Source organism: Vigna umbellata, chromosome 3, assembly GCF_029865625.1.
Source record: "Vigna umbellata cultivar VRB3 chromosome 3, Vumbellata_1.0, whole genome shotgun sequence".
In the NCBI taxonomy this organism is placed as follows: domain Eukaryota; kingdom Viridiplantae; phylum Streptophyta; class Magnoliopsida; order Fabales; family Fabaceae; genus Vigna; species Vigna umbellata.
In genome coordinates this window covers 6,457,567-6,529,655 of record NC_142167.1, presented here as the reverse complement: position 1 = coordinate 6,529,655, position 72,089 = coordinate 6,457,567, and the positions used below count along the sequence as shown (strand labels likewise).

The window sequence follows — 72,089 nt, the reverse complement described above, 5'->3', positions numbered from 1 at the left end:
CACTTATATATTATAATTTGATCATATCTACCTGATGTGAGATCTCCAATAATTCTATTTAAATGAAGTCCTTGATAATAATTTAAGTTTTTTGGTATTACTCTAACCATCACTACTTCTTTCCTTTTGTTTTTATCATTGTTATAACTTGTAACAAAATAGTTCTTGAATACGTGACAATAATTTGCCTCACTTCTGATATAGTAAATGACAACAAAAGTGCAAGAAAACTACATGGCCAGATGTGTTAATAGAAAGATGTTTAATGACAATGTGCTCTCACAAAACAAATAAGAAAAATACATCGTCAAGAACTAAAGCAAAAGCAACAATATCATCAAATTAGATAAAGAAAATACTACAACAAAGAATTTAAAACTAATGTTGATGAAACAAAAATGCCAGAGGCTAAGCTCACCAGGAACAGGGTATAATCCAAGCCAAGAATTAGGTGGCAACAAAGATTGCACATTTTCAAAAGGATGGGCAGCTGCTCTACCCTCCAATACTTCCCGGAAAGCTTCAAAATTGGACAAAAGGTTAAGTTCTGGGTTTCAAAGCAAACTTCTCAGAGATTTAAGTCCTAAACAATAAGTTATCACACTTCACTACCTTTTTTGAACTTAGGGCTAATCTTTTGTAAGAGAGCAACAAGATTTGTTGCTTCAAAAGTAGCTTTACTTTGCCTTGGGTCAAGAGTGTTTGCTGAGCTCGAGTTGACATAAAACATTTTTGTACTTCCCGTAATACAAAATTTATTACCCTCAAGAGTGATCACATCCAAATAAATCAAATCTCCAAGAAGCCTACAAGCAACCACAGAACAGTCTCATGCATATAAACAAAGCAAGCCAATGAAATTACATTAACTGAAGAGGATGCGTCTTGGGATACCTTCTATAGCTCGGAGGAGGATTGAAGGATGAAAACACTATGCTCTCTACACATTTAATATCCTTCAATGGGGAAGATAACAAATTACCCAATGAACCAGAGATGTCCTCCATATAACCAAGTCCATCGAGCTCAGGAACTTCAGGTTTCAAGGTATCTGATATTCCAGGAAATTAGGAAGCAGTCTAGTAACTATCCCATACCTACTGGATTTATCAAATAAACTGATTATAGCAACAGAAATATCCTATACCTGCAGAATTTGCACCTTTATTTTGTGCTATCTCATTCTGTAGGGCAAGCGATGTTGATAGTGAAGCATGGAGATTAGAAAGGGAAAGCAACTCCCTTGTACGGTGAACATGGGCCCTTATAGATCGATCATCATAAAATGCTGCAAAGAGGATTTATCATATTGTCATCCACCATTGTTTAATCATCAAAAGTACCCAAAGTTCGAACACATACCTGGGACCATTTCCAAGGAGCAACCACCAGTAGTAATATCAGCTACTTCAGAAATTTCATTATAATCTTCCAGGTGATGAGTTGATGCATCCTTCGTATGCAACAGTAAATCATAGCATGTGATAAAACACGTCTCAGGAGCATCAAGGAGGAATTGTCGTACATCCATGACAGAATCTCCAGGATTCAACTGTGAATCACTTATACAAGTTAGAAGAAGCTCAATTCCTCAGTTTTTCTTCAGGTGAAATAGTAGCACATGTAAACATGATATTATAAATAGTTAAATGTTCAAACAATTTTACATCAACAAGAATAAAAGGAAATAGTCAGATCTCCATCATGATCATCTTGGAACCGCTTGATCACTTGGTTTCTCTTAATGTGTTGTGATATAGTAACAAGCAAAAGCTTGACAAATTAAGTTAACTGACCTGAAGCTCAAGTTTCTCCCCAGTTTGTGTTTTAACAGAAACAGGGTAAAGTTGAAGATCACCTGCACAATAATTTTACCAAATATTGGTCATAAAATGAAATTGAAGTCTTAGTATATCCATTAACAAAAGGAATGAAATAAATTTGACTAAATTACCAATATTTTTAATAGAAGACTAAACAACTGGAATTGCACAACAAAAATTATCAAACATAATGCATAGCTCGAAACATGATAAAACTTGCACAATCACCTAATCCCTAGTAAAATAAGGGTTTCACATATGTTGCAAGGCATATATTCTGTGTAAAAACATATGAAGTTGGCAAAATTCACATTATTTACAGATAATCTTAGTTATTTTAAATTATAAACAATAGGAAAAAAAAATTTAGTATTGTGAGAGTGATGGAAAAGAACGAGATAGGATAGAAAAACAAGAAAACATAATTTCAACATTAACTAAATTATGAGTATAGCAATTAAAAAAACAAAAAACGTTCAGAATTAGTTACTAGAAACACAGACAACACGATGAAACATAAACAAAAATTGACTAGTGAACAGTCAAACCCTGTAAGCAATGCTTTTTCAGAGCAATTCAGATCACTAAGCAAGAATGGGGTCACCAATAGACCTAAAGGGGGACCTATTGTGTAAATCCAGTCAGATAAAGCTGGATTCAGTAAGATAAAAATAGGAAATTTTCCTCCCTAGAGCACAGTAGTTGTTATGGCTGCGATTCCATCCTGCTAGGACCTGCAAATGCAGTACCTCACTACAGAACAAAAGGGCCCTGTTGTGTACATCCAGTCAGATTAAGCTGGATTTAGTACGATAAGAATAGGAACAACATGATTCGGAAATACTAAAAAACAAAGAAATAAATTCTGAATTAAAGAAGCAAGAGATCAAAAACATTGAATTGAATGAACAAGAAAAGAAAAAGAATATTAGGAAGATATAAATAAATGAAGAATAAGCATAGAAAAAGAAAGAATGGAAGGAAGGGAAAAGACAAAAGGAAATAACGGTAAAGATATATTTTAAAGTATACAACGTAACGCGCGGAAAATGAAGGGGAGTTACATAATGGGTGGCTCAGCACGTGGCATGATGGGTGCCTTCAGGGATAGCACCATACAGCATCAAATAACCGATGGCAGGTGTCCAAAATTGCCACATTGTAGCAGCCATAACAGTTTTATAACGGATTTTAAATTGCACATAACCATAATATTACACAAATAGCTGAGGTCACAATGTAGTTAGGCAATTGGGAGAGCAACCCAACAAGAAAAAGCAATATGCAATTTGATGTATTCTACACATAAAGATGTGTTTTAATGATTGGAGTTTCATTATTTATTTGGTTTCATACTGTTTTTACACTAACTAAAGATATTCTATTCAATTATGATTTATGTTCTTAACTACTTTTTGTTTAATGTAATTTGAGTGTAACTTCTTTATCTCTTAATACTTTTATATATCAAAGAAGTTTTACGTCCAATTATCATGTAATGTCATTATATCAATAAGCAATAAAGTTAATTCCTAACTCATTTCACCTTGCTTTTGTTGGCTCCCTTCAGTTGTTGTTTCATGTTCTTTCGACTCATGATTGGCACCAACAGAATCACCAATTGCTGCAGTTTCAGCTACGTCAGCTTTTGCAGATTCTAAAGTGGCTTCCAAGTTATTCTTCACAGGAAGATCAGAATGGACTGCTGGTTCTGAAGTACTAGAAACATGCTGGGACCCTTTTTTGTTCCTCCCTTTGCTTGATTTTCCAGCCATTTCCTCTTTCTGAAATCCAAACATCCATGTCAACATACCACCCAAAAAAAGAAAAACAGTAAGTAAATTAAGGGTCTGCTACAAAAGTCAAAACAGGCAAACCACAACAATCATCCCACAAAATCACTTTACCTAATTGAAAAGCATGCAAACCACCATTGATATAAGGTCCACAATGCCATAGACAATAAAACATGCTAACACAAACAACTAATGCCACAATGTCTCAAAACTTTCAAAAACAGAATTTCTAAGCAAAGTTAAAGCCCCAACAAAACATAAAATCCATAATCAGATAAAAATATTGAAAGGTCTCAACTTTTAAACACAAACAGAACCTCATATCAGGTGAGTTCCATTTCTGGTAGATGATTCCCATAAGAATCACGTAAAAAACATGAAATATGAATTCAAAATAATATAACAAAGACCACAACAACCTTCATTATCTCTTCTATTCCCAAAGAACCCACACAACAAAAATCATCAAACCTAAAATCCAAGTTCAAGGTTTCTTCTAATTTTATTTTATTTTTTGTCAGGGGAGTGAAGAAAAATATCATGAGAGAAGACTAATTACCAGTAAGCCGAAACAATTAGACGTGAAGTGCGAATTAGTTAAGAAGTTGCATAGAGATAAGAAAGAAATAAAAAAGGGTTTTAGAAGGTTTTGAAAAGAAAAGGTTTTTGAGGTTTGGAAGAGCGAGAGAAACCAAGAAGCAGTGGCTGAGGCGGCTTCTTCCTTGTGAGAGAGAAACAAAGGAAAATGAACGTGAAATAATTTGGAACTATCGGGCTTGGGCCTTCGTTCTTAAAAATATTTTATGTAACCTATGTTTTCATTTACACCTGATATATTTTAAATAACAAACTTATCTTTTCACTTGTTTTAAATTAGGTATTTTTAAGTCTACTACTTGCAAATTATTAGACATTCATTCCTACTTAATAACCTACCTCTTACTGGATTTCTTTCGTTTTTCTAAACCTTAAAAAATCTTTTTGTTTCTTATTTGTAACACATTTTTGTCATGATATTTTTCTTCATGACAAAATAATATAAAATTAAAAAAAAACATTGATGTCTAATTTTTTGAACTTACAATTTATACCTAACACAGCATAAACACTAGAAAAAAAAAAGAGAAGAAAAGTAAACGAGATGAAAGAAAGAAGGATGCAGAAAGAAAAAGTTAGTATATATTATGAAATTTGCTTAACCTAGCTACCCAATTGTTAAATTTTGACAAGTATAGAGAGAAACACTCTTAATTAAATTTAAATTGTTTTAACTATTATTAAAAATAAATTCAATATATTAGGTAATATATTTAAATTAAATAGTAATAAAATCAATTAAAATAATGACTAATATTAATATATTTCATATTTATTTTCAGATGTTGATAATATAATATTCATAATGAATTGATAACGACTTAAATTATAAATTAAATATTGGAACAATAATCTTGAAAAACTGAGTGAACAATAAATTAAATCTATTACACAAATTTATAATTTTCCTCATAAACCTAACCATGAATTAATTAAATAAGAAAACAACACATCAAATATAGATCATCAGAATTAACTTTTAGATGAAGTTGTGAATTAAATAAAGTTTAGATTATTTGTGTTTATTCTTCCTTCTTCACTTTAATAGAAGCAAACTCCAAATTTGAAGAACATTAAAAAAATAAAGTAGGTTTATTCACAAACAAAAAACTTTAATGTTGAAATCTCTTCTTTGGCTCTCCATTTGGAATAAAAGATGGTCTTCTTCATTTAAAGCCTTTATCATAATAAAGTTGTGTTCATCCTTGACCGATAAATGAGTTTCAGTATTTGACATTAGTAACATTACACGAATACCAAGAATTACATAGCTCACAAGATATAATTGCATTTTTCATTAACCAAAATTAATTATTTACAAATGGTAATAAACCAACAAAGTAGACAAATCTCACCATATGGCTTGTCTTGCTTGGTAAGGTGTCAATTTGACATGAAAAGCTATCAATATGATAATAAAAGTAACTCAAATGTGCACCTTCTTATGAAAATTTTAATATGAAAAAAATAGTCTATAGAAAGTTATTAGTTGGTTACATTGAAGATTACAAAAAGATTTTAGTTCAGGTCAAACCATTCGTCATCTTTAGTTGGGTAGTGTTCATGTTATAAGTAACCATATTAGCCTTACCTTTCATGTCCACTCTATAACGTATTAAAAGAAGTTCAAAAGTGAAGGCAGTTGTAAAATGACGTTCAACATAATAAAAAAATATAAACATTTGTTGAAATAAATTATTCAAAAAACTTGTTATTGAATTCTAGAAAAGAAGAACTTTTGTGACTTTTTTTCTCTCTTATAAATCACTTTCGAACTTTATTGACATATGTAGACTATTAGGGAATTTTTTTTCCAAACTAAAATCTTTTACGGTTCAAGTACAATTTTTAATAAAGTAATTTATTATAAATAAATTACAAATTTATAAAATTAGAAAAAAAAATGTTACTAAGAATTCGTTCCTAAAAGAAAATCATTTTAATAACAAACATGTAAAACTAGAAAAACTTGTTGAGAAAGAATTTAGTCTTTTGGCAAAAAGAAATTGTACTTGAAGGTCTAGTTTGGAAAAAATAAATTTTCTGATGGTTTACTCATGTTAATAAAATTCAAAAGTGGTATATAATAGGAAAAAAAGTCTACTTCAAAAACTTGCATGGACAAGTACATTTGACATTTTCAACAAATTATGAAGGTGGAGAAGGAAATCATATGATGTAGGGAGAAAGAACCCAATCAAAACCAATGTTAAGTTGAATGTATTATGGGCCAACGTTGTCAATCAAGTACAACTACATGAAAATTATTTGGGCTATTTTTATTTATTTAAGGTTAGTCCCAAAAAGGAAACATTTATAGTGAAATGGAACATAACAAAAATTGATGGATGCAAAACTAAATAGAACATAATCATGAATAAGTAATTGAGCATTGATCATTGATCATAGAGGCAATGGATAGAATGTATTCTTAGACCGAAAATATAATAAAATTAGTTTCTAGGTGCACTATTTATTATTGTTATATGAATTTTACATGATGTTGATATAAAATTGTTCCTTAATTCACTCAAATTTCATATAATATTAAACATGTTAAAAGAAAAATATTATAAAGTTTTGTAAAGATTTCTTTATAACAATTCATAGCAAATGTTATTTCTTAAGATAAAAAATACACCAACTTTAAATATCTAAGTTAGGATGTTATTTGGAAAATCTGATTAAGAAATTCAGTTATAGTAAATTACGAGTTCAATCACATTAATATTTAAGATCTAATTCAAAAATAAATAAAAAAATAAAAATTAAATTATCAGATAAGAACTGTTTTAATTACAAACTCCTTTAGTTCTCAAAGCAAACACACGAAAGGATCAAAACAATGAGACACTTCCAATTTGGAACACAAAAAGTAACATAAAACAATAAATTAAAATAAAATGACAAGTCCTGTTAAACTATCTCGTGCTATTTTTTGTCATTTTGTTCCTTTGATTTGTTTAAAGTTTGGTCAGAGTGGGAGACAAACTCGAATATTGTAAATCTCGCAACTTCAAAAGTATGTGATCCATGGGGTATTAAAGAATTGCGAAGAACAACATTAACTCTTTCATAAATCCAAACACCTAACATTGCATATCCTTTAAGTCCAATGTCAGACCACCAATGGCCAGAATCAACAATGTCTACTAAACTTGACTCCATATTATTCTCATTAACATGGAACTCTTTTCTAATACAATTTCGAAGTACTTGTACTCAATTTTCTCTAATTGGTGGCTATACAAGGAACAATTCAAAATGTGTAAGACAAGAATAAACTGTATTTTTTCTCTTACCATTGTTGGGATATTTCAATAGTTTTAACGGATTTATATCATTTTTTCGTTTAGTATTGATGTCATTTACGCAAATTGAAACTCCATCATCCCAAGTGAACCAATTACTTCGTTCACGAGTGCAAGAAAGAAAAGAGGTCAATTTTGGGTTATTTACCATAAATGTATGTGTTTCCGCAAGTGGAGGTTATGATATTTTTTTTTGTGTTTATGGTTTCATTTCGTGTTTTCATGCTCCATTGTAGGTCCATCACAACAAACAACAACATCGGGAAGTTCTTCACTCTTCATTACTGCCAATGACTCCCTTCTATCAAGGTTAGTTTTTTGGTTGTGATACACATGATTTGATATATTATTTTATATGTGATTTTTAGTTTCCCTTATTGTACTTTGTATGTTGTTTGTTTCTGTAAATTAGATAATTTTTTAAATGTGAATTTTGGCATTTTATTTTTTATATAAATTTTCAAAATAGTATTGATCGAACCTGGATAAATGAACGTCGTATAGTCAAGAGTATGAAAAGGGTGTTCTCGAGTTTATACAATATGTTCAAGAATACGCAAACCTTGTGAATGAGACATATTTTTGTCTCTATGTCCGTTGTCTTAATCAAATATGTCAAAACTTGGACAACATGCGAGATCATCTATTCGTCTATGATATAATAAGGAGTTATACGGTTTGGACTTGACATGGAGAAGTACTATACAAGCCTATAACATCAAGAGGAATAAATTATGTCTACAAATAGATAAGTGATCATTTAAAGGATATGGTAGTACATGATGTTAGTAAAGAAAATTTTGGAAAAGCTCATTTATATGATTCTCTTAAGAATGATTAAGAGGAATAGTTGTATCCAGGATACACAAACTTTTAATGCATATTAGCAAGTTTGAAATTGTTTAGTTTAAAAGCAACGAATGGATGGACCGATAAAAGTTTCACTTAATTATTAGAGTTGCTGAAGGAGATGCTTCTAGAAAATAACATGTTACCATACGTAACTACGAGGCAAAAAAAATATATGTCCAATGAGTTTGGAATACCAAAAGATACATGCATGTCCCCAATGATTTGTATTGTATGGAGATGAGTATGCTTCACTAAAGGTGTTCCCAACATGTGGTTTATCACGGTTTAAGAAGAAAGTTGATGGAAATAATGATGATGAAGACATTGATGGTCCATTTGCTAAGGTGATGTGGTACTTACCTATAATACTGTTAAAAAAGGAGTGCTTCGTTTCTCACACCAAAAGGGGGAGGTGAATTGGTGTTGCGTAAAAAATGATTATTTTTAAAAACTTTTTCGCAAAATAGGATGTCTTTAGACTTTTCTTGAATCGCAAGTAAAATGGTATGTAATGCAACAATTCACTTAATCAAATACAAAACAAATTAATCGAGTGTAATAAAAAGTGTAGGATTAGAGAAATCAAACGCTAGTTTTTATAAAGATATAGGTTTTTAAACCAAGGTTTTTACAGCGACCTCACGTCAAAATGTAAAACACCTCTCTAACCCACTAATCTAATATAGGCAATACAACAAATAAGACACGCAACAAGAACACCATCTTCTACTGTCAAACCCTTTGAGACACTCTCAAAGTCAAGAACACAGTTCTTCCTGTAATCACCATAGGGAATACCAGTCAATCTTCACGATTCCATAGTTCCTGATCAAGCAAAATACACTTTGTTGTGCAGAGATATCAGACATTCAAACACAGTAAACTTTGTTGTACAAGAAACCTTCAAGACTCTAAATCACCACAGTTGATCTTTGGTTCTTGGAGCTTTTCTTTCCTCTGTAAGATATCACAATGTTTTCTGAAATATATGAAAGAGTAAAGATTAAAACTTCTTACAGAAATCAAGTCAGGTGTCATATATAGTTTTTCACAAAATAGACACATTTTAATCGATTTGAGTATTAATGTAGTCGAATACATTTGACAATTGTAACAGAATAATAGTAGTCAAATGCTTTAATTGAATGCGCATTTAATGTAATCGATTCATAATAAATGTTTGGTCAAAATATTTAAAAATATGACCGTTGTGACAGTTATGTCAAGCATTAAACAGTTTTCAAATCAATAACAAAATTAGTCGAATACAAGTTGCATGCAATCGATTAAGTAGAAACACTTAACACATTTTTGAAAACTTTTCTTCACAAAATTCATCACAACACATTTGAAAAGTATTTGTGCAAACATACAAGTTTTAATCGATTTCACCAATAATGTAATCGACTTAAATTGTTGTTTTGCCACACTTTAAAGTTCAACCATAGTGCTTGTGGTTTTTCATTTCCGAAAACATATGTTATGTATCCACAGATAAAATCACATATTAAACACAGTGGTATGCTATAATCAACACAATAATGTTCACATATATGCTTTTACAGATATAACAAAGTCAGCATATCCATATGACATGTATAACACAATACACACATGTGTTATTATTAATTATGTGTTGTCATCATGAAAAAAAAAACAGTTATCACTGAGATTGTGGGTTCAGCTAAACCAGTGCTCCCCTATCAACAATCTCAACAATCTCCCCCTTTTTTGATGATGCACAACCATGATTAACAAAACCATGTTGTACAAGCACAATCACAAATTATCCACAATTACAATTCTCCAATTACATCAAATTACAGATAAAATCATGTATTAAACACAGTGGTATGCTATAATCAACACAATAATGTTCCCATATATGCTTTTACAGATATAACAAAGTCAGCATAAGCATATGACATGTATAACACAATACACACATGTGTTATTATTAATTATGTGTTATCATCATCAAAAACACAATTATCACTCAGATTGTGAGTTCATCTAAACCAGTGCTCCCCTATCAACAATGTCAATAATCTTCCCTTTTTTTGATGATGCACAACGATGATTAATAAAACCATGTTGTACAAGCACCATCACAGATTAGACACAATTACAATTCTCTAATTACATCAAAATCTCCCCCTTTGGGCATGATCAAAAAAGGTATACAAAGTATATTGTAATTGAAACACGGATAATCAACCAAATAGAGATGCATGAGTTAAGATAACAAAATTAATTTGATGCTTCCCTTATCAATGATATTCACATGAACTTAATATTTTCTCCCCCTTAATGGAAACATGTGAACAATTCAGCAATATGCAATGCTCCCCCTATCATTATGCATGTTTCAACTTTAAATTACAAAAGCACAATGCAGTAATATAAGAATGTATCAGAGCATATAAAAGCATATTCAAGCAATGTATCAGAGCAAGATTACAACAGTAATGTCAGAGCATAATTGATACATTTTTAATCACAAAAACATTTTAAAACACTTAATATCTCAAAACATATTCACAGCGGATAAACATAGAGATATAAGATGCATAAACATTTAACAAATAGTAAATTTAGGTTAGAAGATATCAGATATCAAAAGTTTGGAATCTTCAAACCGAACGTCGAAAACCAATTTATTAGAATATGATCTTAATCGATTTCTTACTGCACATTATTGTAGATTTTCCATCCTAGCTTAGTCAGCAAGCATTGTTCCTACATAACCTTTTTAGGCTAAACTAGATCGAGCAATTTAGTAACAATGCAGTACAATAATCAATCACAGTTAATGTATGAACACGCAATGTTATGGATATTTCAGTGAAAAGATCAAATTGCATACATACACATGTTAATCAATTTCGTTAATCAGTTTCACACAATCAACCACAGATATGATCATCCAAACACAGATTGATTTAAACTGAAATCTGATTTCATTCATGATCAAGCAACTATTACAATCAGATATGAACCCAAAAGAGCTATGGCATTTAATTCCAATCATTACAAAAAAAACATAAAACAACAGAAGACACAAAACAAAGTTATGGCCTTAAACAACCCTATTTTGATTCGGACATTTCCATAGAATCCTCTTCACTGGACTCATCATCCTCATTTGTTGATTCTTCTGTTGATGTAGAGCTTTCCACATAATTCTTGATAATTTCTTCCATTTTCTTTTCCATACGAATAATAGATTTCTTCATTTTGCTAGCCCTCTTAAAAGTTTTCTCAAATCTGTTTACCACAAATCTCTCAAACTCAGATTTTGGAGAGAAGGAAACTGGTTCATTATCAAAATCAGACACTTCATCTTTGTCCTTGATTTGAGTTTGTTCGCCACTGAATACCCATCCTAAGGGCATTTTCTTCAAACCAATACATGTTAGTATTGCCTAACCAATTTTATTTGTTCTGTTACATATGACCTTAGTCTCACCAGTAAGAACTACTTGGCTGAGTACCAAAATTTTACTAATGAACACACCATAGGGTAGGTTGATCCAATTATTTACACCTGTATCAATAATATGTTTCTTAAATACTGCTACCCAATTTGTTAGTATTCTGAACTGTATTGCATTTAACAAATACAGATCTTCGGATGATAACTTGTCATAGTGAAATCTTCCCGGTAACAGTATCTAATCCTCTATGCATAAATCTTTTTTCTTTCTTGTATCTTCTAGGATACCTCATGCAATCCTTATACATTTGTCTTTTTGTAGTCCAGCTGTCATGCAAAGAATCTGGTAAGTGTGACATGCCCCCTTTATCTTTAAGTCCAGCAATCTATAGCCATGTATCATTATTGATTACGATGTCCACACCTTTTACACATGAATGGATATCACTGTTGACAACTTTGGATTGTTATAGAACACACCAATTAATTCCAGATAGTAGTCACCCTTCATCTGAACAAAAGTAGATAGACCTTGATGAGCGAGTTTTTCTGGAAATATAAATCCTTCACCTCTGAAACGAGATAACTCGAGTGATTTGTGCGGAACAACTTCTATGACTCTTTCTCATCCCATAAATCTTTCTCTAGCAGCATTGTCACTGATCCATCCTGAAGGACTTGCATTTCTTTCAGATGGAGAAACCCTTCTGGCGTGTTTTGATGAAGAGAATGATGTCATGTTCATAGGATTCAATACAAAAAGTCTTACAAAGCTTTATAGGGTTTTGCTTATAGAAAACAATGAGACACAACAACACACAAGCTATTTTCCAATCAAATATTTATAAAGGCGCGAAACAAAATTTTAGTATTAGCCCATTTAAAATTTCAAAACAAGAAAGCCCATTACAGAAAAATAATCGATTTCATTAAAACAATAGTTGAATTGTGTTTGATAGAATATTACAAAGAAACAGATAAACACATACACAGAACATAATCGACTTTATACATAACACAATCGATTTAAAGTTGTGCAAACATATTTTCATACAAGCAAATCAGTCACATAGACACTCATCAATTATGCACTTAACAATCATTCATATCAACACTTATGATGCATGAGTGTATGAAAATAATTGCTACAGTTACCACATTTAGAAACTCAAGAGCTTGTGATTTGTTCCATTTGTAGTTCATCCTTGAGCATTTTTTTGCTTCAGCACCAACTTATTTACTTGCAAAGCAATTGAATGATTTTGTAGCAGGTATCCATACAAACTTGGGTCCTTTTTTGTTAGTTGTAGGGGGTTGTTCCTTAGGAATCCACTTATATTTTCCTTTAGGAACCCAATCTTTCTGTAGTAGCAATTTCTGACATTATGGCCAATAGTATTGCAGTAAATTGCTTGAGTATTAATTGCTCCAATCTTTCCTTTGGTTCTTGGAGCTTTTCTTTCCTCTGTAAGATATCACAGCGTTTTCTGAAAGATATGAAAGTGTAAAGATTAAAACTTCTTACAGAAATCAAGTAATGCGTCAATATATAGATTTTCACAAAATAGACGCGTTTTAATCGATTTGACTATTAGTGTAGTCTAATACATTTGACAGTTGTAACAGAATAATAGCAGTCAAATGCTTTAATTGAATGCGCATTTAATGTAATCGATTCATATTAATGCTTAGTCAACATATTTAAAAATATGACTGTTGTGACAATTATGTCAAGCATTTAAACAATTTTCAAATCAATAACAAACTTAGTCGAATACAAGTTGCATGCAATCGATTAAGTAGAAACACTTAGCTTAGGTTTGAAAACTTTTCTTCACAAAATTCATCACAACACATTTGAAAAGTATTTGTGCAAACATACGAGTTTTAATCGATTTCACTAATAATGTAATCGACTTAAAATTATTGTTTTGCCACACTTTAAAGTTCAACCATAGTGCTTGTGGTTTTTCATTTCCGAAAACATATGTTATGCATCCACAGATAAAATCACATATTAAACACAGTGGTATGCTATAATCAACACAATAATGTTCAGATATATGCTTTTACAGATATAACAAAGTCAGCATAAGCATATGACATGTATAACACAATAGACACATGTGTTATTATTAATTATGTGTTGTCATCATCAAACACACAACTATCATTGAGATTGTGGGTTCAGCTAAACTAGTGCTCCCCTTATCAACAATCTCAACAGATACCTGGAGAAAATGACAAGATTTAATTTTTGTCGCTCATTCCCTCTTCTTAGCTTAACCAGATTTCTTCATTTTTTTCATGCTTTTGTTGTCTTTTTAATGCAATATTTGGCTTGACTTCTTGTGGTTTTGATTATTTGCTATACTTGGATTTATCTTTATGGTGACATAAAACTTTAACCAATTTATTTCCATATCTCCATGAGCTCAACTTAGTTGTAACTGCACTAACACACTTCAAAATATCCAAAGAACATTCTTACAACTAAAAAGTATTTTTATCATGTTTTTGTATCCCGTGCTTAAGAAATCCAATTACAACAAAACCTAATTAAAATATTGTTTTAAATTAGAAAAACCAATTAATAATCTAATATTAAAGGCTAAATGAGGGCATAAATATGCACTCATCAACCTACCAAAATAAGGTCAAAGTGATGCATTTATGAGTTTCTTGGAGACCAAGCCAAGGTTGTCTCCTTTTCAGGAAACCTCTTTTAATCGTAGTTTCTATAAGCTTAAGTTTTGTATTATTACACATGTGTCTTGAAATTTATTGTTTCGCAAAGAGATCCTTTTTCATACCTATAAGAATGACTTTTAAACCTTTGAAAGGGTTGAATATTTTCACGTTATATACTCTATATTTAACCTTGTGTATGAAAGTGCTCTCCTTTGTGAGTGTCTTTTTCACTAGCCTTATCTTGAGCTAGCACTTAAGTGGTAGCATCCCCACTCATCCTAGATTGGTAAGTCTTTGTGCCCCCTAAGTGGCGTGTCATTCTTGAGCTTTCCCTACCCCTTTCATGCCTTTCATCTTTTATTTCATTTTTACTTCCTTTTGATTTATTTCATGCTCTTTATTATTCCATCCTTAGCTTATTTATGTTCTTGTTTTAAGTTTTTGTTTAAGTGAACTTCTCTTCTTCTCTAAAACTTCTTAAATGCACCTTCACATCTAGATAACTTTGTTATCTAAATGTTCAATGGAAATTTTCATGGAGTTTTCTAATCACCAAAATACCATATAATCTTAAACTCCAAAATTGGTCCTTATCGTTACAACTATTTAATAGACAAAAACTTCAGTGAACATTGTTAAAAAACTAACATGATGGACACATCTTACTAAAAATTGTCTCTTCATTTGAAACTAAACAATTTATAAAGAAACATGGTACTTCTTCTCTCATATTTTCCCTAGGTATTTACATGTCTCATTCTCGCTAACTTGACTCACAACTAACCATCCATATTCTTCATCTTTTGTTGCCATGTGGTTCTTCTAATGCTATCTGTAAGACCCGAAATATCTAAAAAGTGTGGTAGTCATGAGAATCGTTATTTAAAACAAGAAAATATAATTATTATAGCAGTGAAGGGTAACATAGTTGGGTAGAGCTCCTTATTATGGATTAGTGATCATGTGTTTGATTCTTGTTATATGCATAATATTTATTTATTTCTTAGTTTTATGTGCAAGGATGGAATTTATAATAATTGTTAGGCTTAAATGCTTACTTCGTCCCCATGTTAAGAGGTGAATTTTTGTTTAGTATCCAGTTTTAAAAGTGTAGACATTAGGTCCCAAATTTGTTAAAATTGTATGAATTGAGTCCCTTCCATTAAATGGGCAGTAACTGAGTTAACTTCCAGTTCACGTGGCAAAGGAATCTGCATTTTTTCTTCTCTCTCCTCTACCTTTTCCTGAAATGCCCCAGCTTTTTTTTTATATCTTTATTAAATACTTTTCCTGCAAAACCTACCTCCATTATCAACTTAGAAAACACCTCGATGCTATTGCCCGCAAATAAGCTAATCACCCAACACACACTTCATGCAAATAAGCTAATCACTCAACACACACTTCATTGCAATAACAACAACAAAACTAATAAAAATGTATTGAAATACTTCACGACTACCCTTTAAGGCTACTTTTCTACAAAATACTTCAGCATATCACATAGAATAAGGTTGAAACCATCAAATGAATGTTGGCTCCATGTTGGTAAAATATACATTGGCATATTCACAAACACATAGAGTGCAGGTTATTTGCCCCTACTTTGACCCATTTGACTAGGTATCCAACACAACTAAACCATACAAGGAAAAACAATTACAAAATTACAGAGTATTTATTTGACCAGAAATTGCGTATTTTGGTGGATTGAGGTCCTCAGAAGTTTCAACAACTAATAGAGGCTTTGAGATCAAATTTGGTGATGTGCCTACAATACTGTAAGGCCTACAGGATCCATTCATTGCAGTTGGCAAGCTTGATTCAGGTTCCGGCCGAATCTGAGGCTTCAATTAAAATTAAACATCATTTTTTTTTGTTAACAACAAAACCCCCCAAAGAGAAGAATTCAAATAAAACCCTAAAAGTGAAATCTTCAAATAAAACAAAGAATACCAGCTTGTTCCTCTCAGCCTCCGCAGAAAGCTCGGTGATATCCTCCTTCGACGACATCGTTCCCTCCTCCACCGGCATGGCACGTGCTGTTGTAACAGGCTTCGACAGTTTCGCTGGTTGTCGTCTCGGAGGCATAGCAGCAGTAGCAACGCCGCGACGAGAACGGACCCAATAACGATTGCGACAATGGCATCCGTGGAGAGCTTCTTGGACTTCTTACGCGTCGTGGTTGGGGTCGAATTGGAGGAGGGAGACGGCGCCGAAGCCGAGAAAAAAAGGTTGCAACCCTTCAATGGCGGGCCACAAAGATCTACGTTTCTTGCGGGCCATTGTGTTCCAAGAAGAGGCCGATGAGGTGGGTTAAGTTGTTGACGGAGAAAGGGATTTGACCGGTGAAGTTGTTGGAGAAGAGATCCAAGCGAGTGAGACGAGGAAGGCGAGTGAGACTCAGAGGGAACTCACTAGAGCAATGATTATTTGGGAGGTAGATGTTGCAGAGCAAAGAGAGAGAGAGAGAGAGAGAGAGAGAGAGAGAGAGAGAGAGAGAGAGAAAATATTGAATAAAAATATAGAAAAGAGAGAAAAAGTTGGGGGCATTTCAGGAAAAGGCAGAGGAGAGAGAAGAAAAAATGCATATTCCTTTGCCACGTGAGCTGGAAGTTAACTCCATTACTGCCCATTTAACGAAAAGGACTCAATTCATACAATTTTAACAACTTTGGGACCTAATGTCTACACTTTTAAAACCAGATACTAAACAGAAATTCACCTCTTAATGTGGGAACGAAGTAAGCATTTAAGTCTAATTATAATGTATTGCCTAAAGTATGAATATGTTATTGTGTTGTTTAACTACAATTTTAAGTATTTTCTTTAGGTCTTATCTTAGGAATTAAGCATAAGAAGAATATACCTATATTTTTGTAAGTATATTTTAAGGATGATAATTGTTGTTGGGATGTGAGATTCTAAGAATTTTAATAATTAGAAAAAATATACATATGTGGTTAACTATTTTAATGGGTGTTATTTATATGTAAAGGGTAATTTATCTCTTTTAGTAATAGTTATATATATAATTGTACAAATAATATTTTTACGTGACACCTTTGTTTTGTGATTTCATGATATATTAAAATAATTATTTTATTTAAGAACATGAGAGTATGATTTTAATGTGGTTTGGGTTGGTTATAGTAATATTATATATATAATATAAATATAAATTTACATTTATATGGAGTGATAGTATATAAATAAATAATTGTATCTCGTGTTGTTGTAGTGTTTAAATAGTATTGTTAAATAATAAAAATAAAATATATTTTTAAAATAAATATATAGTTGTGAGTTTCTTTTATATAATATATATATATATATATATATATATATATATATATATTTGTAGTTTTTATATTATTCTATTATATAATTACTATAATTGTTATAAAAAGTTAGTATATATACTATGATAATTTAAAAAGGATATTATTAGATATTGTTAGAAATTTAATATATTATTAGATGTAATTAAATATTATTGTTAGAAATAAATAAAACAAATGAAATAAGATAAACAAAAATAAATGAAATAGAATAAAATAAAATAAGGAAAACAAACAAATAAAAATAACGAGCGTTGGGGGATCATGAGCGGACGTTGGGGATGACGTGAAAGAACGAGCGTTCGCTGCGGGGATTAACGAACGTTTGTTGAAAATGAGGAGGAAAAACGAGCGTTGCGGGATCATAAACGGACGTTGAGAATACGGAGAAATAACGAGCGTTCGTTGGGAAAGGGCCGAATGACGAGCGCTCGTTGGGGACGAGCGTTCGGTTTGGAGTTGAATGACGAGCGCTCGCTGGGACGAGCGTTCGTTGGGGACGAGCGTTCGCTGGGAAAGGGCTGAATGACAAGCGCTCGTTGGGGACGAGCGTTCGGTTTGGATTTGAATGACGAGCGCTCGCTTGGACGAGCGTTCGTTGGGGACGAGCGTTCGTTGGGAAAGGGCTGAATGACAAGCGCTCGTTGGGGACGAGCGTTCGGTTTGGATTTGAATGACGAGCGCTCGCTGGGACGAGCGTTCGTTGTTGGCGTTGAATGACGAGCGCTCGCTGGGACGAGCGTTCGTTGGGGACGAACGTTCGTTGGGAAAGGGCTGAATGACGAGCGCTCGTAGGGGACGAGCGTTCGTTGGGAAAGGGCTGAATGACGAGCGCTAGTAGGGGCGAGCGTTCGGTTGAGAAGATTGAGACTGGATGACGAACGCTCGTTATGGACGAACGTTCGTTATGAAGATGAGGCCGGATGACGAACGCTCGTCATGGACGAGCGTTCGTCGGGAAGATGGGCGTTCGTTGGGCAATTAGATGTCGAACGTTCGAAAAAGGCCAAAACGTGCGTTCGTTCTGGGCTTGGCCCACCCGGGTGGCTTCTAACCTAGAATCTCCTAGGGGTTTGGCACCTTCCCTTCCATTCCTCACCCACTCAGATTCAAACACTCTCCCGTAAGCTCATTCCCTCAACTCACACACTCTCCAGGGACCCAAGGTCTCTTACACTCTTCACGGGCTCGCCGCCGCCTACGCCAGCGCCGGCCACCTTCGCCTCAACAGCACACGCCTTGACCTCGCCGGCGACAACTCACGCCACCAGCCCTACTGCCGACCGCGGCGCCACGGCCTCTTCTCCCTCGCTTCTCTCGCACCAGCCTAGGGTTGAAGCTTTTCCACCTTGGGCACCGCCTGCCGCCGCTCCCACTCTTCCTCTCTCGTCCTGGTTTTCTTATTGACCGTTATTCACTGGTTCAACCTTGATTTTGCACGGATTTGGTTGAGGAACAGAAACGTTGAAGACTGCGGAAAATCAGAGCTCGTGCTGCTCCAGGTCTTTGAAAAGGAGAGACCGAAAATGGATTTCTATAGCTTCATTGTGCAGGATATGCATTGGCATGTGTTGGTGTGTGTATGAGTATGAATCGTGAATGAAGAAATTGTTCTGCCCTGTATGTTGATTGGGTTATGCTTGTTGGAGGTGGCGTCGGAGACGTTGGGGAGATGGGAGTGATGGTACTGGAAGTGGTGCTGGAGATGATGTTGGCCGAACGGTAAGAGTGAAAACGGTGGGCTGGAGTTATGAGTTTCTGTATGATAGATGCTGAAGGCGTTGGGGTGAGGTGGTTACGGATGGGGTATGTGCGAGAAGGCGAATGGCTGCCCAGGCCGAGAGAGGCAAGACGAAGGCTATGGCGATGGCGCCTTGAGCAAAAAGGAAATCATGCTTCTCTGGATTTGACCATCATGATGTTTTATGGATAAGTGTTGAGAAGATGAAGAGGGATGTTGAGTGTTATGAGAGACCAGAACCCAGGAGAAAAGGAAAGTGAAGCCTCGTGGTGTAAGGCGCGTTCATGTGCTCATGGGAAGAGAATGGAGACGCGTTGGTAGCAGAAACATTAGGCAGTGAACGTAGCACGAAGAAGGAAGAAAGGAAAAGAACAACAATGCAATATTGAGTACGTGCACATTAACCTACAATATTGATTACCTTAAGGATCAAACTAGGATGGAGAACGGGGATGGACGACTTACCTAAATGCTGGAGTTTCCTTCTTCTTTTTTCTTTGTGATAATCTCCTTCTCTTCTCTCGGTGCAGGTCTGAACCTCCCAGGAAGATGGCTTCTCTGGTCGTCGATTCTTGATACAATGAGGGGAGTTTTTTCTTTTTGAGAGAGTCCCTCTTGATTCTGCCCCCTGTCCCTTTTCTGTGTGTCTATTTCACTTTCTCTTCTCCATTGCTTTTTGCAAATTCAATCCCTCTGCTGTGCCTCCTGCCAAAACCAAATCGCGCCTCTGCTCTCCCCAAAACTTGCCTTGTCCTTGCCTGCACAAAACCAATTTTTGCCTCCCGCAGCAGAGCCGTTTTCCTCCACTGTCCCCTCCTTTTTGCCAATTTGTCCTTTTCTAACTCTTTTGATTCATTTTTATTTTTTCTTTAATTTTAAAACCTTTTAACTAATAATAATTTTTTAATTAATTATTTTTTTTTTAATTTTTTTTTTAATTATAAACAAAATGAAAAGATAAAAATTTAATTAAAATTAAAATGAATCAAAAATAAATAAATAAATAAGAAACAAAAAAAAAAGAATTAATATTGAAACAAAGAATTAAAAAATAATAATAATAATAATAATAAATAAGTAACAAAATAAGCAATAAAGGAAATGAATAATAAAAGATTAAATATGTGACAACCAAAATGCAATAAAACTATAAAAATAATCCGGACGAAATTGGGTATTGACAATATACTATGATAATTTAAAAAGGATATTATTAGATATTGTTAGAAATTTAATATATTATTAGATGTAATTAAATATTATTGTTAGATAATAATAATAACAATAATATATTATTGATAGACTTATCATAATCAATTAGAATAAAAATATTAAGATAAAATATAATATCTAGGGACTTATGAGAATTAATTAAGTTCAAGATAAAGTTAATATAGTAGATATCTCCTATTTATATGAAAACTCTGGTAATTAAGAAATTAAGTGGTTTTGATTGTTGTTTGTTAATTGGTGTTTGATGGTTAGGTATTCCTTAGGATTATAATTGGTATATTAATTATTTGATGTTGTTATTAATAAAGTGCAACACATGATTGATATCTTGTTAATTTGGTAATTTGTGTGTGTGATATTACCAATGTGATGTGTTCGCTCGTTGATTGAAGGGTGGTTTAGGATTGAATGGTTGTAGGTTCAATTCTGAGGAAAAAGAGAGTTAAGGGAAACCTTTGTTTTATTTGTATGTTTTCTTAGGAGCAAAATAGTCTTTTACTGTAATTAATTCGTGTAGAAATTAATTAGGGGGGAGAAGTAAAAGCATACAAATTAAATTAAATAAAATTAAAGTTAAAAGGGATTATGTGAATCTTGAAAAGATTTAGTAGTTGTTGATATTTAAAAAGTAGTTGAGAGAAAATAAGAGAGAAAATCTTGGTGGCTTTTAGAGATTAAGTGAGATATCTTATTTTAACCAAAAACATAGAGATAGAGTAAAAAAAGATAAAAAGGAGAAGATGAAAAGGGTTTGTACATTACTTCTCTAAATCTAAAAACAAAAAAAAAAGAGATAGGGAGAGAGAAGAAAGACGTTTTTGGGAGACAAGAGAAAGGGTGTCAAAAACCTTAGTGCAAGGGAAGATTTGTGGTGATTTTGAAATATAGATAAAGCCTTAGTATTGGTCAACGTATGAGTAAGCTTACCTTTGTTTGTTTTCTTGTTTGTTGGGGTTTACTCTTGATTATCTTGGATTTTGATGCATATGTATGTATGAGAATATGTTCTGCATGATGATAGGGTTATATCATGTTTGTGTTGGGTTTTCCTTATGGAACTATGTATGTTTTGTTGGGTTATTCCATGATAATGTGTATTGATGCTAAGGGAGGACAAATGTATGTTGTTTGGAGGTTTTACCATGCAAATATATGTTATAAAGATGATATGATTACCATATGCAGAATTTTGGGTTTCTTGGGTTGTAATTTGCATATTGATGGGTTTTGGATAATTCAAGTGATGTAATGTATGTATTAAGGTCTATTCATCAGGGTATGTGAGCCTTGAATGCATGCATGATGCATTGGGTGTGTTTCCTCGTGATATAGGGTTGTTGTATGTGTGTTTTGAACACTTGAATTTTGTTCAGGATGTGTTTCGATTCGGCAATAATCGATTGTCAATAGTTACAATCAATTATCTGTGCTTTGATTTTAAGTGTTGAATCGGGAATAATCGATTATCTGGATGATAATCGATTATCTGGATGATAATCGACTATCCTTTCATAAGTGATCAATTTTGGAATTTTGTTGTGTAAAACCACTGAAATAATCAAATATATTAGTGTAGTTTTGAGTAATTATGAATGTCTCGGGAATAATTGATTATCACTAATAATAATCGACTATCCTAGTTTATTTCTATTGGGAAAGAGCGTTTTTATGAGACGTGGACCAAGCTTGAGGAGCTATAACACGTGATGATAATCAGAGAATGTGATTAGTGGTTATGTCTAGGATCAGGTTTGACTTGTGGTTGTGGATGGAGCATGAGTGAGTGTTGGGATGTACTTGAGTATGTGATTGATGAGCATGAGAGTGTAGGATAAGTCTACTAGTTGAACCTTGTAAATCCTTGTTCTATTTGTGGATAGGTGCTTCTTTTTACCTTGTGTGATTAGGAAGGGTTGTTCGGGTATTGAACCTTCCTTATGTGGGGGTGATGGTGTTCTCATTGTCCTTGTGTGACAGGATTACATGTTCCTTAGCTGGATTGCGAGACTACTTGAGCATATCTGCAGAGGAAGCAATAAATTTGTCTGTAAGAGCGACTATAGGCGAGTAAGGTAAGGGACAAGAGTAAGCCTGACTCTTTTCACTATGGTGTTCATGGTACGATGATGCTTATGATGTTATTCATGACCAAGATAATCATGACATTGGTGTATCTATGACGATGATCATGATATGGGAGATGCTTCAGGTGATGTTGTGTTGATAAGTGTTATAATGGTTATAGAAAGTAGTTCATAGGTGTTAATGAGTGGATAAACCAAGGATCTATGTGAGATGTTAGTGATGACATCAAGGTTCAAGGGTCAAGGATCGAAGATTGAAGATCAAGGATTGAGAATTGAGTAATTCATTATGATTAAGTTGTTGTGTTAAAGGATTAGGAAACTTGTTGTTCTTACGGTTGGGTATGGGGTGGTTTAAGGTTGATATATTCAATGCCTTTATGTCTTATTATTATTATGATTGTTTTGTCGGTAGCTTACCCCATACGTGTTTGTGGATGACATTATCGGTGATGACCGTATAATGTGTTATACGTGAGTATATGATATTGCAAATGTTCTAGAGACATGATAAATTCGTGAGATGACGAGAAAGATTTAGGTTTCTTCAAAAAGTTCTTTTGGTATAAACTTTTAAAACAATGTAATTGTAGTTGTTTTATTTCCTTAATCATTTTAATTATTTTTAGAATAATGTAATTGGACAAGGATTTTGGAACTACTATGCTTTGAATAAATTTTGCATGTTTAAAAGTTAAGGTTTTTGAAAAATACATTTTCACGCTATAAGAAAATTTATAAATATTCGATTTTTTATGATCGGTAGTTTTATACGATCTTATAGTCATCACAACAAATTATAGATTATGTGCAATCTCTCTCTCATTCAATTAAGTCATTACGAGAGAGAAATATTTCATTTGTTGTGAAATGATTTGTCAAATCTCTCTCGACCACTTCATTTATAAAAGACAAAAAATGTGATACCATGCTAGAATTTATCTGAGAATCTATCTGATAAAAATATTCTTCCAGTTTAGATTATAATCACCTATAAAATAAAATTCACCCTTTAATTATAAAAGAACATCTAACAAACTTTTAACAAACTTTAAATATTAAAATTTTTAAATAAAAATATTAAAAACTATGTAACAAATTATTTAAACTATTCATGCATTTTAAATAACAAAATTTTTCACCAAATTAAAAACACTCATATAAAAAATTATTGATCAAATCATAAAACATTTATAATAAATTTAAAATATTGTAAATTATAAAATAATTTTCGAAAAAACACTGAATGAATTTTAAAATTCATTTTGACTTTTAAATGAATTTCGAAATCCATTTGAATTTTGAACGAATTTCAAAATGCGTTCAATGATCAAACATATTTTGAAATTTTTCTTAAGATTTAAATAGATTTTAAAATTCGTTGAAAAAATCTAAATTTAATTAACGAATTTGAAATTCGTTGAAGTTACATTAATTTGAAAATGGTGTCATACACCTATTTTCCACGTGGAGAAAATGAACCACCTATAGTAATGGAACACCAACACCAACTCTCTCTAGACCACAAAGCTCGTTAAAAACATAAAGAGATTCGGAGTGCAGAATATAGAAAGAGTGGAAACCGTCAACACTTGGAGATGCATGGATAAACGACCTAACATATTCTTTAAGTCCAATATTTACTGAACTTAACTCCCAATTCTCCCTCTAACATGGAACTTCCTTCTCACCCAATTCCGTACTCCTTTTTCTCTAATTGTTGTTGCACAAAGAATACTTCAAAATGTGGTATATCCATCTCAAATAATTTTAACAAATGTTTAAAATTTTCATTCATATACTAATAATTATAAAATGTAAATTTCCTTTTATTTTATAGATATCGCACCTCTCCATCCCATATTTTTTTTCTTCTATCTATTGGAAATTTTTATCAGATCAAATTTTCAAATATTTTTACTATGTATAAACTTTTTCTTATTTTTCCTAGTAAGATGAGCTAAGAAAAGTGATCATTTCAACTTGTTTTAGTACATATTAATATTTTTGTTATGTTTAAATATTTTGTTTTAAGTCTCTCTTAAATTTTTAATAAGTTCGTATTAGAATTGACAAGGAGTTACAGGTAATGAAAACTATTATATTTTGATAGGAGTATATGATAGATGATCAATATAAGATGGTGAGTTGGTATCTGGATTTTGGTTCTTATGTAAAAATTATGATTGATGTAAAATTTGTTTGAATGTTTGAATTTGAAGTTTGTTTAAATGATTGTTTTTTTCTTTAAATGATTGTTTGATTTGTTAATTGACTACTCTCGATGATAGATATGGTGACCATGCAAATTAATTATGGAATTCTATGATCTAATTTTGATGATTTTCTTATGATTATTTATGAAATTGATAAGAGTTTAAATAAGTATTCTTTGAGTCAAGATATTAAAATTGATTTGACTTAGAATTAAGAGAGAAACTAAAAATATTTTATTATTATTGTCTTCTTCACCCTAATACAAATACTACCCTATTTAAGGGATAGTAGATCAACATAAAAAAGAAAAAACATAAGGCTCCTAAAAAGTCCACTCAAAAAAGCCCACAAGAAAATACATTATATTTCAACACTCCCCCTCAAGCTGGAACATATAGATCATATGCACCAAGCTTGGAACATATAAATTGAATTCTAGGCCCCCCTTAGAGATTTGATCAGAATGTCTCCAAGTTGTTCATTAGAGTTGACAAACTTAGTAACAAGTTCATTGGACAACAACTTCTCTCTAATAAAATGACAATCGATTTCTATGTGTTTTGTTCTCTCATGAAACACTGGATTGAAGGCAATATGAAGGGTTGCTTGGTTGTCACAGTATAGGTTCAACGACTCATTTTCACAAAATTTCAATTCTTGAAGAAGTTGTCTGATCCATACAAGTTCGTATGTAGTTAAAGCCACAGATCGATATTCAGCTTCAGCACTAGATCGAGCAACAACACTTTGTTTCTTACTTTTCCAAGATACAAGGTTCCCTCCAAGTAAAACACAATATTTTGTAGTAGATCTTCGATCAATTAGAGAACCAGCCCAATCTGCATCACAATATCCTTCGATTCGAGTGCTTCCCTTTATTCTCATACAACAATCCATGTCCCAAGTTTCCTTTTACGTATATGAGAATGTGAATCACTACATTCCAACTCCCTGTCATACAACATGTGGATTTTGCATAAATTGACTCAACTCCCACTAGATAAGAAAGATCAAGTCTAGTTATTGTAAGATAGATGAGTTTTCCAACCAGCTTTCTATATCTCTCTGGGTCTGAGAAAGGTTCACCTTGATCTCTCATTAAATTTTGATTTGAGTCCATAGGACTTTCAATGGGCTTGCAATTTGTCAGGCCTGATTCCTCTAAAATATCAAGAGCATATTTCCTTTGTGAAATGATGACACCTTCTTTTGACTGTGCCACTTCAATACCAAGAAAATATTTTAGACAACCCAAATCTTTAGTCTGAAAGTGGTTGAACAAATGATTCTTTAATTGAGTAATTTTAGTGGCGTCATTCCCTGTAATAACAATATCATCAACATACACCATGAGATAAACACATTTGTCAGGAGAAGAATGACCATAAAACACTGAATGATCCGTCGCACATCGTTTCAATCCAAAATTTTGCACAACCCGACTAAATTTACCAAACCAAGCTCGAGGTGATTGCTTCAAGCCATAGAGGGAACAATGTAATTTACAAACTAACCTAGACTCCCCCTGAGCAACAAACCCAAGAGGTTACTCCATGTATATCTCCTCTTCTAGATCACCATGAAGAAAGACATTTTTAATGTCCAAATGGTAAAGTGGCCACTAACGAATGACATTCGTAGCAAGCAAAATACGAACTGTACTGGTTTTAGCCACAGGAGAAAAAGTATCAAAATAGTCAACGCCATAAACTTGAGTATATCCTTTAGCTACTAGACAAGCTTTTAGACGATCAATTTCACCAGTAGGACCAACTTTAGTAGCATAAACCCATCGACAACCAACATGCTTCTTACTAGGAGGAAGAGGGATAAGGTCTTAAGTACCATTGTGGTCAAGAGCTTGCATTTCATCAACCATGGCTTGTCGCCATCCAGGATGATCAAGTGCCTCATGAATATTATTAGGAATCTTAAGGGAGGATAAGGAGGAAACAAAAGAGAATTAGGGAGGAGACAAACGATGATAACTCAAAAAAATTATAAACAGAATATGGATTACGAGTATAGCGAATACCTTTTCGAAGGGCAATGAGCAAATTATCATCTGAGTCAAGAGAAGGAGAGGAGGATGAAGGATCCATAGTCTGGGAGTTGATGGAGGAGGATCTGAGTCTTGAGGATCTTCAGTGTTCTGAGTTTGAGATTGTCTCTGACGCTGATATGTGAGAAGAGGTGGAGGAACAATGTCATTCGCTTTTGAGTTTGAGGTATAGAAGCATGAATAACCAGGGGATCACATGATGGTAGAGGAAACATTTGTTGAATAGATGAACGATCCTCCATGGAGGATAAGAAAAAAGGGGTATCCTCAAAGAATGTGACATCAGCAGACATATAATATCTCTTGGTGGAGGGAGAATAACATTTATACCCTTTCTAAAGATGAGAATATCCCAAGAATACACACTTAATAGCTTTTGCGGAGAGCTTATCAAGACCTGGAGAAACATTATAACGTATACCCAAATATACATGGGGAGACATGGTATAAAGTGTCGTTTGGAAAAATGATAGAGTGAGGAATTTTATTCTCAAGAGAGGAAGAAGGCATCCTATTGATTAGAAAACAGGCAGTGAGGACTGCATCGCCCCAATAATGCACAGGAATATTAGTATTCAACATCAGGGAGCGTGTAGTTTCAATGAGATGTCTATTCTTTCTCTCTGCAATACCATTTTGTTGTGGAGTGTGAGGACATGCTGACTGATGTAAAATTCCTTGGGAAGATAAGAATCAAGAAAATGTTGTAGAAAAATATTCCTTAGCATTATCACTACGGAGGATCTTAATTGTCTTCCCAAATTGGTTCTTAATTTCATTAAAAAAGGACATACATATGGACAAAAGTTCAGATCTCTCTTTCACTAAATAAACCCAAGTACATTGAGAGAATTCATCAATGAAGGTTACAAAATAATTAAAACTAAATGAAGTAACACGACTTGGTCCCCAAATATCAGAGTGAATAGCTGAGAAAGGAAAATTACATCGTGTCTCAAACCTTTTAGGATAAGAAGATCTAACATGTTTTCCTAACTGACAAGACTTACAATCTAAGACTTGAATGTTCTTGAGACTCGGAACCATCATCTTCAACTTGGACAAACTTGGATGGCCCAAACGATCATGCAAAAGTTTTGGGGATGAAATTGTAAGACAAGAAACTGAAGAGCTATGTTTTAAGAAATAAAGTCCTCGAGACTCATGTCCTTCTCCAATCAGACGACCGTACCATGTTCCTATATAACAAACAAATTAGCAGTAAAGGTTATAGAACAATTTAAGGAATGAGTCAATTGACTTAAGGAGATTAAATTGTAAGGACAATGAGGAATATACAAAACAAAATTTAAATTTAGTGAAGGAGATAAGGAAACTTTGCCAATTCCCTAAGATGCAACTTTGGATCCATTGACAACAGTAATGAAATGAGAGATTTTCGGAGAAGACATGGAAGAAAATGAAGAAATGTTACCAGAGATATGGTCTGAGGCACCTGAGTCAAGGATCCATGGGCTGCAACCTTCAACAGATTGAGATATGCAGGCAGTTGACACATTGGACATGGAGGAGGATTGTTCAGGATTAGAAGATTTTCCAAACTTGTACCTAAAAAATTCTTGGTACTCTTCATTTGAAATTCTGGATTCTCTTCATTTGAAATTCTAGATTCTAGATCATCAGATTTAGAAACATGAGCAGCTCTGTCTGGATATCCATGTAAGGCATAACATTTCTCTCGAGTATGGCCTATTTTCTTACAATATGTACATTGAGGACGCATACTACGACCACCACGTCCTCCTCGGTTGCTTCTACCTCCTTCTCTTCCTTGTGGTGCTACCATAACAGATGTTTCAATACCATCAATTGAATTTTCGTCTTTAACTAGTGAAGGTACCCGAAGGAGTCGAGTAACTAGGTTGTCCATTGATGGGACTTGATCACTAGCTAACATTTGATCACGAACATGATCAAAATCTGAGTGTAGACTTCTTAGAATTAAGACCATGTAAAACTTATCAAGCTTCTTGTTTATGCCTTCTAAAGAATCAGCCACAAAGAAATTTTTCAATTCCTCTATGGCAACACGAGCCTTTCTTATGTGAGCAATCATATCATGATTGGCTTGTTTGAGGGAAGTCACTCTTTGAGTTACAGCAAAGAGAGGTTGCACATCATTAACAAAGACATCCTGTGCTTTTTTCCAAAAGGAGGGGCACGTTTTGTAAGGTCTCAAAATTTTCTAAGACCTCTTGTTCGACAGATTTCCATAGGACAACACATAATTGAAAGTCAAGTTTCTACCACTGGATTTCTCTTCATTGAGTATGGTGGAAATATCTTGTTCAAGATGATCATGGTATCCTTGACCAAGAAACCATAACTCCAAGGAAGAAGACCAAGATAAATAGTTTTTCCAGTTTAGTTTTGCAGAATTAATGGTAGGAGTAGGAGATAGAAAAGGTGTTCCAAAACCAGAAGCCATTCTAAAGCCAATAAGAAGAGGGAAAAACTGATTTGAGAGAAGAAACCCTAGATCAGAGCTACTGTCAACGGAACCACAAAACAGTGACCACAACACACTCAAGAGACTGAGGCAAAACGACCGCAGTGGTGCGGTGATGTTCCGACACGGGAAAGGCGGCGCGTGAAGCCTACGCACCCGAGACTGCCCGAAAAGAAGCGGTGTGTGACGGCGCGTCGAGAGAAGAATAAAGCGACGACCAATAGGGATGGGTTGCGCTCGTCGAGGCGCACCTAACCATTGACTTCGCCGGAGGAAAAGCTGTGGCGGTGATGGCGGCGGACAGCGGTTTTGGCGACGGCAGACAACGGCACTGAACAACGGACAGTAGTGGCGGCACTGGAAAATAGCAGATAAAGGTAGTAGACAGCGACAATAGAAAACGACAGCGAACAACGAAAACAAATAACGACAACGGACAACTAAACCTAACTGGTTCTCGATACCAACTTAGAATTGAGAGAGAATATGAAAATATGTTATTATTATTGTCTTCTTCACCGTAATACACATACTATCCTATTTAAGGGATAGCAAATCAACATAAAAAAGAAAAAACATAAGGCTCCTAAAAAGCACACTCTAAAAAGTCCACTAAAAAATACATCATATTTTAACAATTTGAAATAAGTAAATAATGATGTTTGAGTAAATCATGGCTTGTGTTAGTTAATTGAATTGTTTAGAAGTTGTTTAATTTAAAATTAGAGCTGTCAAAACGGGCCACCCGGCTGGACTCGACCCGGTCCACCACGGGTTGGTCACTTAGTGAGCCAACCCAACCCGACTCATTTATTAACGAGCCAGAAAAATTCAAACTCGGCCGATCCACCACGGGTTGGTGGGTAAACAGGTTGGTTCACTGGCTCACCTGATTACAATTTTTTTAAAATAAAAAAAAATGACAAACTTTATATAATTCAAATCTAAACAAATTTCACTCCCAAATTTCACTTCCAACATAGGTGTTTCATTAATTTTGAAAATAAGAAACTTAAATGATTTTTTCAAGCAAAAACAAAATAATAAACATTTTTTTATAAAATTCAAATTAAATTTTAATAAAATAAAATTAGGTAGGTAGGTAGGTTGGTGGGCCAACCCGGTCCACCACGGGTTCAACATGCATGAGCTGGGTTTAAATGAACCAGTTTGAAATCTGACCCGTATAAAAAAAATATAATTTTTTCAATCCCAACCCGGCTCAAACCCGTAGTGGGCCGGGTTGGCCCGCAGGTTGTAACCCAGCTCTATTTAAAATGCTTTGAAATTACCTCTGAAATGAATTAATTTTGTCTTCAAGTTAGTTTTTCTTATATTTTCTCTCAAATAAGAAAAGAGACCCAAAAGTTACTTTCTGTCTCATCTTCTCTCAAAGTGATTTTTTTTTTCATTCAAACTAATATAAAGTTCAATTGAATCTTTCTTTTGATCTTATTTTCGCTCAAACTAAATAATTTTTGCTCAATAAATTTCTTTTGCTCAAGTAGAAGTTTCACCGCAATACAACTCAATTTTTGTCAACTTTTGCTTAAACGAGCATATTTCTTTTCAAACAAAAATGTTTTCTTTCAAAAATAAAAAATTGTGTGATCTCTTTAACACACTATATATAAATGTTTTTATAAAAATAAATTAAATATGAATTTTTATATTAATTGATTTACTACTTTATTTAAATAAGTTATATTATATTGTTGTGATGTCACCAACAATTGTACTGTGTATAAGAACAAATATAAATATAAATGCATAATAACTTTGAACAAAACTAAAAATCTTATTTTAAATTATCTTCAATAAATATTTATGTTTATAGTCTAAGTTTAAGTTTTATATAGGTTGTATTTATAATATAATTGTGCTACAGAATCCTGCAAATTACGAATCACTTTCTAATAATAAACAGCCGCCAGAGTTACAAGGCCAACATGATGATAGACCCTATCTATGTTGTACAAGGATTCCTGCAAAGTTTTTCAGTCTCACAGATTGAACAAATGAAAACTTAAGAAATTCCCGACAACAATCAACCTTCTGATGTTCAATATCTGAAAGCCTGCATAAGCTGATTGAATGTTTATTTTTATTTTCATTTAAAGTGACTCAATGAATTCAAGAATAAAAAACTTGTGTAATTTAATTTATAATCTCAGAGTTGCCCATTCTTAGAATTTAAGAAATTGACGACAATAATCAACCTTATTAAGTTCAATATCTGAAAACCTACACCAGTTGGTTCAATGTTTATTCATATCTCATTTAAAGTGACTCGATGCACTCCAGAATTATAAATTGTGTATGTTAGTTTATAGTTAAAGATTAGATATGCTCATTCTTATCCAAGGCTTGTACACAAAATGATGATCAACTGTGCATAATTTCCCACTTGATAGGAACTTACACTATACGTGCATTGAACTTAGACAGTCTAGTGTAAAAGTAAAGGTAATATTTTTTTTCTTATTATAGCATTTATTATTAATATTTAATAAAATCTTTTCTTCTTAATGGGCTAAAGAACTGCAAGAAATGCTCAGCAGACAAACCTGGCTGTTCTCGCAGATTCTCAAGTTATTGTAGAGGAATGCTAAACCTTTTACAAGACATTGATGCTTGTTCTGAAGTCTGCAACCCAATGCTAAGTTGATGAAAGCTGTTCCTGAGAAACATTGATAAAATGAACTAATCAATTACTGCTAGTTCTTGGTTAGGATACATGCACAGCATGACATGAAAAGCATACCAACGCAGAGATTAACCAAGGGATTCTCTGGCAATAGTTTATAAGTTTAAAGGTATTTCCTTGCTGCATCTTCATGATGGCTAGATAAGGTAAACTGATGACCAGAAATTAGAATAGGAGGCACAGTCCACAGACTTTCCTTTCATAACACCTACAAATTTATAATGTTTTGTATCTTTAGGTCATAAACCTATCACAGGAAATTAGAAAGCCTAACCGATTTTACCAAGAACCCATGGTTCCTTGCATTCACAAAATTACCCTTCAGATATTTAACTTTTATATAGAGAGAGATAAAGAAAGGGATATTATTTTCTTCTAATTTATACGTCATCAAACAGAAACATTATAAGTTATTCTTTTTCTAATCCCTTTTTTCTTCTTTTTTAAAGCACACTATTTATTGTGATATCAATTTTACATGATAATAGTAGATATAAAATTGCCCCTTAATTCCCTCAAATTTCATATAAGATTAAACATGTTAAAGGCAAAATATTATAAGGGTTTGTAAGGATTTCTCTAGGTGCCTATTTACCACTTTTATTCCACCAATCCACAGCATTCCATAGCAACTGCTATTTCAAGATAAAAAATATACTAACTTCAAATATCTAATTTAGGACGTTGCCGGGAAATCCGGTTAAGAAATTCAAGTACAGTAACCTACGAGTTCAATGAGATCGATATTTAGAATCCAATTCAAAAAATAAAAATAAAATTTGAATTCTCAGACAAGACCTGCTTGAATTCTCAATTAGTGTAACTAACTTGGAAGGATCAAAACATTGAGACAATTCCAATCTGGAACGCAAAAAGAAATATAAAATATTAAATTAAAATAAAATGATAAGTCATGGTAAACTATCTTGTGCCACATTTTATTCTTTTTCCACATCATTAAGCATCAACTCTTGGCTTCTGCCCTCCATTTGCTTGAACTTTAGATAATGATGAGCTTGGCATTACATGTTTTGACTCTTGATTCATCTGGTGTACTGTATATAAAATTATATGGCATGATATTCAATTATCCTTTGGCTCTCCCAAAGTGACACCATTATTTCATGTCTCCATCAGAAATCAAAATGATGACTCCATCAGAGGTCAAAGTGACACCACTATTACATGACTCCATGAGAGGTCAAAATGACAACCACTATTGCATGACTCCATCAAAAGTCAAAAGAGGTGATTCAACGAACTGGTTTGACACTTTTGAATTGTTTATTCCCTTTGGCTTTTTGTCATTTCGTTCTTTTGACTTATTTAAAGTTTGGTCGGACTGGGAGACAATCTTGGATACTGTAAATCCTGCAACTTCAAAGGTATGTGATCTATAGGGTATTAAAGAATTACGAAGAACAACATCAACTCCTTCATAAGTCCAAACACCTAACACTGCATCTCCTTTAAGTCCAATGGCAAACCACCCGAGGCCAGAAGCAGCAATGTCTACTGAACTTGACTCCCAACTGTTCCCACTAACATGGAACTCTGTTCTCACCCAACTCCCCAGTTCTTGTACTCGCTTTTCTCCAATTGGTGGCTACACAAGAAAAAATTCAAAATGAGTTATACAAGAATGAAGTGTATTTTTCTTTCAACCTATTACATAGAGGTCTAGATACATTTTGCTTGAATATAAAACCTCACCTTAAGCATATTATAGCCACTCCATTTAAATCTTACTTAATTCTCTGAAAATTATTCCACTAAATTTATTAAGATCATTGCCAAAATCCTATGTGGATTGAAAACAAAAAGAAAAAAAAAAATGCCATTAAATATTTTGACCAGAACTAACATATTTCAAGGTCATTTTAACAGCCGTTGACACACCTGTTTTGGTTAGGAGAACAACTCCCCTGCTCAAACTAAAAACTATATAATAACCGTACAACTTTGTAACAGACAAAAACTTCGGTGAATCCTGTCCCAAAATTGACATGGTGGATACATCTTACCAAAAATTGTCACTTCATTGTAAAAATGAACAATTTAAAAAGAAACATTATACTTCTTCTCTCACATTTTCCCTGATTTAAACATGTCTCATTCTCTCTCACTTGACTCAGCTAACCATCCATATTTTTGTTGGTAGTTTATTGGCCAATATATACTCTATATGTATATGCTTCCGAGATTATCAAAGCTTTTCTAGAAAGCTTAGAGCGAGATATTGCATTAAGGAACTAAGTGCTTAAGGGTTTCATGGTCAAGGAAACGAAACAGTCAAACTTTTCAACGAGAATAAACAAGAGAAAAACATTGTTGTTGGAAAGAAATTTTTTTTCAAACAAATTGCAAAGGAGAAATAGGGATGATGAGTCCCAATTTTGTTGTATTTTTCATAGTTAGTAGCATTCCTTTTGGGCCTTGTTTAGTTCTAATTTCCTCTTTTTAGTTCAGATTTGGTTTTCATTGTAAGAATCTTAGTTTCTGTGAAAATGTGTTAATTTTGTGTTTTTAAGTAGATTTTTAGTTTAGTTTTTCAATTGTTGAATTTCTAGTCCTAGTAAGTGACATAGTTTAGTTTGTACATATTTTTAAGCTTTGAATTTTCTAGTGCAGTGTTGATATTTAATCTTGACTAACATTTCAGCTTTTGCTTTAGGTGCTGGGAAGTGAAGTAAAGCCAGCTCATGTGTCCAGTTTTGGTACTTAGAAGAAGTAATCCAGCTGTGTGAATAGAACTGGCTGTATCTGCTATTGGAGGTCACTTATGAAGGGTAGAAGCTGAATGAAGTAAAGCGTAAATTGCACCTGTCAGTAGTTGAACTACAATTTGTACATGCATCTGAACATGAAGCAAACTGTGTACGTGACCTACAAACTGTTGAATCAGAGGTTGTCACCTGCTGCTGCCAGTAGGAAAATGACTGGACAGTTTCTGCACATGGAGTTTACTTACACTAGCCTGGATGATTATATCACAGCTGGAAGAGTTATTGGCTACCTAGGTGACTTGTAAATATACTTAGGTTAGTTTAGTCAATTTAAATGTAGAGTTGACTGGTTGCTACCTATTCGTGCAAGCTGGTTATGGGAAGTTTTTCTAGTTTCGAAGTTTCAGACTTAGCCTAGCATATATAAGAGCTTGAATAATTATTTAAAAGTTCTTTGGAATAGAGCTCATAGTAGTAGTAGGTATTAGTTTTCCATTCTCACTGCACGTTCCAGATTCTCACCCCATTTTTCTCTGGAGATCCTTGGTGCCTTAGACTCCAAAGTGAGCAAGATCACAAGTTCTTCCGTACATTGTATTTCCGTGCAACACTCCACTCCATTTCAAGATTAGTTGTAAGCAATTTCACTTTTCCTGTTTAACTTTACCGATTCAATTCTCTCTTTCTTCTATATCAGATTTCATTCTTTCATTGATGTACATGAGGTTTTCACTTTTGTAACTTACTAGCCTTAGTTATGGATTCACGCTATGTTCTAGTGAATACAAAGTGATCACTATACACTAAGGAATCAGAAATGAACCTTAGCTATCATAAGTAATGCCTAGTGGACATTAATTGAACTTCGAATTCTGTTTTAGACAGATTTTATACAGTTTACGTTACTGAATTTACAAGTTTTTTTTTTTTTAATTTCCAGTTCTGAACTCAAATCCAATTCCAGAGTTTTCTTTCTAAGTTTTTTTACTTTCAATAGTGCAATTTAATCATTTGAACTTGTTGCAAACATTTTGTTAGGAGATGGAGAGTTTACGAGAGAAGGAATAAAACATTAAATGTCTAACTGCCTTAGCAGTTAGGAAGAGCGGGGTTATTGATTGTATAAATAGCAAATAAACAATTGTAGTTGGTTGTCGATTGTTTTGATTGTAGTTCTAATAGGATTTGTCATCATGAGGGGGAAGGTTAGGCTCTCTAGAGGGAGGTTATGCTCCCAGACCATTCTTTGTAAAGAGGATTCTTTTACTGGAATAATAGAAAAATCCATTCTTCCATTACTGTTTCTATCTTTTGATTGTGTTCTTGTTAGGTTCCAAAACCAGGAACCTAATACATTTAATTTCAATTTTGTTACATTTCCAAATTTTGCTGTTTGGTAGTTATTCTTGTTAGTTTAGCGCCACTAGTTTGAATGTTCAATTTTTTTATTTTTGCTGCTCAATTCTAGTTTTGATCATTGTTTTGTGATTGTTTCTACATTAGATACATCTCGCTGAACTCAATTACAGGTTTAGTTCTTATTTTCTAGTTCTAATAGTTTAGTTAGGTTTTCTACTTTAGGTAGTTAGCTAATTTAAGGAATTTTGGTCTGTACTTGTTCTTTTTGTAAATTCTCAGTTTTAATCCTCAATTGGCTTTGTTTTACACTTGATTCCATATTCATATCATGATTCCATCCATAATATATCATAGAATCACATTTTTCATAACAGAGCATGCATTCACGCTGATACACTATGGTCTTGCTGCCAAATCTGGTTTAGATAGGATTTTAGTTATTTTGCACAGTCTCACTTCTGCCTTCATAGCATAACATGTTTCAGTGATACAAACTTGTTCCAATCATTCATTTTTTATAACTCACATTGTTAGCTCTCTTAGGCATTTTAGCAAACACCTTGCATATGCATACTGCTTTCTCTAAGGACTTTTTATCAAAGAGTTTTGGTTTTCATAGTTTTGCATGGATTTAGTAATTTTTAGTGATTCTTATAGACATATTCCCCCATCATTAGGACAAATTTACACACTAGAATTACTCAATTCTTTGTCATTTTTTTGGATTGACACCTAGGTTATTCCCTATACTTCATCAGGGGGAAAACTAGGATTATTGCTAAATCTCTATGCGACAAGTGGTTTATCAAGAGAAAACTGAAAGTTCAAAAGACAAAGAAAAACCTTAGACACCCCAGGAATGGTGATGTCTACAACATCAAAAATTCACCTTTCTTGAAAATTTAATACAAATTCAGGTGCATGCTGCAAGGAAACTACACCTTTTGCGGAGACCCAATTTGAGTTTGATCAATTTGCAAACAAGCTATGCAGAGAACATTCAACTTCATTTATTTTATTTAAATTTTTTATTTAATGTCGAGCGTCAAAATGCTACTGCTTTTATTTTAATATATTAATATATTAATACATTAAAGATTACTTTTTAATTTTACTGACAAATTTTGGCTGGTAGCGTCCACCACTTCAGTTTTGAAGCTGGGTCAACGTCCCCCAAAGTCTCTCTTTGTAACAATTCATAGATAACCAGGTGTGGGTCACAACCCAGATAATACTTTGGGAAAATACCTTACAATCAGCATTGTGGACAAGAAGTTGCAGAGTAAGCATTCAATTGAAATGAGTAAAAATAATACCTGTAACTGGTGGCCAAAATGATCTTGGAACAATTTCCGTGCATTTTCTATTTTACCCATATGCAGTGGAAGATAAGGAGAAGCCCACACTGTGACATAAACAGAATCCACGGACGTGTCTTCTATATCCAATCTCATCAGACCCGCTATGTGAACAGAATGGCCAGCCTACCACAATGATAAATTGGCAAGAAAATGAAATATATCAGGATTTAACAGTACACAAAAGATAATAAACAGATCACTTAACACGCTATAATGCAAGTTAGCATACTTATACTAACAAAAACAAATACATCCCCATAAACTACAATGCACTGACCTTAATTCTGTATGTCCTTGGTTTCAATTCCTTTCCTATATGAACAAGCTTTTGCTCATCCCTCGTCAACCTCGTTGTAATCTGGTATGGATGAAGAAGGCCAGGTGTATCAAACAGTTTTGCTTTACTTGGAAGAACACCCTCCACTCTAACAATGCCTAGTGTAGTCCCTGGCACAGGTGCTTCGGTCAGATGTGTAATCTTCCCTCCAACATACTTCCCTATAGCGTTTATCAAAGTACTCTTCCCTGCATTTTGTGACCCAACAGCCCACACATTACCCCTAGGTCCAGCCAGATCAACAACATTATCCACAAGATTCTTCAGTCCCCAATCCTTCAGTGCACTAACCATGTGCAAACTAGTGATCTTATTAATCCCACCATCTCTTGCTCTCTGCCTAATCCAATGCTCCAACCTTGTTGGTGACAATGAGCTAGGCAACAAGTCTATCTTTGTCACCACAAGCACAACTCTAGGCACATTTCCTGACTTACCCTGCTTCCATTCAGCAGAATAGTCCTCAATTGTCTTAGAAACCAACTTTGCAACCTTCCTTGGAAACGACCCCTCAAAATCCACTACATCCACAACCATCAGCACCACAGACCGGGTCCCACTTGTTGATGCCAACTTTCTACCCATAGTGTGATCAAAGTCAAAATCAGGTAGCAAGTTTTCCACAGTAGGATCCTTCACTTTCCCATAGTGTCTTAACGAATGACAGCGTGCACATACCACAGGCTTCTCTGGTTTCTTAATCAAGCCTAGATCATCAACATTAAGCTTTTCTGGTTCAATAACAAACCCCCTTTTAACAGAGTTGGAGAACTCAGGCTCTTGTGCAATGGGTTCCAGATTGTTATAAAGTCTATAACTTGCTTTCTCGGATGGTTTGATAAAATAACCGGGATGTTTTGGGTTTGAATCTTGCATATGAATCCCACAGCCAAGGCAAACACGAAGAGATTGGGAATTGACTTCATCATAATTACCATCACGACAGAGGGAAAAATTCTGTTTTGTAGCTAAATTTGAATGTTGTGAAGAGCAAAACCTAAACAGATTAGCCCACGGCTGAGGTGAAAATTTTGTGGAGTTTTGAATATGGGGTTTTGAGTATGCTATTAAGGTTGGAAAGACATTTGAGTGGAAATGGTTTCTGCATTCACAAAGGAATGACATATAAAAGAGTGGTTTAAGTTTTGAAGGGGAGAGTTTTTGCGCTATTACAATCATTTCTAAATGTTATTTCTCCAAATAATCTCGCATGCGAATTCAAATGTCTCATCCACCCTTTATAATACTTCAGTATTCAGCTGCAATCTTAGAACCAGTCAAACATATTAGCCCTGTAATACCAACAACCAAGCTAATGCTAAAAAATTTCAATAGATTGAGGTGTATTGGAATCAGACACCCCTATAGTTAAACGTTAAACCACTAGTTTCCAGTTAGCAATGAGTTCAGTAAAGAAAATAATAGAGTGGGAATGAGAAGAAATGCATTTAATTTAATAAAACAGATAGCATGCAAGGACGTTTAGATGCAAGAAGCTTCTCCCTAAATGATTTCATTTCCTTCAAGATATCACTTGCCTGTACATAAATAATATCCAATAAATATAAGAATTCTGGATCAATTTAAACAAAAATTCAAAATCCCCCTAATGAAGTATATATGACTGATTATCAATCCAAGGAGATGGCTAACATTTGAATAATTTGTATTTATAGATCCAGCCTAAAAATTAAAGATGCAATGATAGAAAAAAAATTAAATCATGCATGAAACCAAGTCTCGCAGAATTGATAGGTCGTGAAAACAGATTTAAGACCAATTCTGCCTTCCTTGAATGCTAGTGCAGAACATGTTAGTGCAATGCTTGAAACAAATCTAAAATGATAACTTTGGATGGAATATGCAAGCTAATTAATCTAAATGTATGTAGAATCAAAGTCACAGTTCGAAACAATGTTAGACAGATTGGCAGCACCTGATCCAAGTGCTGAAACAGGATTTTAAAAGCTGATGCTGTCTGCTATACTAGTGCACTTCTGCCACGCAAATTTAAAACTAATCTGAATGGAGATGATGTGCAGATGCAATGATACAAACCTACAATATTAAGATAATACTGGAGATGTATGAATGCAGATGCAGCTTTTTTAAACTGTTTGATTGAATGCCTCTATGAACCTAAAATACTATTTATACAGATGCAATGTTGTGAACAAGTCCGAATGATGAGAAGATATGAAAAGTGCAAATTGATCAGGAACAATGTATGCAAAACTCAAAATCACACTATGAAACCAATGTTAAAACCATAAGCGTGGTAACACTTAGGTATAAAATGTGAATGCAGTGTTTAGCAGTAAGATGACTTAAATGGTACACCAATGATGCAACCAACTCAATGCAACGTGAACTGATCCTAAAAAACAGCTAATTGAACTAAAAGATTAGTGAAACGAAAAATCCCCTATTGGGTAAAATGCTAAAACAGAACCAATGAACTGGATTGCTAAATTATATTATGCAGAAACTAGAATTTCCAATGAATGCTTAAATGCCAAAATGTAAAGATTTAACAACTGGGCAATGAAGGGTAAGATGCAACGAATGTAAATGAAGCTCTAACAGATCACTAACAGAAAGGTATGGTGCAGGAAACGTAAATAGTGCAATAAAGATTCAAGCTATCACTTCACAACTTCTAAAGGAAAATTTTTTGACATCAAGAGTCCAAAGTTACTATTTACCGCGACCAAAATATAGTCAATGTCAAAAAGCTTATAATAGATGACTAATTTGATGTCCTAATCTTCCAATGACCAAATTGACATTTCGAAAATGATTCCACAAATAACAATATAGTGCTCTACATTATACAATAGTATTAATCATTAAACAACTTTTGAGATGGCATGCCACTTCAAAAAATCCAATTACTATTCAGTATGAAATTTCTTTAATAACAGACATCTCCTGTGTTAAACAGCGTGGAATAAAATACCATACCTGTGATAAGGAAAGATCTTGCCGGACATGATGTACAATCTCTGCCAAAACACTATAAGCCAAGGGCCTCAATGCCTCAAAGCATGCCCTTCCAGTCCCAACTAGAATCCTAAAAGTTTGAATTATCTACAACATTAGAGAACACAGATACCAAAACGCAGCAACCTATTATTCATTCAAGCATTACGAAGCTGAAACCAAGCCAGCAAAGAAAAAAACTGTATCAAAATGAAACAACACACCCCAATAAATCTACAAGAAGCTTGCACAACACAATTCAACCACCGCATTAAAGTATTCTCTCAATTCGAACCCCATATCCCCAATTCTGCAAAAATCCACAATTTGAAGCCCGAAATCCTCAATTTTATTCTCAGTTTGTAATCATCAGTGAAACCCTAAGATCAAACTATAAACATAAATTCAAACAAATTAACCTAACAAAAAAATCCTAACTTCCATATAGATGAAAGAATATAGTATACTAAACATTGTTCAACACACAAGAACGTTGAGATTCAAAGACGCACCGAAGGAAAGCCTGAGAACCGAGACTTAGTGTGAGAGATGACAAGGGAGACGACGAAGGCAGTGGTTCAGAACAGTGGTGGAATGAAGCGACGTTCGAACGAAGCAGCACACTATGAGTGGAAAAAGTGACAACAACGAGGGAAGTTGTTTTTATGAAAAAAAAAGTATATATATCACATTTTGTTAGACTATGTTCACGGATTAATTTATTTTTGACTTAATATCACTTTTAATCTTTATATCTTTATATTTGTGAATTTTGTTTAATATAATTTTTTTTTAGTATTCAATAATTCTTAATTTTATAATTTATATTTAAACTTTTTTTTTCTCACGACGTCTAAATCGTTAACGACTGTGTTAGCAATTAGTGAATTATTTAACAGTTATTGGCTTACGTGGTCACTTAAACGATGTGGATTTGTAATATTTGAAAATTGTTTTTTGAAATTTAATCAAACGTTGAGGATCTTTATGAGGTTTGGCTTGGAAAACAAGGTTTTTGTTTTTGAAGTGTGAATGTTTTCTTTTCATCATTTGGTGGGAGCTTTCCCTAATTAAGCAATCTTTTTTCCAATCTTCATAGTTGATGAGGTATGTTTGTTTCCTAATCTTCTTTGTCTTGTGGCAATACTTTAGGGTGCCGAACTTGTCATTCCTCACATGGTGGTGGTTCAAACGGAGTAGGAATAATCCATATTTGCAATTGTGGAGAGATGGCAGTAGTAAAAATGACAAGAACTTCAAAGAATTGTGGAAGACAATTTTGGAGTTGTCGTAACTACAAGGTTATCCGAATAAAAGCATTTTTAATTAATTAAAATGGAGTTATGTGTTGGTAATTAACATTGTGTTTGAAGTTTTTTTTTGCTAAATAATAGAGTCGATCTTCTAATGTGATATGTTGTAATTATTTAAAGTGGTGCTCTGAAGAAAATGTTGTTGAAAGGGATGTTATCATTGCCAGACAAAGGAGGAAAATTTATGATATGGAGAATTCAGTAAAAGCTTTGAAGATTTATGTGTGTAGTTAGCGTATTAAACATACTTATCTTGTGTGTGAGTTTAGGTTGATTTGTTGTGTGTGTTTATGTTGATGTCTTGCCTATGACTTTAGGTTCATGTGTTTAGGTGGCCACAATGTGGTTTGTTTTAGTGTTTTAGGACAAGAAATTTAATGAAGTTGAGGTTTTGTAATGTTAACGTTGGGTCATTGTCTTTTGTAACATCTACAAATGAATGAAGGAATTAAATTTGTATTTGTTTGAAATTTTCAAATTAGTCCCTGTTTCAGTTAAATTTGTGTGAATGTGGTCCATATCATGATGACTGATGTGTGAATAAAATGTAATTGCATTCATATCTTAGTTTAGGTCATTTACATACATAATTGCATTAATTAAATGATTTCATGATGCATGATCTTTGTTTCGGATCGTACATTTGGGTTTTATGTTTTTCTTGTAGATAGGTGTTTCTAAATGTTAAAATCACAACTTTAGAAGAATTGATGTCCAAGATGCAGAGTTGAATTCCACAACTTAGATGTGAACGCTTCTACCATTTGTGGATTTTGCTCTAAAATGCAATGTCGAAACGAGAGTTCCACAACTAAGTTGTGAATGTTTTCAAAACCTGTGGATTTGTCTCAAGAAAAACAAAATGCAAACTAGCAAATTCCACAACTGAGTAATGGCTTTTTCCACAACTTGTGGATTTACTTTACGAGTGCAAAATTGAAAGTATGAAAGTGCACAAGCAGATTGTGGATTTTTCCATGAGCAATGGAACTTTTCAGAGCAGTTACTAACTTCTCATATTACGTGGATTTAAAGAGATTAAATAAAAAATAGAAATTGAGGATAGATACTTAAAAGGAGTAACGATTGGTACACTTGCCAAGCATTCATCAATGACTTTCTCCTTGGCAAGTTTTATTAGATAGTTCATAAAACATGAGCAAAACAGTGAGTCAATTGGCCAAAGTTAGTGACTTGAATAACTAGAAATAAAGGACCAAACTAGTAAAAACAGTACTGGATGAAAATTGAATTTGACTAGTTCTACAAGTTCAAAACAATACCCAAATGAGAAAAATAAAACCAATTTACTCAATTTTCTTCCAAAAGTCCACTTGACCATGTGAGTTGAACTCAAAACACTAAATGCAAAAGCCTAATTGGTACTAGAAATACAACTTTAGAATTTGAAATTTATGCAATGACCAAAACTCTTTTAAAACTGAAATGATGCAATGGACATATTCTAATAATACCATGGTCTCATGTTAAGCTATTTGATATAGTCTCTTTTGTATATTTTCTCTCCAAATATGATTTTGAAATAGCTAGTGTTGCTAGCGGAGCCACTATAGTAGCTTTAACTCAACATTTTACTCTTTAAGATAATGTTGTTGATATATCTGCTAAGGTATAAGTAGATAATTTACCATTTCCAATAGTAAAAGGAGGTTTTAGATAGATGTTATTAGCTTGCAAATATGTAATCCATTTATTCTCAATTAATTGAAACATTTCTACTCATTTTAAAGTATCTCATTCTATTTGTGATGTTAAAGAGCTTATAATGTCAGTCTGAAGGTATATGGCAGTCTTTTTCCATGCATACATTTTTAGGAAAATGATATTTTTCTTTGCTCAAATAAGAACCATTCACATTGCTTTCGATCTTGGTCTCATAAAAAAGCACTACCCCTTTTTATTTATCCAAAGAAATGCTGACCAAAATAAGCAATTCTCAACATAGTCTCATCCAGTAATCAGAAATAACAAAAATACCTTCATCCAACTTCACAAAAAATCATAACAGACACATAAATTCTCTTTCAAATAACCTTAAATTGGTGATTTCATAGGTGAATTTTCACATTAACATGGTTGCATTAATTTGAACCATTCCAAGAAAGTTTAATCTTCAAATATGATTTGTTTATATTAACATTTCATAAAGAATCACTACGATTCAAAAATTCACTCTACTACATCCATTTATGTAGTAAAATTCACTCAACCTCACCACCAATTTTTATACAGAATCAAAAGACTAGAAAACAAATAAAATGACTCTAGAGTGTTAAAACAAACTAAACTCGTATGGACAGTACAACTAAGTATGATAGGAACTCATATTGGACTCTCAAAGCTTAATCAGTCTCGATGAAACTAAGCAAATAACAAGCATAATGCACCAAATAGAATAAAGAGAAGCTTCACCAATCAAAACAACAAAATGACATGAACATAATTTAAATTGAACAAAATCTTCAACAAAACAAATGCTAAGGCTAATAAAAGTTTATCATCAAGTTCCTTATCATTTCCAAAAAAACAATGTTTACCAGACAAGTGCTAGTTTGTACAATAAAAAAAGTACACCAAATCTCATTACAATAATATTCCAAACAATATGAAGGACATGGTCTCTTAATTTGTTACTTGTCCCTTCTCATTGGCTCACTTGATTGTTCTCTGGATTCCTGTGTTGTCTATGGTGGTGCTTTAGATGGTTGTGTGATTTTCAGAGTTGCCTATGTAGGTGCATATGATGGTTGTAGGGAGTGTGGATTTGGTTCTCATTGCTCTAACACTCTTTTTCATAGGTCTGTCAAGTAATTTTCTCTTAAATGGTGGGAGAACATTTGGGAAGGATGTTCTTTCCCATAAAATTTGACCATTGATTGGAAATATGATGGAGGCATATGTTTCTTCATATGTGGACCGTCTAAACCAAGTGGGTACATATTGTTCTGTTTCTAAATTTAAGAACTTCATGGTTGCAATTGCATGGCAGTAAGGGATTCCACTAATGAGCCATTTCCTGCAACTACATTTTTCACTGTCCAGGTTGATTGCAAACTTGTTTCCAATGACTGAAACATGCTTAACTTCGAACATTTTTTCTGCAAACCAACTTTTGCAAGTAACAGAAGAAAAAAGTTAAAAATGAACATAGCAAAAACAACATTTGTTAATAAATAGTACGAAAGTAAACACTTACTTAGCAATCCAATATTTTGATAAATTTGATTCCTTTATAAGTCTCTTTTTAATCTTAGAGCAGATAAGAAATTCCACAGTTGACACCTTCATTTTGTTGGTTGCCCCTCTTTTCATCAGGTAAAGTCTAATCTCTTCTAGCATAGTTATAATGGATTTTCCTCTAGCATCAACAATAACACTATTGAAAGTTTCACTCATGTTATTGTCAAGGGTATCACATATTACTCGACCTGTAAATCTAGATCTAGACTAATGCCTATACAAAGATTAAAAAAGTGTTTATATCCATTGTACATTTCATTAATGTGTTGTTAAGGAACAAAGAATACCTTGGGAGAATAGGTAGGTATTTGTAAGCCTGTATGGTCACTATTTTTATATTTAACATTTCTCTCTCCCAAGCTTGGGGTATGTGCTTGTAGCATCCTTCCACATAAGATTCTTCAAGGTCTGGCCATAATACTTTTTCCTGAAGTTTGCATACAAGTGTTGCATGCAAAATCTTTGCTCTGTCCTAGGTAAAAGTTTTGAGATAGCTAGCACCAAACCCTGAGTATAACAATTTCGTAATCAGACACAATACCTATTAAAACCTAACATAAACATATAAGGAATACATTTACATTTTCTTGGTCAGACATAAAAGTGCATCATTGACATACTTTATTACCCCAAGGTCTTCTATCAATAACTCTAAAAACCACGTCCAAGTTTCTCTATTCTCTACTTCGACAATTGCATATGCTAGAGGTAATATCTAGTCATTATGATATCTACCAATAGTAGTTAACAACTCCCACTTATACTTTCCTTTCAAAAAACATTCATCCAAACTGATAATGGGCCTACAAGACATAAAGTTATCCTTGCAAGCTTTCAAACAGACATAAAACCTCTGAAAATATTGTGTCACCATTGTCACTGTCCACTTTAACTTTCATTGTTGATCTAGGGTTACACCTTAACAATTCATATGTGTAGTCGTAAATTCTTGTGAACTGATCTTTAAATGAACCTTCAACTTGGCCTGATGTCATTATTTTTGTCCTACAAGCTTTAGAAATTGTCACATTAGTATTCCATTACCTCAAAGCTTTTAACCATATTTCATTTATCTTCAAATTTGGATTATCATGTAATGAACTATCTAATGTCTCACTCAACCACTTAGCATTCATCATTTTAATGTTGAATTGCCTACTACAAGTATGCATATCCACTATTTTCCTCAATTGCCATGTTTTACAAGAAGGCAAATACGCACAAAAAGTTATCCATGGACACCTTTATTGGACACTCATGCATTTGACTCTTACCCTGTTTTTGTCATTCTTAACAAACTTCAAATTCCTCCCCACTTGCATTGCATAACATATAACAGCCTCCTTAAACTCATTCTTATCCATAAAGATTGTTCTCACTTCCCATTTGTACTCTGACATAGATTTTTGCTGAACAAATGTCTGAAATGGACCACAACTTTGTCTTTCATCACCTGCATCCTCACTTCCATTATCTCCTGGACTTGCCAAAAACTCATACTCTCATTTATCATCAGACAACCCCATGTTATTTGGTTTTCTTTTGGTATGTGCACTACGAACTATTTCTACATCATTGTCTTGTTCATGGTTGTCTTCTTCATTTACATTAACTTCTATTGACACATACCCTTCTATAGTATTATCTACATCAATATCAATATGTACATCAACATCCACTAGTCCTTCATCCACTCGTCCTTCACCCAGTACTCCTTCACCCACTCCATCTACACCCACTCCATCTACATCCTCCACTTCATCATCATCCTCACTTGAAGTAAAATCTTCAATTTGTACTTCTTCCTCCATTACACATGTTGTTCATCCATACCCTGCACCTTCACTTCCTCCTCCACCTGCACCTCCACTTCCTTTTACCCTTCACCTTCACTTCATCCTCATCCTCACCTACATAGCTACCATCTCCACCCTCTAAATTTCAATGACAGAGCTAGAGAAATTTATTTAATTCATTTTCAACCACACCTGGCTCACCCACACTGTGGACCACAAAAAAGTCAACTTGCCGATAAAACTTGGCCACGTCTATCATGTTCATTGCATCTTTGTCATCATACAACTTATGCAACATATTTTAATAGAATAAAATAACTCATTCAAAACTCTAAACTCTATAGAAGATGGTGTCTCCAAAATATATCAAAACTCTAAAGATGTTATTTTATACTAAACCCTACAAATCCTATCTTGGTGAAAGAGAGTTTGATATATGACAGTCTAACTTTTAAAAAAATTATCCATTATTAGAGTGTCACATGGAAAGTCACTTTAGCAAAAGTTTCTCACTAGGAAAATGACACATGATCACTAAATTTATAAGAAAACTCATCACTAAGGTTACAAAACTAAAGATTAGGTTAAGCTAGACAAGAATATTGTCCTACAACTTAAGCAAGATTGTCTAAAAATTTTGCACTACTCGACTCTTAATACAATGAGTTAAAAATAAATCATACACTACTTAATCCTTAATGCAAAGTCTAGAAATACTCCATAATGACACATGAATAAGAGTTTAGTTTCACCATGCATAAATGACTACAACAACTTTTCTTGAATTTGTTCAGCTATACTCTTTATCATTGAACCTTTGACTAGGGATTTGCCAAAAGTTTATGCTTTGACTATAAATTTTTATAGAAATTTGAGTTTTACCTGTTATAAAGCTCGAACATGTCTCATAAATTGTATATTTCATGTTTAACACATATCAAATACTCATATACTTACGATACTCGTATGACACGCTTATTGATGAAATGTTTAATTTAAAAGATGTTTTTTTGTCTCTGACATAGTTTTAACATGACTTTAGCATAATGTTAATAATCACAATGTAACAAATGAACTTACATTTTTTTTTCTTTTATTCTTAATTTGTATTATTTGAAGAACAATTTTCCATTCTCATCTAATATTCATTAAATTCACTTAAATTTGACGAAACCACATATTTCATATTGAAAAAAATGGGGCTGAAAATTATTTTACTTCAAGAACAAAATGTAACTTTTTTTTATTTTTAATTAAGTACAATAAAAATCGTTGGTCCTTAAACCTAACAAGGATCATAGTAAACTATGAGTTTTAAAATAAGATCAGACTAAACCGTAAAAAAATAATAATAATATTTTTATCCTTAAATCATAAAAGTCAAACTAGACTATCAAATATTTTTAACTTGATAAATAAAACCTGGCTAGACTAGATCAATATACCTAAGCATAACCATCGTACAAGATCAGTTATAGAAAATTATATTATTTATATAATAGTATAGATAAAAAAGAAGTCAAAAAGTCTTTTATTAAGTTTCATAAGATTATTTTATTATCATAATATAATTTTAAAAACTAATTTAGCATCAAATCCGGAACTATTTATAATATTGTGGGACCAATTTACATTATTAACGTTTTAAATCAGAGATTTTTTGACAGCACTTCATACCAGTCCCCATTTCCCAGTTTGATTTTGTCACAAATAAATAAAATAACGTAAGGGGTTTTGGTCGGTCATATAAACGTATCGAATATTGTTTTGGAAAAGAGTCTGACAAGTTTGTGGTGTGTGGTTGTGTTGTTTGCGTTGTTTGCAGAGAAGAAAAAAATGCCGTTGAAAGTGTTCGATGCAAAAGTGTCGACTTTTGATCGAGTGTTTGAGAAGTTCCGATCGGAGGCTGAAGAAAACAAGGCGAATCTCATCCTTTTCTTGGCTGACAAAGACCGTGCTACCTCTCTCAGCTGGTGCCCTGGTATCTATCTATATATCTATCCATGCATGCCCTTTTTCTTCTTTATCGGCCAACATATTCAAACCTGAGTCTTTTTGCTCCAAATTTCTGATTTCATAGCTATGCCTTTATGGAACATTTGAAAATTTCAATGGGAATTCTTTGCTGACATAGCACAAAAATGGGGGTGGAGAAAGACTCTTTTTTTTCATGTCAATATTGGGGAAAACTGTCTTGAGAAGATATTCTCACATATTGATTTTCTGTGCATGCTTTAATTGACTTCTTTTGCTCTATGGTGGTTGCTGTAAATTACCAATCGAAATATAATATTGTTAGAATTTGGTGACAGTTACACAGTGTTTGGTTGGGGAAAATGGAGAGAAGGGTGAGGGATTTCTATAAACTAGAGAAGTATGATTAGTCTATCAGAATCCATGAACATAGTGAGAGTTGAACTTGTGATCTACAAAAAGCGTGACTATATATTTTTTTTAATACTTTTCTTTTAACTTGTTAGATTGTGTGAGAGCAGAACCTGTGATCTACAGGAAGCTGGAGGCTTCATCTGATGACATTGCACTCTTGAGAGTCTATGTTGGAGATAGACCAACATGGAGAAACCCCCAGCATCCATGGAGGGTAGACCCTATCTTCAAGCTCACTGGGGTGCCCACATTGATCCGTTGGGAGAATGACACTGTCAAATGTCGCTTAGAGGATCATGAAGCTCACGTTGAAAGCAAAATTGAAGCTCTTGTTGCTGACAAGTGACAAATGATTGCCATAGCAGAGTGTCTTAGTTGGTATCACATGGTTTAAATAATGTATGCTGTACTTTTATCAGCAATTTATCCCCCCTATACTTTATAACTTTGTTGCTAAAGAATACAATAAATGATGAGTACCAATGTTTACAAGGGAAAGTCTATGAATCCATGTTTGGTTCTTACAATGTGTTTCTTTTTGCTTGTGATTTTAGGCAAGTGTGTACAAAATGCATAGACTGAACTTAACTAAGCCAGTGTAAAATTGAACTTTATGGTTTGAAAGAATTGAACTCTATAACTGGTTAGATTAGTTGAATTAAACTGCATGGTTTGAGTGAACTGAATCAAAATGAACCACTCTGAATTGCTTTTAAATTGTTTGAACTATTACTGTTGAACGAGTTATTTTAAATAATATTTTTCAATTTCGGAAGCTATAGCTCAGTTTAGTTGAAATAACACTATTTAGAAACAATTAAATTTTAAAAGCTAAACTAAAACAATTTAGATTAGTTTTTTTTTTTGCTAAATAACTCAATATCCTATACAATTCAGTTTAGTTTAATCTTAATGATTCAGTTGAATTTGTTTTTAACCTTAGTTTTTGGGCATCATAAATTTACTGGCTAATGCTAGATCATTTCAGTTTGCTCTGTATATAACCTCAGTCAGCCAGAATTTTACACCACTTACCTTGTGATGTTTTTGCAGAGTGAAAAATAATTCAGAGAATTTCTAATTCAGAAATTTTACTTTGATAGTAACATTTCTCGTTACTATTTTCTAGCATGTTTGGGACAACTGAAAGTTAAACATCTCAGCTGATTATTTCTGAAAAAGAAGAGTTTTTTGCCATGCATACTCTGCATTTCTTCATTTTTGTTAGGAATCTAAGTATGAGTCTTGACTCTTAAGTCTTGTATTAAATAGAAATGACAAAGTTAAGAAATAAAATATCTATAAACATAAACTTATTGGATTAAGGTTTTAAATAGAAGTGTTGTCGAGATTTCTTACCCAAGTTTGTTCATGGCTCATTGTTCATAAAGTTCCCTAGTTTGTTCATGGCTTATTACTCATGAATTTCCCTAGTGTATCAACTCATAAGATCCCAACAATTTTACTGTACAATCCTGCTCTCATTTCCTAAGAGTCGACACAGAAAGTTGAGAGATAGGCATTTACATGCCAAACATAATCTTATCTCAGTATTGCAGATGCTTGTGCTATGTGGAAGATGATGACTATGAGTTACATTATACTAAAACTAATCATGGTTTTGAATTGCATGGAAATCCTTCATAACCTGACCCCAAAACACAATGACCGATCCATTCAGAAGCAAAGACAGATCAATTGGTTAATGGAACATAATCTTTATCTCCTAAATTTTCTATTTTGTAGAACCCTTATGTGGAAAGACAAGTATAATTAATTCTTCATCCTTGGAAGATGACTTAAAAACGACTAATTTTATGTTGCACATGCTTATTGATTGAGATAATAACACCAGACCAAACTACAAGGTGGAAGATCAAATTTTAATCCAAAATTATGCTGTTATTTCTTCTATGAACTCTGGGCTTATTTGTTTGTGTTTATTTTTTGAAAAAAAGTTTTGTTTTAACTAAGTATGTAAATTGCTATATTTTAAGTGTATATTTAATATGTTTTTGTAAAAATAACCAGTTTTCTATTTTATAAATAATAAAATTTTATCTGCCCTGATTCTTAAAAATCGTATTTGCTCTAAAAGTGCTTACTTTAAGTTTAAAAAATTGGCCCTGTATTTGGATTGGATTAAAGAAAAACGTCAATCATTATTAGTTTTATATACACATGCAAAAGAAAGTAGCAAAAACCATATCTTCAAGCTGATGATAATTTACCTTCTGCTATACACACCCTTCTGCACTCTCTATCAAGACAAGAAATTCAACCACAAATCAATAAAGAAAAATTGAAAGAGCTACTTTTTACCCTCATTTCTAGATTTCTCCAGAGAAGGAATATATGATAATGGGGTATCAGAATTTAAAAGCGAAGGCATCAGATACAAGGCACATAAATATCAGGAATATTGAATAAAGTGACTTTAAACTTGAGCTCAGATGTGAACATAGCAGAAATCTACAAACACATAATGTGGGAGGGAGCAGGGCAAGGCTCCTCAGGGAAGGTATCAAATGAAAACTTTTATGAGAAATATAATAATAAATCTGCACTCACCAAGATTGAAAAAAATACTCATGACTTTTAGTGTTCATGTGATGACTAACTTTGAATCTTGACATGTGTGATTGTATGACTCAAACATAAAAAAAAAAACATAAGTAGATTGTTCTGCAAACATTTATATTAACAAACATATAACTAACAAGTAGGATCACAATGGATTTGATAGAATAGTAAGGAGAAAAGAAAAATAGAAAAAACAAGAGAAAGGAGAAAATCCTAATTTTAACTAGAAAACTATCACTTTTATTGGGTGAGGGGATCTAATTAGTACCCAAGGCATACCAAACATACCCTTTTCAAACAATTTCATGAGAACATGGACTGATCTAGTATGTCCTGTACCATGTACAACTCACAATGAAGTAACTGTAACTGTTCACAACATTGCCTGCTTTGAGAAAGCATCATCATTTGTAGCAGTTGAATACATCTTAAAAATTTATGTTGCTTAATTTTTACTTACTATTGAATTGTCTACGCATTTTTAGAGCAAATATTTGTATTACTAAATTTGTGAGCTGGAATCAAAGCAATAATGTGTTATCACAGAAAACAGAATCATCCAAACTTGATAGGTAGAGATAGACAGATAAAGATATAGATATAGGGACTGTGTGCAGTGAGAGTAATTTTTTATCCTAATGAGAGGAATAAATTTAGACTGCATAATTATGCATTAATGTTATGTGATTAATTTTAAAAGCCATGTTAGTTTACAGAATACAACATGATTTTTATGTTTAATCTTGTTCATATATGGTCAAATCTAATGTTTAAAATTTGTTCACTCAGACATTTATATTAACTATGTGCAACTCCTCATGTTACACGTATAAGATTAAAATCAGACAGAAATATATTAGTCGTTAATTCAGACAGGTGGATCAATATTCATGCAACATATAATAAAATACATGACAGATCGAAAAAATATATTGATTCATTCTTAAACACATACTTATCCTCACATTCTTGAAATAATGTATGTACATGCAGAAGCAATTTTACAAATTTTCTTGGAAGAAATCACATGATTCCAATCTTCTAACCGTTAGCATTCAGCACAATCACATTGATGAGGATCTCTCTCTGTGGTAAGCATGACTAAATGAGACTTAGTTAGAACAGGTATCATGCATGACATGAGAATAAATCATATGTATAAATAAATCCAAACCCTGAGAAATATTCTGAACAGCAAGAAATCAAAGATGAAGTTTTGTAGTTACATGAGAGCAGTGACATTGGTGATGATGATGGTAGGTTTAGTGGCACAAGTTGAAAGCAGTTCATGCACAAGCACATTCTTCTCTTCTCTTGTGCAGCTGATTCCTTGTAGGGCAGCAGTTGCTCCTTTTAGCTCCATTCCACCAAGTGGTGCATGTTGCAATGCCCTTAGGGCACTGGGCCAACCTTGTTTGTGTGTCCTTGTCAATGGCCCTCCAATTTCTGGGGTAGACCGTAACATGGCCTCACAGCTCCCAAACAAGTGCACCACAAACTTTCAACCATGTAACCTTTCTTCTCTCTCTTTCAATGCTTATACTATAAACTTGGACATTGAATTTCTATAATCTTTTTGATTCTGGTTTCAAATACTCTTAAAATTTAAATAAATGATGGTGTTATGTGTTTCATGAAGATTTAATAAGACTAATGTTTAATTAGAATCATGTAATAATTTCTTGAATATAACAGTAATGGCTGATTTTTGGAATCTCTAGTCCCTCCCACATTCAGAAGGTCATTCATAATTTTATGTTTGTTATCTTTTAATCTACAATATTATTTTACATTTAAATATAGTTTTGAAATAAAATAATTTATTTTAATTTTCTAGAGTTATTTTAAATAAATGATAAGAGGAATTAGAGTGTATTACTATATTTTTGTTGTCCATAATTAAAAAACAGTTGAATTTGTAAGGTATATCCAAAATATTTGTTTATATTATGTTTCTTTATCTTTTATCTAGAAAAGATTGAAACAAAAATTTAAAAAGAAAAAAATTTAAAAAAAGTTTTAACAATCCGGCTTATTGGTTAATAAATTTTTTTTAAACAGTGCTAAATCTGATTTCAATAAACTTTATTCATGTCACAAATTTACCTAGAAGTACTTCTCAAAACAAAAAATAAAATAAAATATTTTTTCACAAAGTTTATATGAAAAATGAAAACAAGAATTTAGAGAAGTTATATGAATGAAGTCTTACAAATTCACAGTTAATTATTTTATAAAGAAATTCATCATATTTTTTTTCTTATTTTTCTATACTAGAAATATTTGTCGAGAAATTTGTTAAAATATAAACTCTTAATATTGTATTGAACAATACATTACGTAATACATTTGTAACATTTTTATTATGTAATAAAGTTGAGGAAAAGGAAAATAATGGTTATGAAGTGGTTTATGTTGTTTTGTATGAATGTTTTGGAAGTGAAAGAAGATTAATTTTCATCATCTTTTTATGCAGGTGAAAGCATGTGATAAAATCAAGTTCAATGTTAGAATGGAATGTTATTAGAAATAAGGGTTTTTATTTTTAGAAGAAATTTATGAGTGTTTTCTTATAATAATGTTCTATGAGATTAATAGATTAGTTTAACCTATTGTTCTTTTTTATAATTATTCAAGATTATAATAAAAAAATAAGTGATTAAAAGAAAATAATGAAATTTGAATTAAAGATAAAATAAGGAATAATTTTTAATTTTTTTTAAAAAAGGCTTATTTTCTTCACTACTGTAAAAAGATGAAAAAAAATATAAAAATAATTTATTATGAAAATGAAATAAAAATAAATAAATAGTCCTGTTTTTTTTTTTCATGAAAATACTTTTATGAATATTCTATTACTGAACTTTGCAATTTTTTTTACAACTACAAAAAAAATGCTACCTGGTTTTGTTCATATTTAATTAATGTTCAATTTATCATGGCTAAATTGCAACTTTACTTCCTTTTTTAACCATGATTTTGCATTCTTTTTCACAAATTCAGTTCCAAATTTTAAAAATGCACAATTTTTATCTAATCTTCAAATTTTTTATACTTACTTTTTACTCTCATATTTTAAAATTAAATAATTTCTTGATAGTCACATGTTTATGTTTAAGTGAACTAAATACACACACTAAATTAACAAAAATACATTTTTTTTAAGATGTCATAAAAATATTGCAATATATATACACAAACACACACTATATTAACCAAAACTTCAATTTTTTAAGATATAATCACTAAAATTGGAAACCGAGATCAAAATCATGGACAAAAAAAAATCTAAAAGTGCACTTCAATTAGTATTTATCCATCATAAGTTTATTCTTTTAAAAGACATTACCTCGTAAATTTAATTTTCATTTTATTTATATTTAAATATAAAACTTAAACCACTAGGGCAGTTGTTCAAGCTTAACAAATATTACTCTAACATTATTATGGCTAGTAGCTTATTAAATATAACCTGAATTGTCTCTTGTAAAAATATTTACGATCTCTTTAAAAATACAATATAAACGTTCTAAGAAAAACCAATTTTAATGTTATTGCAATTTTAGTCACTCTTAATTTAAATGAATTATCACCCAAAATATGCACCAATACAAGAACAATCTTCAAATAGTAATAACAGGTCAATGCTAAGTATGGTTAGGTTATTAGAAAATGTTCGTTATTTTTAAAAGTATTTAAAATGAAGTGCATAAATTATTATTTTTTAAAAAAATTTGCGTAAAAAATTTAGCTTAACTCTTCTCAGACATGGCCATAATCCATATCCGTGTAATTTCAACCCAGTTATCAAGATTCAAAAACTTCCACAATTTTGTAAGACCAAATAAATATAACTTTTTTCTTATTAAGAAAATTAAATAAATAAAACTTTTATGAACAAACATATCTGCAACTTCTATATTAAATATAAGAACACCTTGAAATACAAACAGCATTAGTTGGTTTAAAGTCAGACTTTTTTTCTTATAAATCCGTAATTCATGAATTATATATTAAGCCATTCCTTTATGCACACTTCCATAATTTTGATCTGCAACACCATAAACTTTTTGTATTTCAAATCATAGAATAAAAATACAAATAAATTTTAAATTATACAATCAAAAATGTATTTTTTTATTCCGAATAAGTACAAAATTATATTCTAGGAATAAAAAAAAACAAATTACAAAATTTACATTCCCAATTACATAGTCTGGAGAACAAATTTATGGGGGGTGGAGGAAGAAATATATGGAGGTTCAAGAATATGCCTCTATTCTAATGTGAAATTGATTTCGAAACCAAAGTAAACTGGTCTACGAAAAAAGTAACAAATTCACCAAAGCATTTAAAGGAAGAAAGACAATGTTAAATTCGATAACTTACAGTACGCTGCCATTGTAAACCTCTTAAATCTGAAATCACATTTTTTTAATCATCACTATCATTATAAGGAAACAATAGCAACTGATCCAAGGACAAATGAATATGTATTGTTTAATACTGTGAAGAAAATGTTATAGTTTAGCCATGGCCCAATTATTAAGGTTCCTCTATGTGATGTGATGATAGTAGGTAAAACAATCACGTTGAGTGATTTTTATATATACAACACTGACAAGAATACTAGCCTACAGGAGCACAGGGGACTGCCTTCTAAATTTAAAATTTTGAATTTTGTCATCACTTCGATGAGAAATATTACATATCAAAAAAGTGGAAGAGACAAACAAAATTAGCAGTCCTTAATCCTACAAAACTTCAAAACCCGCCTAGTTGAGCATGACTTGACAAATCTTGCAATCCTTTCAACCAGAAGCAGATGCAGCTCTCTGTTTATCAAAATCCCCTTGCTCTTCCTTGGCAAACTCTTCAATCAATTCACGCTGTCTCTCTGTCAGGTTGCTGCAGAGCATCACACAAAAAGAGATCAATTATATTATAGACATCTATCAGACCCATCACAAAGAAAAATCTTTTCCCAAACAACCTGATCCTACACTATTTTTGTTTGTGGGGTGAGCAAGAGGCGTTTATTCCCATTTGAAGCCTCCAAATCATGATTTGGACAAAGTTGAAGAGACTAACTTTTAACACAAATCAGGGTTTGGAGCTGTTTCCAAATGGAATTTCCAGCATGTACACATTAGTTCATAAACAACATTCAACATTAAATATAACACTCACTTAGGAATGCTGACGTTAAAATGAACGTATTGATCCCCAAGTGTATAAGAATTTTTTGCCTTGATCCCTGTTAAGAGAACAAACAACTTGGTAACGATGAAAAAATCACCTTAAACTGAACACTTGAAAAATCCACCGAACAGGTTCATGGAATTTAAAATATACTTTCACACAATGCTGTCTGGTAAAATACTCCCAAATTATCAATATACGACATCATATAACTTACCTTTCTTTTTCAAAACCACCTTTTGACCAGGTTGGGTGCCAGGACGAACCTGCCAATCACGACCCATCATCAAGCATCATCAGTTACCGAAACCAATATGCCATGAGAAATTATGTACAAAAGCAACACAAACCTTAAGAACAACATCTCCGGTAAGAGTTGGGACCTGAATCGTTCCACCCAAAATTGCCTGAAAAATAATATAGCATTTAAGTTATTTTCAATAACACAAACCAATAGTAAGATGTTTAAGATCCTAAACATTTACAAAATAGAAAAAAATCCATAAATCTACCAGAATCAAAAGAGGTTAATGATTGCTAGGTCCTCAACAATAGATCTATTTAAATGTTCGAAGCCTTCAAGTCTATCAGGAACAAACTAACATTTTCCAAAACCCGCTGTTTGTTTTTTGTCCATGAAGATTTATAATTCGAAGAGCTACTATTTAACTAGTTCTTGTCTAAGGATTTAAAAACAGAACTTATAATGAGCACATTCAGTTTGCCAAATGACATGTTTTAGAATTGCAAGAGGGTATGCAGATAAATAGGTTAGAATGCAGAGTCATTAGGATGCTAGCATCATATTGGAAGAACAATCCAAATTTTCAAATAAATGCAGAAGCTGGACAGTCAAGAGATGTATTCTTAGAAGAATTTCTATTATTTTTTTTTCAAATAAATGCATTCCTAGAGGAATAACGAGATGTATAAGTGGAGTGCCTTTCCAAGCAAGTTTTGTAGGAGGATTGATTTAGGTTTAAATTCTACTTTCTTAAGATGGTATCAATAAGCCTATCCTAGCAAGCTGTTGGGCCTCACGACACCCATTATTGGATTACCCTCCAGTCCAACACTTGAGATGTCCAATCTTTGGTGTAAGGTGTGTAGAAGAGCCCACATCAAGTGGAGAAAAGGTTAGAATATAGTATACATGTTATGTAAGGTTGAATTAGGCTTAAAATTCATTTATTAAGAGTCTCATTCATGAATAGACTAATGAAACAAGTTCAAGTGAAGAAGATGAAGCATCCAAGCCAAAGCAAGAGAAGAAAAGTGTGTGAATGAGCCTCTTGTAATGAGTAATATAATTCTTAGAGCTCTTTAATGGGGGTACAAAGTTTGTACAGTGTTACACAATTGGGGTGGTTAAAACTGTAATAGTCTGAGACACTAAATCTCTTATGGGATGGTTTCACGGACGTAGGCAAGAGGGTGCTGAATCCCGTGAATTGTGGTCTGTTCCATCTTATCATTGGGCATGTGCATGATTCCATTGGTGTTTTTTCCCCAACAGTTGTATCATAGTGATGGTGGGTAACACAAGTTTGAGATGTTTGATATTTGATTAAAATGTAAACCTTATTTTTGGTATTACCATTCAAGAGCTTATAATGCAGCAATTTCTTAATCTGACTTTAGAAGATGAAAAAGTTGACTAAAATTAATGAAAAGGTATGGAAAAATATCCAAAACAAAGTTGAGCATAATTTGATTAGCTCTTGTGATCAAGTATGTGATGAAGGACACAGCATCGAAGGCCTTATGTGGGAGAAACTCAAGAACAACTATGCATCCAAGCTTGTATCAAACAAAATGGAGATGAGAGGAAATCCCCATTACTACACTAATAAATTCAATCCCTTGGGACAATTGTTAAATGCATATTGTCAGATATATTGTGTTTTATGTTAATTAGGAAAACATAGTCCCTATGTTAATTATGTTGTTTTTACATATTTCATTTGTATTTGCACTTAGCCCACATTCTCATTATTATAAATACATTACCCAATGTGTATTTTCTACATAAGGGAGATTAAACTTATACCTACTTTTACTATATTCAATATGGTATCTAGAGCCTAAAGTTTTTTATAGTCAATATTTGAGTTTTGAATTCATTGAGAGAGGATTCTCTTGGTTCTTGTCATAGAAGATTGGTTCTTATCAAACATTGAGACTTTTGTGGTGAATCTTTATTGACTCATCAATCTGCTAGATTGTGACATCTTCATCTCTCTTTTTATGCGTTCTTCTTTGATTTTCTTTGTTTATGCTAAGGGAGGAATTAAATTCAAAAATAAGTGTACTCTTTCCTGGATAGGATTGTATCGTCTAGACAGCAATTAACTACTCTAAAATTGCCTCCTTTCCTCTTTCAGGACCCGTGCTTGTTGCCTTGATTGGAAAACCTTGGTTTTATAGGGTTTTTCTCTCCATGGCTTTTTCTGCTACCTCTTTTGGTAGCACTGGCAAATTTGCTCTTTTCAATGAATTTCTCAAATGGTATAGGATTGCCAAAACTCTAGTTCCACTACTAATGTTGCATGCACAGGTATATCTTTTGTTGGCCTAACTCAACCTTCTTCTCTTGAACCTTGAGTTCTTGACTTAGGTGCCACAGATCATATTATTGATAACAAATATTTGTTTTCTTCATTATCCTCTTCGAATAATTTACCTACGATTACAATCGTTGATGAGTCTAGGGTCTTATCTCATGGTGTTAGTATTGTTAATCTTTTTTCATCTTTAACCATTGATAATGTTCTTTATGTCCTTGGGTCCCCCTTTAGCTTAAGGGGGAATGTTAGATATATTCCGTTTTATGTTAATTAAGGAAACATAATCTCTATGTTAATTCTATTATTTTTACATATTCATTTGTATTTGGGCTTAGCCCACATTATTATTAATCTCATACTTAGTTTCACTTTATTCAATACATATGTAAATCTCTAATGAGAAGTGGCATTGTTGTCGTTGGCCAAACTATTAAGGCCATACAAATCTTTGATTGAAACATTGTTATTAGGGAACACAATGTAGAACTTGGATGAAGTGACTTGCGCTCCAAAGAACTAGGGAATGATGAGAAACAAAAATATTGATACTGAAGGTTAAGCATTAGCCATGGACAAGACCAAGTAAAAAAGGAGTCAATCAAGGAGACATGATGGATTCAAAGGAAGAACAAAATTGTAACCACATTAGTAACAAGATATGAGCAACATGCAACATTATTGTTGTAGGGAGAAGCATTTGAAAGAACAATGCAACAAATGAGGGAGGAACTGAAAAAACTAAGTTATCTATAAAAATAATGACAACTCGAGGCTAACATGGTAAAAGACTATGATGAAGATATGTAAATTGGCAAATGCGAGGAGGTTGCTAAATCAAAATAACTGATGGATTTTGCCACTTCAAAGCACATCTGTAGAGACCATGCAATGTTTAACAACTTGAAAACTAGCTAAGAGTTTGACCATTTCACATTAGGAAATATGGAGGGAGAAAATGGTTTGTATCTTTTGTTGCTGTCAATATCATTTCATTGGAGAAGATGGCACCGCAAGGGTATGCTGGTACAAAGTGGGAATGAAAGGCGTACAAGGTAGGCACTTGGCTTTGGGAGGACAAAAAAGTGAGGAACTTGGAAGGGAAGGCCATAGTCACAACAAAGTCGAGAAGGCAAAATTTTGCAAAGAGGTGTTATTATGAAATTTTAATTGAAAGAAAAAGTGTTGGAAAGAAAATCCAGTTTACCAAATAAATGTAGTAGGAGGAAAGTATTTTCATTCTTGGACTCCACCAAAATGAGAGGGTATGTGCAGAAATGGATTAGCCAGGGTTATTGATAGTAGATGGCAGACTATGGCAGTCAGCCAACAAAAGCATTCTAGCAAATTGCCAATGGATAGCAACAAAAATAAAAATAAATACATGATAAAAATTAAAAAATAATGAAATAACATCAAGTATTTTACTTCAAATAACAATAAAATGATAATAAAACATCCTTTTAAAGACAGGCATGATGATTTGTTGGTCTGTTGGTTGGAATAATCCGAGGTGGAAGTAGTAGACAGTCAGAGAAGTCATTGGGTGGTTGCCAGAGATAGTGGTCACAGTTGTTGGGTGGTCGCCAGAGATAGTGGTCACAGTTGTTGGGTGGCTGTGGGATAAGATAATGGATGTTCATTGAGTCTCATTAATGAATGGAATCGTTAATTTTTTTTCCTTTACAATAAAAGAGATCAAGAAAAGAAGATGAAACATCCCAACCAAAGTAAGCAAAGAGGGCAGATGCAAGCGTGTGACCATTTGTGTGAGAGTCCACTGTGCTGAGTGATATCATTTCTTAGAACTCTTGATAAAGGGTATTATTAAGACATGTGTAGTGACAATATGGAATTGGTTAAAATTCTTGCAATCATATTTGAGATGGAGAAATGATTGAGACAATCCTATGAATGTAACCAAGAAGTGTTTGAATCAAATCAATTACTATGTGGGTGATTCCATTGGCGTGTTTTTTTTCCTACACCATGACTATTTAATTCATATATGTGCCAGCCACCATGGAATATACTAGAATGGTAAACAAAATGTAGACAGCCCCGATAATATAAATTGTTATTATGAAAAATACACATCTATACATAATTTAATTGCTGTATGGCATGTTTGCATCTCCGTTTCTAATTCACATTATTCTTCAAATCTGCATAAGAAATAAGTAAACCACACAGAAGTAACTTTTAGTTGCTTCAGACTGATTGGAGTCCAGAGGCAACTGTAATATGTGTCAAACATGCCAGTCGTAATGCTAGGGGAAGGTGATTTACACAAAAAAGGCCTACTTTGGTAAAATGAAAAGTAAAGATTATCCCTCTCCCCTCCCAACCCCAATGAAGATGTCACAACTCCATATAGTGTTAAGAACAGGTGGAGCATTTCACTGATCCCAGATTGACAACAAATATACAAAAAATATGTCCAACTTGGTCAAAACATTTTCTCTATCTAGGCCATGACACCAATTTGCTTCCCCAGAATTATAAACTGATACTACGAACAAATACAGTCATACATAAATAGAAAGCCGAAAAAAATCAACTAGAAATAAGCCTCAAACTGTTTAATAGAGAAACATTACCTGAGTGATACTTAACACAGCATCTACATGAATATCAGACCCTTCTCTACGGAAGACGGGATCTTCCCTGACCTGCTCAAAGGAAAATGATAAATAAATAATTGGGCTTGTGAGAAGATATAAGAGAAAAATGGAAATGATTACCAAGCAATGAATAGATTAAACAGTCACCTTAATAGTAACATAAAGATCACCAGGGTTATCTCCATCAGGATCTGCACCACCACTCCTGTAAACCTTTATAGTTTCATTATTGTCAATCCCTGCATATGTAAGAGCATGTCAATCGCTCAACCCAATTTTTTTCCTTTTAGCTCCCACAATTAATAAAATCAAATTAGTCAGTAGAAAGATAGTCAACATCCAACATTGCTCTAAATTATTAAAAGGTCAGTGATCAAAAGCATTAACTTTACTATTGTAAAATACGGTAGCTTCTTTCTGGTTGTATTCGTTGTCAGATTAATACTAATACATAATGGCAAAACTCAGAATTAGCAATTGATCTCTTCCTAGCTTCTACCAAACAAATTTTATTCCAAAAAGCAATATAAGGGAAATCTATAAAAACTACTCATTCATTTGACTTTTGCTTTGCAACTTGTAATATGAATATGATTCACCCAAAATAATGCACTGTAAAATTTTAAGTTGTTACCAGCCATAATATCCAATTTGACTGATTTTGTTCCTTTGGTAAGCTTTGCCCCTTTGCATGACTTACAGAAATTCTGACACCAACAAAGAAAAGAACAAAATTACTAGCTATTGGAATGAAAAATAAGTACAAATACATGAACATGATGAATCTACACTATTCATTGTATAATTTATTTATATGTATTGCCGCTAAATAAGAAATAAAAAGGCAACAATAATAAGCAACATGGCAAGTTACATGTATCACAGCCTAATCCACCGTATCCAAATTTACAGAATAAGAGAACTAATATGAAAAAAAGTTAAAAATATTTGCATCATACCGATACAATTTTTCCAGTTCCCTTACATGTACCGCAAGTACTCTCCATCCTAAATATGCCAGTTTGTACATATGTCTGGACATATGACAAAAGTCATTAGGTTAACATCATTATCATGATAATAATAACAATAATAATGCATTACTAAAGAAAGTTATATTTAAGACAATACTGACCACTCCTGACCCTTTACAGCGCTTACAAGTTTCAGGTCTTGTCCCAGGAGGAACACCACTCCCACCTGAACAGTCAACAAAGAGAAAAAACTTGTCACCTTCCAGTGCACACATGCCTTGCAAAATAAATTACATATACTAGTGACAGTTAACAACTAAGCATGTAAATGATCTTTAAGTCATGAGCATACCACAAGTGTTACATAGCACTTCTGTTTGAAATGTAACATTTTTGGTGCATCCTCGAACGGCTTCCATAAAAGATAGTTCAATAAAAGTCTGAAAAATAATAGAGCAAGTTGCATTTTCCACAAACAAGTGCTAGAATGGTTAAAAATGTCCAGAAGATATGAAGAGAGAAAGAACCTTGACATCTTCACCACCAATATTCTGATGAAAAAAGCTCTTGACAAAATCCTGATCACCATTTGAGGGAAATGCTTAGAGGATTAAAAAGCACAGTAGTCTTAAAATGTGAGACATGTAATTCAAGCAAATTTCTTAGACAATTGTTATTTATTATGATGCAATAATTTATTGAATCATTATTTTCTACTACAATTTTATTTAAGCAGAACAGAGGCACAAACAAACATACCATATGCAAATTAAGATGCTTGATTGCTTGTATGTATGATTATTGAAGCTGTATATTTGTAAACTATTAAAAACTAAACAGATTATTCCACCACTAATCTGAACTAGAAACTGATGCAGTTGCATGATTAGTGTCTGAACAGAACAGAACAACAACAATAATAACATCAGATGCTTCCGCTATAACATCACATTTAAAATTAGAACTACATAGTTATTTCTACTAAGCAAAATTCCTAATAAAATATAAACAGCAATAAAGACAAAACTACCAAAAAATTATATAGGATGAACGTACACAATGAGACATGACCAATAGCAAGAATATAGAAAGCAGCAAGTCATTACATGATCTCGGAATATCTGCTCAAATGGATTAAAGCCGCTTTCACCTCCAAAACCAGAGCTTTGTTGATTTACATACGCATTATGGCCAATCTACATATCCATATTAAATCAAATCAAATCACTGGGATAATTAATAAATAAGACAAAACAAGAGCATGTATGGAAAAGATTAGTTTTGAGATTTCAGACACCTGTGGGGGTTAAAAAGTTGTTTGCAATTTCAGCTGTGTATCTTTGAACTTGGTAAAAAGGTTTTTTTTTCTCCGAAAATTAAATTGACTATGACTCTTGAAATTTGTAGCTTATAATTATTTTCCAATAGCGTTTTTTCCCTTTCAGCTTTATACTTTTGTTTGTTATTTTCCAATAACAAACAAAATTTATTATCTTAAAACTAATTTTTGATTATAATCTATTATAAGAATAATTGACTATACATATAATCAATTATAGCAATAAGACGATTTTTACAAATATCTAAAAGAAGGTGCTAATTGTAACCGCCCAATCCTTTTGTTCAACTTTCACCCTCAAATATCTCTATCCTTCAACTCCATAAAACAGAGATCTCCTGAGCCCAGCCATTATTCCCTTGTTATGCTCTTATGATGTATAATGTAGGTCTCTTGTGAATAAAATCGGTAACCTGCCCTATAAATTTACACCAATAGAGTAACAAAAATTTTTTGGCAAAGGTAACAAAAATATATCTGGAAAGGCACAAGACCTGATCATACTGTTGACGCTTTTCCTCATCCTTCAAAACCTACAATGCAGTTATTCAAAGGGGGAGGAGTCAATAAATCATAATCCAGTTTACTCATCACATAACAATTTACAGTGGAGCTCTACGTAAATAACAAGCACAACAACAGTACACCTCATATGCGATTGAAACTTCTTGAAACTTCTTTTCAGCTTCAGGATCATCTTTGTTTGTGTCTGGATGGAGCTTCTTTGCAAGCTGCAGAACATGAAGAAAATAAAAAGTGAAAAAAAGGAAGAAATAGAATTATTTCAGACAAATAACTCATGCTCATCGAGTGCATTTGAAGAACTTATGTGAAGAGAATAAAGGAAAAATAAAGGGAACTACATGAAATATTTTCACAAGCATACAACTACTGTAGGTACTAAAATCTTACAGTGGAATATATTACGAATAAGAAAATCATAAAACGGGTGCCAACAACCAAGTATAAAAATTAAACAGCAAAAGGAGCAAAAACGTATTTCAGTATTATATAACATAAATGAGTGGTTGGCATACGTAACAGCAATATGATAGAAAACAAACTCTTCCCACACAATCCAAACAACTATTTTAATCTCGCCCACTTGGGAAATGAAAGCAATACATACTATAAGAAAAGCAAACAGTTTGCAAAACATTTTGGGCAAGACTTGGAATTAGAAGAGAATGTAACAAGTGATGACCCCTTTGAACCAGGAAAGGTATAAGTAAGAAATCAGAATTTTTCACCAGGAAATAATCCAAATGTTCACCTAAAACTTCAAAAATGTTCGTTGATACAAAAATACATTTATATCAAACTAGTCAAGTAAAACCTACCCCATAGTATGCTTTCTTTATTTCAGAAGAACTTGCATTCTTACTCACACCAAGCACTTCATAATAGTCTCTAGCCAATGATGCTGAAAAGAAATTGAGGGGAAAAAATAAATCATTCAAATTCAAGGGACAGTAAACAAATATATCCATCAAGGGGAATGATCAAAACAGAAATTGCAGAGCTAATTAAACAAAAGTAGCATTAACTTCAGGCAAATTAGACATCATCACCAGAGAAAAAGACAAAATACAAGCCATGAATAACCAAACAAGATTTCCCAATGCATTTCGGTGTGACATCAGCAAGAATGAAAAGTAAGGCAAGCAGCACACAAAGCTAATCCAACATCTTATACCCGACCCATGAATGGACCTGGATGTCCCCCAATATGTATTAGCTGCTCCAGACAGCAACCAGTTCTTCAAAGTAAAACCATTTCCAACTGCAATTAGACAGGTAAGAAAAGGATCAGCAAAAAAAACACAGAAAATCATAGAGTTCACTTTTTTAATAAGATGTTCAATACAACATAAGAAAAAACAATATTAGGACCAACAATTGTCAAACTAATCCAAAAATAATTGACTCAATCACAGAGTCTTATTCCTTTGTATAATCGCACACAACAAAATTAAAAATTCAAAGCAAAAATTGAAACTTGCATTATTATCTTCAACACATACCTTTTGGAAATAAGTTCCCAATAACTCCGGATGGATTACAACGTCCCGAACTCAATGTCCTAAAACCCCTTTGGCACACTCCTTCATATACCTGAGATTTATCCAAAATAAATCAACCAAACATAACATAATTGCATCAAAGTAGGCAGAGAAAACGTATCAAAATTCGAAGTTGGATAATGAATGGCAAATCAAGGGGCGAGAGAGATGAAGGGTTGTTCAGTACAGGTTCGGCGTCGGCGTGACGGATGAATTTAGCGGGCAGCGATCGGAGGAGCCTAACGCCATTGGAGCGAAGCATTTGGGAGCACTTCGATGAGAAATGTTGAATCTTTGGAAGGAGAATTGGGGGTTTCTGAATGCGAGCAATAATATCCCTAAAACCCCTTCCAAAAACCCTAATGTTTTGAGCAATTGGAAGGTTCTAGTTGTTAGTAATGTAAAAGAGAAGAGGGGGCAGAGAGAGTTTTAAACATTATTTTTAAGAAAATGTACTTTATACTATTTTTATACAATAAAAAAAAATTGTTCTGCAATTGTTTCTTAGCACATATTTCAATATAATCACGAAAACAAATTTTTATAATCCTTATTTTTCAAAAATAAAAAACTTCTTTTAAATATAGTAAAAGGATTTTGTATTATGCAAGAGAAATGGTATCATGAGACACTTTACAGACACAAAATATAAGAATAAAATAGTTCTAAAAGTGTAAAGTTTTGTATTTTTTCAAAAAATAAGAGAGTAAAAAATAAATAAGTATAGTGTAAAATGAATGTAAAAAATTTAAATGTGTCAAAGAATATTTTTCTTGTAAAAATGTTCACAAAAAGTTTACTTTATAAATATGAAAGAACATTTTAAAATTTATAATTTAAAATTAATTTTTAATTATTTTAAATTAATCCTTCTGTAACATTTCATAACAAAAAAATATTTCTTAAAATCACCTCATCTTACGTTCTCTCTTTTCTTTCTTATCATAAAATTGACTTCATTCTTCATCTTATTTAATATCTAAAGTTATCTAAAGTTATATGAGTGAGTGTCGTCAAAAAAATTCAACAAAATCGACAAATCAATTTTATTTTGTAAGTCTCACGCACGCTTTTTTTCTTTTGAGCACTTTGTTTCATATCATGCATGCAGCCTAAATAGTTTTTCTACCTTTTTAGAGAAACATTCATATGGTAAAGGTCAAACACACAAGAAACTTAAACCAAAATATCAAATGGTTTCAAGAAAAACAAGATTAGAACCATGAAAACAACATAGTTTGAACTTGAAAATGAGACAATAAAGAACAACACAAAAAAAACATATAAAAGCAATAAGATAGTTAAGACCAAAAGACTTAACTCTTGTAAAACTAAAGCTCTTGGTACCAAATGACAGCAACCTCCTTAAGCTATGTTGGATCAAAACATGGAGAGATGTTATGGTAATGATGAAGGTAAAAGGGTGCAAAAGCTATAAAGGATTAGGGGTAAGGGTCACGGCCTACGATGTTTTATGGGTGAAGGATGGTGTTTGAATGGTGTTCTTAGAGAGGTTAGGACAACTCTTAGAGGAAGGTGGCTAGAGGAGACTATATGGGATGCTTTAGCCTTGACTTTAGAGACTAACAAAATGGTTCAACAATTTGGTATTAGTTCATTACTAATCTCAAAGTGAGAATACAAGGGTGAAGACACCTCTTTTTGTAGGCTTAAGGTGTCTCCAATTTGTAGAAGCAAAACCCTAAAAACACAAGCTTGATGACCTAACTTAGAGACCAAGGTAAAATTCCTCTCCAATAAGAAGAGGTCATGTAACCACTACTTATGAAAAATCCTCTCCATTTTTAAAGTTACATGTGGCCACTAACTATGAGAAATTCTCTCTAATGTGAGCATGACACATGGTCATACTAACATGGGTGGATGACCCACTCCCCTTGTCCACCAAGTCAAGTTAAAAACTTTGACCACATGTTCAACACACACTATGGACACCCACTTTGGGTCAACATTGGGTCTTGACCTTTATTGACCCAAGTGGTCCAAAATACAATACCCAAAATAAATCCTACACTACTTGGTCCAAATTATTCCTACTCTACTATAAGCTCCATGATAGCCGAAGATGGCCTAAGAGAAAGAGTATAGGCTCATCTTCCACAAATTACTTCATCCATTCTTGAAACTGTTTGGCCATGGCTAGGGAGCATGCCATCATCCCACCCGTTTTGAAAAGGATTTTCCCTCAAATTTTCAAGTTGTCTTATGGAAACATCATTTCCTTTTAGGTAAAATAAGTATATAAAGTATGTAGCTCCCAGGGATTATACACCTTTGATCAAATGAATGATCAAGGTCTTAGTTTTTTAGAGTATTTTCTTTTAACCTCTTGTTTGCCTTATGTTGAACGTGTGTGCTTTTAGAATGACTTCCCTTTTCAAAAAAAGGTTTTATTTGGTCTTGTCTTTTCATTCTTCTTAAGGAAGATGGTAAGAAGACCTCTTGTGTTTCTCTACATATTCCTTCTTAACATAATGACTCTTTTGTTTGGGCACTCTTTAGACTTGTGTAGTTTTCTTTGACACTTAGAACATTGATTGTTAAAAGTGTCTTATTTTTCTTTTTTATCTTTTTCTTTTGATTGTTAGAAGTGTCTTTTTTTTTCTTTTTATCTTTCTTTTTTTCTATTTTATTTCTCATTTGCACTTGATCATCTTCCACTTGAAAAGGTGTGAAAGGATGAAGTATAAACTTCATTTTATTGTGAGTGATTATTATTTCATTGGTATGACCATTATGTATGGATTCTTTGTCAAATAACTAAGGCTATCCCAACAAAATATGACAACAATTCATATTTATTATGTCATTGATGAGTGCATATTTATGGACTCATCTAGTCTTTAATATTGGATTCTTAATTGGTTTTTATACTTTAATAGAGTATTTTAATTAATTTTTGTTATAATTGAGTTTATTTATCATGAGATAAAAAAAACATGTTAAAAATAGTTTTTTAGTCGCATAAATGTTTTTTTGGATATTTTAAGGTGTGTCAGGGCAACTGTAGCTAAGTTGAGCTTATTGAGGTATGGAAATAAATTGGTTAAAGCTTCATGACACTTTAAAGATAAATCCAATAATATCAATTAATCAAGACCACAAGAAATCAACCCAAGCATAGCATGAAAAAATGAAGAAATTTGACTACACCAAGAAGAGGGAACATGCAACAAAAATTGGATTTTGTGGTTTTCTTTGTTTTTTATACTAAAAGGGCTTTGATAATTGATAAATATTTATGATTAAAAACAATTTGGAGAAAATATATCTTAAGATATTTTATTTGATATTGTTAAATAATTATCTTATTTAACTATGTCAATAAATATCAAAAGATAATTTTTGTCAATTCTTTTTTAATCTAGCAAATATATTTTCAAATATTTTTAGATCTTCAGAAAAATCAAATATATCTTCACATCGAATACAAATAAGATTAGTCTATAGTATATAAGATGTAAACCTTATTTTACAATATTTTGTAGGATTGAGTTATGTTTAAAGTTCATTTCTTAACATGTGTAAGAGTCATGAGTTAGAGCAGCGAAATTGGTTGTTTGTTGGGTTTATTATTCTACTTGTTATCACACCACTATCAAATCCTCCATTAATATCTGGTCCCATGCATAAGATGCATATATATGAGGTTGAGTTAAACTTAAAAATTCACTTTCTAACATAATATAAAAGTCATGAGTTAGAGCATATCTTAACAAACATTATTATTTGTTGGGTTTATTATTCCATCTGCTATCAGGCGGGTTGTTAGACCACCCATTAATGTCTAGTTTCATGCACAAAATGTAAAACGTGAAATGTAAAACGTGGAGTTAAGTTAGGTTTAAAATTTAATTTTTAATATATGTCAAAGTCATACTTAGAACATATCGTAATAAAATTTGTTGTTTATTTTGTCTATTATTCCAAACACTATCAAAACGATATCAAACCATCCATTAATGTTTAGTCTCACACACACGTGATGTATATATCTTAATTGAGAAAGTGTGTTAAAAATCTCATATCAACTAAAGATAAAACAAGTTTATATTGATAAAACTAATTTATAATATACAGATAATTACAAACTTCATCTTTCAATCCAATTCATGAAATTAAGTTAATATTAAAGTTTCCTTCTTAAATCAATCATAAAACATGTTAAAAATTATATTTACAAATACATTTCATTAAATGTTATTCCTGAATAATTCACACACTAAAGTTCATAACAACATGACATAACATCACGTTACAAAAGGTAAATTACAACTTCTCTTCTAATAAGTAATAACTAATCATATAAACTAATTACAAAAATGATTTTATTAAATAATTAATATACTGACATTTAAGTATGACTTTTAAACTGAATTTATTATAGGAAATTTTGGACATATAGATTTAAGAAGAAAGATTTTAGTAAAGACATTGAGTATTTGGGGAGAAATTGTAGAAAGAAATAAACTATAAGTCTCTCTATATTATATTTTTCTTATATTTTAGCAATGAATTTGGATAAGCATGTACACGAGGTATTGCTATAATTTTTTTTGTAATCTATTTGTTTAATGCGTGCGCGTGTGTTTTGTTAAAAAATAGAGTAAAAGCTAATTTTCAATTTATATAAAATATGTTTTATATAATTTATTTACTTCATTGTCTTGTAATTCTTTCTTTTTGTTTCATTCACATAAAGATACACATTTTTCAATCTATTTGTTTTAGTTTCTTATTTTTTTATTTATTTTAACAATATTAATCCAAACAAAATATTAAAGGGAAAATTGTATTAACCTTCCTGATCACCCTTTTTTTGTTTGCATCCCTTT

The 72,089-nt window shown here is 32.7% G+C and overlaps 5 protein-coding genes and 1 long non-coding RNA gene across 8 annotated transcripts in view; 2 read left to right on the top strand and 4 right to left on the bottom strand.

Moving 5' to 3' along the window:
* NOXY38 (tetratricopeptide repeat (TPR)-containing protein) overlaps nucleotides 1-4,350 on the bottom strand; it is a 16,120-nt gene extending 11,770 nt beyond the window's left edge. The window contains exons 1-8 of the mRNA XM_088108536.1: nucleotides 4,179-4,350; nucleotides 3,370-3,607; nucleotides 1,797-1,858; nucleotides 1,363-1,552; nucleotides 1,148-1,288; nucleotides 895-1,051; nucleotides 613-806; nucleotides 419-520 (exon numbers count right to left, since the gene is read on the bottom strand). Of these exons, the coding sequence (XP_087964662.1) occupies nucleotides 419-520; nucleotides 613-806; nucleotides 895-1,051; nucleotides 1,148-1,288; nucleotides 1,363-1,552; nucleotides 1,797-1,858; nucleotides 3,370-3,598 (1,075 nt within the window). The 5' untranslated portion in view covers nucleotides 3,599-3,607; nucleotides 4,179-4,350. The remainder of the gene's footprint in view (nucleotides 1-418; nucleotides 521-612; nucleotides 807-894; nucleotides 1,052-1,147; nucleotides 1,289-1,362; nucleotides 1,553-1,796; nucleotides 1,859-3,369; nucleotides 3,608-4,178) is intronic.
* Nucleotides 4,351-33,014: 28,664 nt separating this feature from the next.
* LOC124833521 (P-loop containing nucleoside triphosphate hydrolases superfamily protein) lies at nucleotides 33,015-41,787 on the bottom strand. 3 transcript variants are annotated; one of them, XM_088109234.1, is made up of 5 exons: nucleotides 41,639-41,787; nucleotides 41,109-41,217; nucleotides 38,085-39,436; nucleotides 37,763-37,930; nucleotides 33,015-33,967 (listed from the first exon to the last, which is right to left on the bottom strand). In XM_088109234.1, the coding sequence occupies exons 3-5, from the start codon at nucleotides 39,321-39,323 to the stop codon at nucleotides 33,578-33,580; spliced, it is 1,797 nt and encodes a 598-aa protein (XP_087965360.1). In that variant the 5' UTR covers nucleotides 39,324-39,436; nucleotides 41,109-41,217; nucleotides 41,639-41,787; the 3' UTR covers nucleotides 33,015-33,577. The 3 variants fall into 3 exon arrangements, with proteins under 3 accessions (XP_087965360.1, XP_047163981.1, XP_047163983.1); XM_047308025.2 differs by having other exon boundaries at nucleotides 38,085-39,410; XM_047308027.2 differs by having other exon boundaries at nucleotides 38,085-39,403.
* A 7,407-nt stretch (nucleotides 41,788-49,194) lies between these two features.
* On the top strand, nucleotides 49,195-50,411 carry LOC124833536 (thioredoxin-like protein Clot). The gene is made up of 2 exons (XM_047308043.2): nucleotides 49,195-49,477; nucleotides 49,977-50,411. The coding sequence occupies exons 1-2, from the start codon at nucleotides 49,333-49,335 to the stop codon at nucleotides 50,228-50,230; spliced, it is 399 nt and encodes a 132-aa protein (XP_047163999.1). The 5' UTR covers nucleotides 49,195-49,332; the 3' UTR covers nucleotides 50,231-50,411.
* A 2,933-nt stretch (nucleotides 50,412-53,344) lies between these two features.
* On the bottom strand, nucleotides 53,345-53,828 carry LOC148201504 (uncharacterized). Its single transcript, XR_015784733.1, has 2 exons — nucleotides 53,694-53,828; nucleotides 53,345-53,568 (listed from the first exon to the last, which is right to left on the bottom strand). It is a non-coding gene; the product is annotated as an uncharacterized LOC148201504 (long non-coding RNA).
* LOC124833537 (Bifunctional inhibitor/lipid-transfer protein/seed storage 2S albumin superfamily protein) lies at nucleotides 53,578-55,075 on the top strand. Its single transcript, XM_047308044.2, has 2 exons — nucleotides 53,578-53,976; nucleotides 54,944-55,075. The coding sequence occupies exons 1-2, from the start codon at nucleotides 53,676-53,678 to the stop codon at nucleotides 54,955-54,957; spliced, it is 315 nt and encodes a 104-aa protein (XP_047164000.1). The 5' UTR covers nucleotides 53,578-53,675; the 3' UTR covers nucleotides 54,958-55,075.
* A 1,863-nt stretch (nucleotides 55,076-56,938) lies between these two features.
* LOC124833523 (chaperone protein dnaJ GFA2, mitochondrial-like) lies at nucleotides 56,939-67,639 on the bottom strand. The gene is made up of 18 exons (XM_047308030.2): nucleotides 67,421-67,639; nucleotides 67,195-67,285; nucleotides 66,867-66,953; nucleotides 66,511-66,593; nucleotides 65,818-65,901; nucleotides 65,665-65,703; nucleotides 64,938-65,027; nucleotides 64,359-64,409; nucleotides 64,184-64,271; nucleotides 63,993-64,057; nucleotides 63,817-63,891; nucleotides 63,492-63,564; nucleotides 63,005-63,096; nucleotides 62,834-62,905; nucleotides 58,020-58,076; nucleotides 57,887-57,935; nucleotides 57,658-57,724; nucleotides 56,939-57,375 (listed from the first exon to the last, which is right to left on the bottom strand). The coding sequence occupies exons 1-18, from the start codon at nucleotides 67,493-67,495 to the stop codon at nucleotides 57,279-57,281; spliced, it is 1,335 nt and encodes a 444-aa protein (XP_047163986.2). The 5' UTR covers nucleotides 67,496-67,639; the 3' UTR covers nucleotides 56,939-57,278.
* Between the last annotated feature and the right edge of the window lie 4,450 nt (nucleotides 67,640-72,089).

Bases quoted from the DNA above. Each gene is read 5' to 3' on its own strand.
- LOC124833523 (XM_047308030.2), bottom strand. From the start codon at position 67,495: ATGCTTCGCTCCAATGGCGTTAGGCTCCTCCGATCGCTGCCCGCTAAA. The intron at 65,902-66,510 runs GTAGGTTTTACT...CATGTTCTGCAG, and splicing joins TAAAGAAAGCATACTATGGG to CTTGCAAAGAAGCTCCATCC. The intron at 57,936-58,019 runs GTTTGTGTTGCT...CGTGATTGGCAG, and splicing joins CCGGAGATGTTGTTCTTAAG to GTTCGTCCTGGCACCCAACC.
- LOC124833536 (XM_047308043.2), top strand. From the start codon at position 49,333: ATGCCGTTGAAAGTGTTCGATGCAAAAGTGTCGACTTTTGATCGAGTG. The intron at 49,478-49,976 runs GTATCTATCTAT...TTAACTTGTTAG, and splicing joins CTCTCTCAGCTGGTGCCCTG to ATTGTGTGAGAGCAGAACCT.
- LOC124833537 (XM_047308044.2), top strand. From the start codon at position 53,676: ATGAAGTTTTGTAGTTACATGAGAGCAGTGACATTGGTGATGATGATG.
- LOC124833521 (XM_088109234.1), bottom strand. From the start codon at position 39,323: ATGATTGTAATAGCGCAAAAACTCTCCCCTTCAAAACTTAAACCACTC. The intron at 37,931-38,084 runs GTCAGTGCATTG...TCATTGTGGTAG, and splicing joins CAAGGACATACAGAATTAAG to GCTGGCCATTCTGTTCACAT. The intron at 33,968-37,762 runs GTATTATTTTTA...TTTCTTGTGTAG, and splicing joins ATTTTGGCCACCAGTTACAG to CCACCAATTGGAGAAAAGCG.